This window comes from Rana temporaria, chromosome 12 (genome assembly GCF_905171775.1).
Source record: "Rana temporaria chromosome 12, aRanTem1.1, whole genome shotgun sequence".
NCBI lineage: Eukaryota > Metazoa > Chordata > Amphibia > Anura > Ranidae > Rana > Rana temporaria.
Window position 1 is genome coordinate 17398232 of NC_053500.1, and position 72089 is coordinate 17470320.

The 72089-nt window shown below is 48.0% G+C and overlaps 2 protein-coding genes across 2 annotated transcripts in view; both read right to left on the minus strand.

The window, feature by feature from the left end:
* Nucleotides 1–7195: 7195 nt before the first annotated feature.
* Nucleotides 7196–36241, minus strand: SLC17A9 (solute carrier family 17 member 9). Its single transcript, XM_040329747.1, has 13 exons — nucleotides 35785–36241; nucleotides 27507–27704; nucleotides 25680–25819; nucleotides 23237–23336; nucleotides 21582–21703; nucleotides 18321–18414; nucleotides 16511–16607; nucleotides 16300–16387; nucleotides 13072–13106; nucleotides 12873–12988; nucleotides 10827–10882; nucleotides 9463–9492; nucleotides 7196–8111 (listed from the first exon to the last, which is right to left on the minus strand). Exons 1-13 carry the CDS (start codon nucleotides 35928–35930, stop codon nucleotides 7942–7944), a joined length of 1392 nt encoding a protein of 463 aa, XP_040185681.1. The 5' UTR covers nucleotides 35931–36241; the 3' UTR covers nucleotides 7196–7941.
* A 19209-nt stretch (nucleotides 36242–55450) lies between these two features.
* Nucleotides 55451–72089, minus strand: part of GID8 (GID complex subunit 8 homolog) — a 31434-nt gene continuing 14795 nt past the window's right edge. Inside the window, exon 5 of the mRNA XM_040331685.1 lies at nucleotides 55451–56100. Within this exon, the coding sequence (XP_040187619.1) occupies nucleotides 55927–56100 (174 nt within the window). The 3' untranslated portion in view covers nucleotides 55451–55926. The remainder of the gene's footprint in view (nucleotides 56101–72089) is intronic.

Here is a 72089-nt window from a genome sequence, read left to right on the forward strand (position 1 = left end):
TTACTAATTAATGAAGCTATTTCAATTAATGGCCTTCCTGCTGTCATTGCGGGTGTGACAGGCCTCCTAGCTGTGAGTCAGAAAAGAATTTGCGGGATGTCAGGGCATCGCTGGAATGCCACAGAACGCACCCGCGTTGAATATTCATGCTCCCAGTCTGCACTTCTTTTCAATTAAACATAATAGAGACGATCCTTTTGTCAAACGTACAAATCAAACGCGCGTCAGGAAGGGGTCCTTTGTAATGACAAGAAGAATGTAGCCCCGGGCTTTCTCTAACAAAACTGTGAAATGGGGGAGAAATGAGAGGGAGAGGTGGCGCAGACTGCAAGCTCTTTGGTCAAGACAACTTTAATTCCCCCGGGGAGGCGCTGGGAAATATTAAAGAGGGACTCTAGACTACGAGATCAATCAACGCCACCCAGGACCCCCTGATGCAGCTATACCCATCTTTAGAGTCCTTTTTCGGTGTACTTGGCATCATGCCTCGTTGTATACACTTTTCCTAATGCTGACGTTTAGATTTGCCAGTTTTTACAGCTTAGACCAGTGGTCTCCAAACTGCGGCCCTGGGGCCAGATGTGGCCCTTTGCTTGCCTCTATCCGGCCCTTGGGGCACTATTCTATCCACAACTGACACCAAGGATGGGGCACTATTCCTTCCACTGAAACCAATGATGGGGCATTGTTTAACCGTCCTGACAGGACGTTCCTGGACGTCCTGCAGGATTTCATGCCGCGCGCGCCCGTGGGGGCGCGCATCGCGGTGATCGGTGATGCGGGGTGTCAGTCTGACACCCTGCATCTCCGATCTCGGTAAAGAGCCTCCGGCGGAGACTCTTTACCACATGATCAGCCGTGTCCAATCACCGACGGCTCTTCCTGTTTACATCGTGATCAGCCGTGTCCAATCACGGCTGATCACGATGTAAACAGGAAGAGCCGTCGATGGCTCTTCCTCACTCGCGTCTGACAGACGCGAGTAGAGGAGAGCCGATCGGCGGCTCTCCTGACAGGGGGGGTTCGCGCTGATTGTTTATCAGCGCAGCCCCCCCTCGGATCGCCACACTGGACCACCAGGGAAGCCCACCCAAAAACCCCCCCAAAAAAAAAAAGCCTGCAAAAAAAAAAAAAAAAAAAAGATGCCAATCAGTGCCCACAAATGGGCACTGACTGGCAACCTGGGAAAATCAGTGCTGCCCCACAGTGTCCATCAGTGCCACCCCAGTCTCCATCAGTGCCACCCCACAGTGTCCATCAGTGCCACCACACAGTGCCCATCCATGCCCAGTGCCCACATATCAGTGCTTATCTGTGCCACCCATAAGTATCCATCAGTGCCCATCTGTGCCACCCATGAGTGCCCATCAGTGCCGCCTATGTGTGCCCATCAGTGCCGCCTATGAGTGCCCATCAGTGCCGCATACCAGCACCGCCAATCAGTGCCACCTCATCTGTGCCCGTCAGTACTACCTCATCGATGTCCATCAGTGCCATCTCATCGGTGCCCATCAGTGCCGCCATATCAGTGCCCGTAATTGAAAGAGAAAAACTTATTTACAAAAAAATTAACAGAAAAAAATAAAAACCTATTTTTTTTTTTCAAAATTTTCAGTCTTTTTTTAGTTGTTGCGCAAAAAAAAAAATCGCAGAGGTGATCAAATACCACCAAAAGAAAGCTCTATTTGTGGGGAAAAAAGGACGCCAATTTTGTTTGGGTACAGTGTAGCATGACCGCGCAATTGCCATTCAAAGTGCGACAGTGCTGAAAGCTGAAAATTGGCTTGGGCGGGAAGGTGCGTAAGTGTCTGGTATGGAAGTGGTTAATCCCATTGACCACAGTCCGGCCCCCATAAAATGTGAAGGACAGTAAACCGGCCCTTTGTTTAGAAAGTTTGGAGACCCCTGGCTTAGACCAATGTAACGACTGTATGCAGGGCCGGCGCTAGTGCAAGGCAACAATGGCACTTGCCTTACGGCACCAGCGCTGCCAGTGGAACAGGGCGGAAAACTGCAGGACCGACCAATCCGAGATGGCTGCGCTGGGTGAAGTTTACCCAGGCGCCACAGGGATGGGGGCGCTCAAGCGCCAGAGTGCTCTCTGCTCCCCTCCCTCCTCCTCCTCTTCTTGTCGGTGTCTCTCTCCACCAGTCACCGTCCGTGTCACTATCTTCTTCTCCACCCAGGCGGCGCAGCTCCACACTGTCCTCTCCATCTGCGTGTGCGCCGGGGGGGGGGGGGGGCAAAATGCACCTTTGCCTTAGTTGGCAAAAAAATTTTTATCTTATAATCGTATCATTTTTTTTATTATTTTTGGTTTGGGTTTTGCTTTAAAGTTGACGTGACACTCAAAACTCTCCTGGTCCGTTTCCTATGAAAGATATTCTCATTTGAAAGCTATCTATACAGGATTTTATTTTTACAACGCGGTACAATAAATGTGTCCCCTGTTGCAGATTTCCCTTTACTTCCTGTCTGGTGTCACCAAGTGAGAAGAAATGATTCTAACAGAGCCCCAGATGGAGATTTTTTTTTTTTGTTATCATCATTTGGATGAAAAAACCTCATAAACCTGTTACATGTATGTATGCGAGGGTTTGGGTAAACTTTCCCCGTCTCATTTATAGAAAACAAATTTCGAATCCGGAGAACGGCACGTGCGTAGACGCCCGAAGCTGAACGAGACGGGAGCAGATGATGGCAGCTTCAAGGTCACTCAGCAGAATTTCCCCTGCAGAAGTAGCAGGAGTCAGGCTGAGCCCATGAATTGCACCACGTTGCAGGTGGAGGGTAAACAGCGGCCGCCATCCCCTGTAGAAACACAAGGCTTTCAGAGCCAGGCGGCTGCCGCTCAACATCTGTTCAACGCGCCATTCCTCCTCGCTCACTCCGCAAACCACCGTCCACATTTATTGCCCAACCACCAGCCGGTCTTCTCCTCCCGGTCAGTGCCAAGCCCCGTATATGGGATGCAGGAGAGGACCCTACAGACGGTTCAGGGTCCAAGTGACAGGACAAGAGGGAGAGTGAAATACTTAACACCATCTGTCCACTTGGCACAGAGCAGAGGCCTTTGGGAGGGAGCCATAGGCTTACATTAGCTCATCCTCAGAGCCACTGTCTCTTCCATACGGCAGGCAAGAGCCCAGCCATATGGAGTCAGATCTTAGTGGTGACTGGAGGGCAGGGATGCACCTCCGTCTGTAATCTGCAAGTAGCGGGGTATAGAGGAGCACAAAACATAAATCTGTGTCACATCATAGACCTCCCGCCGGGCCTGGAGGAGCAGATACAGGAACAGGATGACCGAAGTCTAGAGTCTTACTAGGAGCCCGTATACCTCAGTCCATAGAGTCTTACTAGGAGTCCATAGAGTCTTACTAGGAGCCCGCATACCTCATTCCATAGAGTCTTACTAGGAGCCTGTATACCACAGTCCATAGAGTCTTACTAGGAGCCCGTATACCACAGTCCATAGAGTCTTACTAGGAGCCCGTATACCACAGTCCATAGAGTCTTACTAGGAGCCCGCATACCTCAGTCCATAGAGTCTTACTAGGAGCCCGCATACCTCAGTCCATAGAGTCTTACTAGGAGCCCGCATACCTCATTCCATAGAGTCTTACTAGGAGACCGTATACCTCAGTCCATAGAGTCTTACTAGGAGCCCGTATACCACAGTCCATAGAGTCTTACTAGGAGCTTGTATAACACAGTCCATAGAGTCTTACTAGGAGCCCGTATACCACAGTCCATAGAGTCTTACTAGGAGCCTGTATACCACAGTCCATAGAGTCTTACTAGGAGTCCGTATAACACAGTCCATAGAGTCTTACTAGGAGCCCGTATAACACAGTCCATAGAGTCTTACTAGGAGCCCGTAAACCACAGTCCATAGAGTCTAACTAGGAGCCCGTAAACCACAGTCCACAGAGTCTTACTAGGAGCCCGTATACCTCAGTCCATAGAGTCTTACTAAAAGCCCGTATAGTCTTACTAAGTGCCTGTATACCTCAGTAACTAGAGAGAAACAGGTGTTCCCACACTCTTACTTTAGTGGCTGGTCTCTGGTTCTCCTCCTATTCCTACAGTTCTGCAGACTGCTTATTCACTAGATTCCCGAGTCCATGTACTATAGACTCGGGAAGTGGGGCTCATCTAAGGTGTGAAGGTGCGGGAAGTGGGGCTCATTTAAGGTGTGAAGGTGCGGGAAGTGGGGCTCATCTAAGGTGTGAAGGTGCGGGAAGTGGGGCTCATCTAAGGTGTGAAGGTGCGGGAAGTGGGGCTCATCTAAGGTGTGAAGGTGCGGGAAGTGGGGCTCATCTAAGGTGTGAAGGTGCGGGAAGTGGGGCTCATCTGAAGCGTGAAGGTGCGGGAAGTGGGGCTCATCTGAAGCGTGAAGGTGCGGGAAGTGGGGCTCATCTAAGGCGTGAAAGGTGCAGGAAGTGGGGCTCATCTAAGGCGTGAAAGGTGCCGGAAGTGGGGATGATCTGAGGCGTGAAGGTGCAGGAAGTGGGGCTGATCTGAGGCGTGAAGGTGCAGGAAGTGGGGCCGATCTGAGGCGTGAAGGTGCAGGAAGAGGGGCCGATCTGAGGTGTGAAGGTGCAGGAAGAGGGGCCGATCTGAGGTGTGAAGGTGCAGGAAGAGGGGCTGATCTGAGGTGTGAAGTTGCAGGAAGAGGGGCTGATCTGAGGTGTGAAGGTGCAGGAAGTGGGGCCGATCTGAGACGTGAAGGTGCAGGAAGAGGGGCCGATCTGAGGTGTAAAGGTGCAGGAAGTGGGGCTGATCTGAGCGTTGAAGGTGCAGGAAGAGGGGCCGATCTGAGGTGTAAAGGTGCAGGAAGTGGGGCCGATCTGAAATGTGAATTATAAAAAGATTTAAAGGTTTAAAAAATTAGCATGCAATGATAATATAACTTATATTACATTTATTTACTTTCCTTTTTTTTATTTTATATATTACATAAAAATTGTAACATTTTAAAAAGTCATTTGTCCCCCTTTAAAAACAATGACATAACTTTCAAAACTTTATTTGGGTTTTAATACATTTGCAATAAATTGGCAGTTGCACAAGTCTGTGCTTCTATTGGCACAAAAAGACCTTCCTAGTGTTAAATAAATTAGAATATATATATATAAAAAAAAAATGGCTCATTTAGCTTTTGCCTTTAACTCCAATATTTTTGGAACATTCAAAACATCTTCACGTGGAAACTTTATTGCAGGTATGGGCATTACTTGATGCCTTACAAAGCGGTCGTTGTTGTGTAATCTTCAACAGGTTGGATGTTGTGCCGTTATAGAATGTTGATAAAGTTTTCAGTTTTAAATTTAGCCCCTGGGGTAGCAATAAAGCAATGGGGAGGCATCTCCAAAGGCTTTAAACTCAGGATTGGTTGTGTCGTGAGGGGCCTCCTCCGAGGTAGAATTCATCTTCAGTTATCAACCACAGAATTCCTCTAAGGCGGCCTGTCTCAGCCTTTTTACCCTACAGGTACCCTTAAAATATTTTCAGGTCTGAGGAAACTCCTGCTAAGATTCGTCCAAATGGGGGAATCATCTGGAAAACTCCCTTTCCACTGGTGGGAACTGATGGCCACAGCGGCGGCGACTGGTGGCCACAGCGGCGGCGACTGGTGGCCACAGCGGCGGCGACTGGTGGCCACAGCGGCGGCGACTGGTGGCCACAGCGGCGGCGACTGGTGGCCACAGCGGCGGCGACTGGTGGCCACAGCGGCGGCGACTGATGGCCACAGCGGCGGCAACTGATGGCCACAGCGGCGGCAACTGATGGCCACAGCGGCGGCAACTGATGGCCACAGCGGCGGCAACTGATGGCCACAGCGGCGGCAACTGATGGCCACAGCGGAGGCAACTGATGGCCACAGCGGCGGCAACTGATGGCCACAGCGGCGGCAACTGATGGCCACAGCGGAGGCAACTGATGGCCACAGCGGAGGCAACTGATGGCCACAGCGGAGGCAACTGATGGCCACAGCGGCGGCAACTGATGGCCACAGCGGCGGCAACTGATGGCCACAGCGGAGGCAACTGATGGCCACAGCGGAGGCAACTGATGGCCACAGCGGAGGCAACTGATGGCCACAGCGGAGGCAACTGATGGCCACAGCGGAGGCAACTGATGGCCACAGCGGAGGCAACTGATGGCCACAGTGGCTGCCCCACTTACGGTGGTGACCAGAACGTCACTCTTGTTTGCTCTGCCAAGTGTGTTTGACCTGGAACTACAACCCCAATTCCAAAAAAGTTGGGACGCAAATTTCTCTGTTATTTGTATAGAAATTTCAATAAAAATTATTGGATTAAAAAATAAAACTAAAAAAAATATATACATAAAAACAGAATGCAACAATTGGATTTGAATCTCATAAACCCATATTTTATTCACAATAGAAAATAGAACCTATTAAAGCTTTAAACTAAGAAAATGTACAGTTTTTAAGACTTCAGCTTCAGAAGGTGTTACCCCCTTCATGGCCATGGCATTTTTTTGCTTTCCGGCACTAAGCTACTTCAACCACTTCGCTCCTACGTGAATTTTTTTTTTTTTTTAGAGAAAATTACTTAGAACCCCAAACACATAGAGATAGAGATGAGAAGAGGAGATAGAGATAGAGATGAGAAGATAGAGATAGAGATGAGAAGAGGAGATAGAGATAGAGATAGAGATGAGAAGAGGAGATAGAGATAGAGATGAGAAGAGGAGATAGAGATAGAGATGAGAAGAGGAGATAGAGATCATAAGAGGAGATGGAGATCATAAGAGGAGATGGAGATCATAAGAGGAGATGGAGATCATAAGAGGAGATGGAGATCATAAGAGGAGATGGAGATCATAAGAGGAGATGGAGATCATAAGAGGAGATGGAGATCATAAGAGGAGATGGAGATCATAAGAGGAGATGGAGATCATAAGAGGAGATGGAGATCATAAGAGGAGATGGAGATCATAAGAGGAGATGGAGATCATAAGAGGAGATGGAGATCATAAGAGGAGATGGAGATCATAAGAGGAGATGGAGATCATAAGAGGAGAGATTTTTAATATTTAGACCCTATGGAATAAAATGGTGGGTGTTACAATCTTTTATGTCACATGGTATTTGCACAGCGTTTTTCTTTTAATGTATTTTTTTGGGGGAAAAAAATAAAAATAAAACACTAAAGTTAGCCCGTTTTTTGGTATAATGGGAAGATGATGTTATGCCGACTAAATAGATACCCAACATGTCACGCTTTAAAATTGCAGACCCCCCTTCTGCCATCCAAACTTCTGTCTCACTTCACTGCGGCCTTCATCTCGTTTTAAAAACGTACCCCCTTCTCCCCCAAAAGGTGCCAAATGTGGCAGCAGAGGGGGGTTTGGGGGTGTGGCACATAAGCGGAGCATTTCATTTTGGGGTAATTTGTGTTTTATGTTGTGAATAAAATATGGGTTTATGAGAGATGCAAATCATTGGCATTCGGTTTGAATGTCGATTTTACACAGCGTCACAACTTTTTTGGAATTGGGGTTGTAAGAAGGGCCCATCAGATGGAAGGTCCATTGGGCAAAACTCAAGGAACTCCGAGCCACCTCTGGAGGAACTAGACAATCCATGGAACCCTTTTTCAAAATGGCTGCTCTAAGGTGACCCCTGCTACAAGGTTCAAATTTAAGACCTCCTCTGGAGGCATCATTCATCGCCAAATCTTGTCCGATGTCTTTTTCGACGCATTGACCATCTTCAATCTGACGATCCCCGAAGACACATTTACAATGATTGGGTCCGGCTCAGGTCTTCGGCAAAGTGTAATCCTTCTTTAAATCTCTAAAGCATCATCTTTGGGTTGCATCAGAAGACCTTGGAGGGTCTCACCCTGAAATTTCCCCCAAAGTACTGGCCACGCTCGGGTTAAGCGGACGGTTCCTCGGGTTCTAGATCTTGAGGACAGGAGGAACGTTCTCGATGTCAATCCTCTCAGCTTTGGCAAACACCAAATAAACGAGTAGACCCAACACATTCACAGCAACCAGTAGGTGAAACATGGAATCCCAAGATCCAGTGATGTCGAGGAGGTAGCCAGAGAGGTAGACCCAAAGGATTCCTAGGATGGAGACACAACAGTTAGAAAAATCTGATCTAAGGAAATAAAATTGTGCTTGGCCTGTGGACCATGGCAGTTATTCAGAGGTTACCTAAACTGCACTGGGAAATATTAGCTGGAAAGCAGTGGTGGTGCGTCCATAAAGGGCGCACGGGCGCCACCCCTTCTCTCCTGCCACCTGTATCACCATAGATAGATTCATGCATTGCATTAATCTATCTATGGTTGCCGCTGCCACCCCCTATTCAGGTGCCCGGCCCTTTTCGGGTGCCAAGCCCCTGAATTACAGGGGCGGGGTGTTTTTGGAAGCACCCGATTAGAGCCATAAGCTCTAATAGGCGTCCAAAAAGGTGAACAGCGGGCGCCATGCTGGGTGCTCGCAGTTCACTCAGCGTTGTGTTAGGCAAGCAAATTAATTTTCCCATTCCTAACACTGAACCGCCTCTCAGCCAATCAGGTGATCGGGTCTGTAACCTGTCACCTGATTGGCTGAAACGGCAGGCGCTGTGATTGGATGCCTATCAGGTGTCCAATCATAGCAGAGGATGGGAAGAGAGGACGGGAGAAGATATCGCCGCTGTTACCCGCTGCCCTACCGAGACAGGTAAGTGCCGGGCGGGCGGACGGACGATGCACACTGTCGGAAACTGATGGGCACACTAAAAATTCATGGGCACACTAAAAATTCATGGGCACACTAAAAATACATGGGCACACTAAAAATACATGGGCACACTAAAAATACATGGGCACACAGGCTGCGTTACATGGGCACACAGGCTGCGTTACATGGGCACACAGGCTGCGTTACATGGGCACACAGGCTGCGTTACATGGGCACACAGGCTGCGTTACATGGGCACACAGGCTGCGTTACATGGGCACACAGGCTGCGTTACATGGGCACACAGGCTGCGTTACATGGGCACACAGGCTGCGTTACATGATTTTTTTTTTTTCAGTTTGATTGCGCCCCCCAAAACATCTGGAGCACCAGCCGCCACTGCTGGAATGTGTGTGCCAAGAGCACCCCCACCCCAACCCTATCCTAGGGTGACAAAGTTGGATAATTGAGCGTTGTCACCCTAGGACAGGAAGCAAATTACAGGAAGGATCACTTGGTAAAATTAAAAGAAAAAAGGCTTGAAAAAAAATAAAATAAATGCAGCCACCACATCTGAGAAATGGCAAGCTTCAATATATTACATTGTTCTTGGGTTTAGATCTATTTTACGCGTCTCTAACGGAACCCGATCACTTGTCATGTCACAGTGACCTCTTGTGGCAGGCGTGGGTTATACATGCAATTATTTTACTGAAAAAAAACTATAATGCACTTTATAAAACTTACCAAACACAGACCCGCCGGTGTTGGCCACTCCTAAAAACAAAAAAGGGGGTTTATTTATTTTTTGACTCATTTTTAAAAAGTACAAACATCAAACACAGACACGTGCCCATTGGTCCTGACCATCTAATGTCCCGGCCACATTTTTATATTTTTTGGGGGGAAGAAGCCCATGCAAACACAGGAGGAACAAACACTACACAAAGAACTAAAATTATCTCAAAATTGCAACTCAATGAGCAAAAATTCTAAGAATTGGCCACTGAGTCACCAGTGGTGGTGTCCAGAGGCGTTGCTAGGGGGGTGCGGTCCGCACCGGGTGACACCATCCCGTTTTTTTGTTTTTTTTTAGCCGACATGCCCAGCCTGCCCTGTGCAATCCCAGCCTGCCCTGTACCACCCCAGCCTGCTCTGTGCCACCCCAGCCTGCCCTGTACCACCCCAGCCTGCTCTGTGCCACCCCAGCCTGCCCTGTACCACCCCAGCCAGCCCTGTACCACCCCAGCCAGCCCTGTACTCCCCCAAACAGCCCTGTACCCCCCCCCAAACAGCCCTGTGCCACCCAGCCTGCCCTGTGCCACCACAGCCTGCCCTGTACCACCCCAGCCTGCCCTGTACCACCCCAAACTTTCCTATGCCACCCCAACTTGCCCTGTGCCATCCCAACTTGCCCTGTACCACCCCAATCTGCCCTATGCCACCATAATTTGCCCTATACCACCCCCAACCTGTCCAATGCCACCCTAACTTGCCCTGTACCACCCCAACCTTTCCCATGCTATCCCAACTTCCCCTATGCCACCCTAACTTGCACTATACCACCCCAACCTGCCTTGTACCACCCTAACTTGCCCTATACCACCCCAACCTGCCCTATGCAACCCTAACTTGCCCTATACTACCCCAAACTACTCTATATCACCCCAACATGCCCTATACCACCTTAACCTGTCCTATACCACCCCACTACACCAACCTGCCACTATACCATTCTATACTACCCTAACCTGCCACTATACTGCCCTATACTATCATTTACAGGGGCTGGTTTGGGGTGCGCCCCGTGCCCGTGAGCTGCCTGCTTGGTGCTGGGCAGCCTAGACAGAGGGGGGGGGGGGGTGACACCATGTTTTACCGCACCGGGTGACACCAACCCTAGTGACGCCACTGGTGGTGTCACAATACTGGCAGAGTATTAATATAATTTTTTTTTTCCTATTTTCTACCAGCAAGGATTCCCATGTTGTGCCTTTCTTCATTTTTTGGCTTTTCCAGAGATCTGATTGGGTACAAGCTGATCCAGTCAAATGCATGTTTTAAGGCTCCGATTGGTCTATGGCTGGACGAATCCAGATTCATGTACTCACCAAAAAGGAATCCAGAACAGGATGGAGCAAGTTCCTGAATGTTGATGGTTAGGCCGCTAGAAAACAGACAGTCAATTATTGTCAATCGGATTATCCCAAAATTGCAGTAAAAAAAAAAATAGAAGGAAAAATAATTGGTGTCTCTGATGGGTATGGTACTGGGGTGAAATACGCAGGATGCATTATAATTGAAGTGTTTTAGTTGATGTTGGCTCTGTGGCTATTAGTGATTGTCATGGAGAGTTATTTTCCACTGTTGTAGGCACGCCCCCAGAACTACATCTCCCATGAGCCCTGTCCCTACCTGAAGTGTGTGACCCGCCCCTGAGGAGTCAAGGTGGCAGCTTTGTCTTGCTGGGAAAGAAATGAATGTATGCAAGTGGAGGGGGGCAGAGAGGGGCTGGGATAGGCAGAGTCCTGTAGCTCAGCAATTCAGGTTGTACTGCAGTGCACTATAGCAGCGTTTAACTATGCAAAATCTCAAGGCTCCCCAGTCTACAAAACCGAATCAATGGGAAACCTGAGCCTGGGATGATATACAGAACCACCTGAAATTAACTTCACATTAGAGGTTCTTCGTCATGTCAGAGGTCCTCCCTGCATCACACCAGAGGTCCTCCCCTATCACACCAGACTTCCTCCATGCCAGAGGTCCTCTCCCCTCACGCCAGAGGTCCTCCTTTCACATCAGAGGTCCTCCCCATCACACCAGGAGACCCTCCCTGCATCATGTCAGAAGCCCTACCTTCACAGCAGAGGTCACCCCATTACTTCAGAGGTTACCCTTTCCTCACCCTATTACACCATAATTCCTCCACCATGTCAGAGGCCCTACCTTCACATCAGTGACCCCCCCCCCCCCCAAAACATGTCAGAGTGCCCCCCATCACAAGTTTACCCTCCCCCAGCATGTCAGAGTCCCCATAACAGCAGAGTCACCCCTATACCTCAGAAGCCCACTACATATGAGTCCCCTCATCATATCAACAACCCCCACCACTACATCAGAGGCCCCTCATCACATCAGACCACCCTCATCATTACCTGTCTCGGGTCAACGCTGTCCTTGAGGTCTTCTCCCTTCTCCTGTCTTTTGCTATGACACAGTGACACTGTGATTGGACGCCTGATAGGCGTCCAATCACAGCGCCTGTCGCTTCAGTCAATCAGGTGACAGGTAAAGAAGACCCGGTGCACCCGATTGGCTGAGAGGCGGGTCTGTGTTAGGGAAGCGATGTATTCGCTTCCTTAACACAGCACTGTGTAAGCAGCGAACGCACAGCAGTGCGCCCGCTGCTTACCATTTGGGAAGCCTATAAGAGCCTCGGGCTCTAATCAGGCGCTTCCAAAACACACCCGCCGCTGTAATTCATATGCCCGGCACTCGACAAGGGGCCGGACACATGAATAGGGGGCGGCAGCGGCAACAATAGATTGCAATGCATGAATCTATCTATTGGTAATTAGAGCGGTGCAGGAGAGAGGGGGCGGCGATCCTGCGCCCTCTATGGACGCACCGTCACTGTATTTTACTGTACTTTTTTTTAACCACTTAACGACCGCCCACTGTATATAAACGTCCTGTTTTTAAAGATGGATATTTTGGTAACGGCAGCAGCTGCTGCCACAACCAACCAACTCCAACCAACTCCATCTCTTCAGTGAGCAGTCCTGTCAACGATAACGGTGGTCTCCGCGGCGGATTCGCCGCGAGATCGCCGTTATCGGTGGCGGGAGAGGGGGGCCTCCCGCCGCTCTCCCGCGCCCTCCGCCGCTTACGGGAGCAGTCGGTAGCGGCGGAAGCGATCGGGTCCTTTCAGCTGCTGTGTCGGGATGCAAGTGAGGGCAAGATGGCCCCCACCTGTCCCCATAGCATTGCTGGGCTGAAGTGACGTCAAAACGTCAGTCCCGCCCAACGTCTTAAAGAGACATTTTTTTTGTTGGCATTTTTTTAAAAGACAAAATTTCCATTATTTGTTTTTTTTGCATTTAAGTCTAAATATGAGATCAGGGACTCCCGTGACCTTGCACAGAAGCGGTCCTTACCTGTGGTTAAAGGTCTGCAGGGCCACCGCCGCCGAGATAAAGACCAGGGCTTGGCAGAAGCTTTCAGACTGCCCTAGAAGGAGGAGGAAGATGCTGGAGATCCCCATTCCTATGACCTGCAGAGACAAGGGGCGCCATTAGAGGAGGGGAGAGAATTCAGAGGCTTCGGTCATTAAACAGAAAAACGGCATACTGGTACCTGCATGAGCTTCCGTACGAAGACCGGTTTATATCCTGAAGGAGAGAAGAGAGGGAGAGTTAGATGTCTCTGAAGACCAATGTCTTCCTTTATACACTGTAGTTTATTGTTCACTTCCTTGTAGCACAGGCGTCCTGGATTCATATCCACCGGGGACACCATCTGCTTGGGGGTCTATATTATCCCCCTGTGTCGGGTTTATCCCCATGGGTTTCGGTTTCCTATCACAGTCCAGTAACTGGATCTGGCCCAGAATGACTCAAATGCATGAATAACGAATTGCAAGTGTCTTTATAGCCCGGCACTATCCGGTGCTTCTCCTTGGCTCTCCCGTGCCATCGGGGGCCCGGAGAAAGAATTGGCTGGTGCTGGCTCACGACCATAGAGATGACTGGTGACCACATGGTCACCAGTCATCTCTATGACCGTCGGAGGCCCGGGCGCGACGCGTCACGCCCGGGTACCCGGAAGTAAACAAAGCCACAATCGCGGCTGTCGGCATGAGATCGTGAATTTTTTTTCACAATCTCATTCTTTCCAGCCTGGAGGAGAGATGTGGGGTCCTCATCTCTCCATAAAGAGGACCTGTCACACACATTCCTATTACAAGGGATGTTTACATTCTTGTAATAGGAATAAAAGTGATAAAAAAAAAGTGTAAAAAAATAAAAAGGGTAAAAAAAAAAAATCAAAAATAAATTGAGTAAAGTAAAAATAAAATATATATTTTTTTAAATGCCCCGTCAGCTCGCGCTCAGAAGCGAACACGCATGTAAGTCCCGCTCACATATGTAAACGCCGTTCAAACCCCACAGGTGAAGTATCGCCATGTGCGTTGGAGCGTGTGCAACAATTCTAGCCCTAGATTTCCTCTGTAACTCAAAAATAGTAACCTGTAAAAAAAATTAAAGCGTCGCCTATGGAGATTTTTAAGTACCGAAGTTTGGCGCCATTCCATGAGTGTGCGCAATTTTAAAGCGTGACATGTTAGGCATCCATTTACTCGGCGTAACATCATCTTTCACATTATACCAAAAAATTGGACTAAACTTTACTGTTTTGTTATTTTTTAATTCATGAAATCGTTTTTTTTCCCCAAAAAAAGTGTTTGAAAAATTATTGCGCAAATACCGGGCGAGAAAAAGAGAGTTGCAATGACCGCCATTTTATTCCCTAGGGTGTCTGCTAAAAAAATATTTTCCCGTATTTTCCGGCGTATAAGACGACTTTCTAACCCCTTAAAATCTTCTTAAAAGTCGGGGGTCGTCTTATACGCCGGTAACCTAACCTTACCTCGGACGAGAGGGCCTCCGTGATAGGCAAACACTGAACACTGTGCCTCCTGGGAAGCTGAATGTTCCGCCTATCACGGAACAGAAGACGTAGGAGGCGCGGCTTTTAAAAAAACGTACGGCCGCGATTCGCATGTCTTACGATAAGGCAAGGGCACGGTCTGGCCATGTAGTGGGGCACGGTCTGGCCATGTAGTGGGGCACAGTCTGGCCATGTAGTGGGGCACAGTCTGGCCATGTAGTGGGGCACAGTCTGGCCATGTAGTGGGGCACAGTCTGGCCAGGTAGTGGGGCACAGTCTGGCCAGGTAGTGGGGCACAGTCTGGCCAGGTAGTGGGGCACAGTCTGGCCAGGTAGTGGGGCACAGTCTGGCCAGGTAGTGGGGCACAGTCTGGCCAGGTAGTGGGGCACAGTCTGGCCAGGTAGTGGGGCACAGTCTGGCCAGGTAGTGGGGCACAGTCTGGCCAGGTAGTGGGGCACAGTCTGGCCAGGTAGTGGGGCACAGTCTGGCCAGGTAGTGGGGCACAGTCTGGCCAGGTAGTGGGGCACAGTCTGGCCAGGTAGTGGGGCACAGTCTGGCCAGGTAGTGGGGCACAGTCTGGCCAGGTAGTGGGGCACAGTCTGGCCAGGTAGTGGGGCACAGTCTGGCCAGGTAGTGGGGCACAGTCTGGCCAGGTAGTGGGGCACAGTCTGGCCAGGTAGTGGGGCACAGTCTGGCCAGGTAGTGGGGCACAGTCTGGCCAGGTAGTGGGGCACAGTCTGGCCAGGTAGTGGGGCACAGTCTGGCCAGGTAGTGGGGCACAGTCTGGCCAGGTAGTGGGGCACAGTCTGGCCAGGTAGTGGGGCACAGTCTGGCCAGGTAGTGGGGCACAGTCTGGCCAGGTAGTGGGGCACAGTCTGGCCAGGTAGTGGGGCACAGTCTGGCCAGGTAGTGGGGCACAGTCTGGCCAGGTAGTGGGGCACAGTCTGGCCAGGTAGTGGGGCACAGTCTGGCCAGGTAGTGGGGCACAGTCTGGCCAGGTAGTGGGGCACAGTCTGGCCAGGTAGTGGGGCACAGTCTGGCCAGGTAGTGGGGCACAGTCTGGCCAGGTAGTGGGGCACAGTCTGGCCAGGTAGTGGGGCACAGTCTGGCCAGGTAGTGGGGCACAGTCTGGCCAGGTAGTGGGGCACAGTCTGGCCAGGTAGTGGGGCACAGTCTGGCCAGGTAGTGGGGCACAGTCTGGCCAGGTAGTGGGGCACAGTCTGGCCAGGTAGTGGGGCACAGTCTGGCCAGGTAGTGGGGCACAGTCTGGCCAGGTAGTGGGGCACAGTCTGGCCAGGTAGTGGGGCACAGTCTGGCCAGGTAGTGGGGCACAGTCTGGCCAGGTAATGGGGCACAGTCTGGCCAGGTAATGGGGCACAGTCTGGCCAGGTAATGGGGCACAGCCTGGCCAGGTAATGGGGCACAGCCTGGCCAGGTAATGGGGCACAGCCTGGCCATGTAATGGGGCACAGCCTGGCCATGTAATGGGGCACAGCCTGGCCATGTAATGGGGCACAGCCTGGCCATGTAATGGGGCACAGCCTGGCCATGTAATGGTGGCACCGTGAGGCGAGGCATGACTAGTAGGAAGGGGGTACTCTTATACGGTGAGTATATCCCAAAACCAACATTTTGGCTGGAAAATTAGGGGGTCGTCTTATACGCCGGCAAATACAGTATATGTATGTATATATATATATATATATATATATATATATATATATATATATATATATATATATATATATATATATATATATATATATATATATATATATATATATATATATATATATATATATAATGTTTGGGGGTTCTGATTAATTTTCTAGCAAAGAAATTGTGATTTTTTACATGGAGAGAAGTGCCAGAATAGGCCCGGTGGAGAAGGGGTTAAACCAGCGGAGGTCTTACCTGTTTTAATGAGGTGGTCCGATAGGTGGCCGCTCAATATAGCGGCTGGAATGGCGGTAAGCCAAGGCACTACATTGAATACCAAGCCCTGGAAGAGAAGAGGACAGGTTGGCGCAGTTCTAGTATCAGGCCAGTAGATGGCGCATGATGATCACAGAATGTAACTTTTAAAGGGACAGTCCGTTAGTTGCGATTGGCAGGAGACGCTCACCTTGGAATCGGGGAAGCGGTTCTTGAAGAAGATTGGCACCCAGGAGAAGAGGGTGAAGGCGCTGCTGGCTACGCTGACCTGGCCGATGATCACAGCCCTGAAGATACAAACAGGGAAGAGTTTATAAATACCGATCAGCGACTGGCTGGGATTACACAATGACATTTATATTACCAACTAAATCTGACCTCCAGCCTTCCCTTCGGTCTCTCCTGGACTGAAATGATTTACTCAGATTTCACCGCACACTGCGAGCTTCTCACCATGTGCATTAGAAGCTGCAGCAAGTCCTATAGAGCCTGCGTCATTTGATGGCTGGAGAACAATCAGCATCATCTAGCCCTTTCCTACAGGATTTCAGTTTCTTCAATCATGGAGGCTTAGCATCACATGTGGGCGGTCTGTACGCAAATACAGCCTGCCTAGGAACACCCACTTTTCCAGAGCGACGCCCACTCATCAAGGAATTTTGATATTTGTTTAACCGCTTCCCGACCGCCGCACGCACTTTTACGTTGACAAAATGGCTCGGCTGCGCAAATGGGCGTATATATACGTCCCCTTTAATTTGCGAGCCGCGTGGTCGCGCGCACGTGCCACTGGTGGCCTGCACCCAACCCTGTCGCGGGCTCCATGACCGTGCCTGCGGGACCCGGACTCCATGTCCATCAGTGTCCCGCGATCGTTGAAGAACGGTGGAGATGTCGGTGTTAAACACAACATCTCCCCGTCCTTCCCCTGACATGTCACTGATTGTCTGGGAAGAGCGATCAGTGATGTGTCACGGCAAGCCACGCCCCCTAACAGTTAGAATCACTCCCTAGGAAACACTTAATCCCTTCAGCACCACCTACAGGTCAACCCTTTTACTACCAGTGTCCTTTTCACAGTAATCAGTGCATTTTTTATAGCACTGATCGCTGTAAAAAAAGACAATGGTCCCAAAAAGGTGTCAAAATTGTTCGATGTGTCCGCCGTAATGTCGCAGTCACGATAAAAAAAAAAATTGTAAAACAAAAAAAAATATTAATAAAAATGCCATAAAACGATCCCCTATTATGTAGATGCTATAACTTGTGCGCAAATCAATCAATAAACGCTTATTGCGATTTTTTTTTAACAAAACAAATATGTAGAATACGTATCGCCCGCAGTGTGTAAAAATGCTGTTTGATCCTGTCTTCTCTGATCTTTTCTTTCACAGTCCCCAATCTGCTGACAGAACAGAGCCTTGGGGACACCCTGCACATGTTCAGTTTTCTGTGTATTGCTAGAAAGTTTTTGTTGCATGTGATCAGCACAGGGCCAATCAGCACTGTCCAGACAGAGGGTCAGGCTTCCTGCAGCCTCATAGGACAATAAGGGGAAAATGAAAACTCCTCCTACAAGCTAGATAGAAGTCACAGGACTGCTCTATACTGCTGATGAGAAAGGGTATTTAGCAGTTTATAGTTACTAAAATAATTGCATTTCCATGTTCTGTGTACAATGCAAATCTCAACAAGCTCTGTCAACATGCCTTATAGCTCTCTATTGGTCGATGAGCCTGCCCTTCATAATATAAAGCCAATCAGGAGGCTTTTGGGGGGGGGGATTTGACTGCTATAGATAAAAGGCTCCTATTGAGTCTCTATACCAGGGGTCTCAAACTGGTGACCCTCCAGCTGTTGCAGAACTACGAGTCCCATGAGCTGACAGTTACAAGCATGACTCCCAAAGGCAGAGGCATGATGGGACTTGTAGTTCTGCAACAGCTGGAGGGCCACCAGTTTGAGACCCCTGCTCTATACACACACACACACAGACATACCAGACGGGAGCCTTCTTTAAGAGGAGTCTCCAGGGCATGTTGGTCTTGCCCGACGTAGCAAAACCTCTTCCCAGGTCAGAAAACATTCTCTGCTCTGTAAAAGAAAAGAAAAAAAAAAAGACACATTTAATTCTATGAAGTAGCAGACTCATAACGCAACTGTTCACCTTAATTTTTTTACTTTTTGGTGTATTCATAAAAAACATTTGCAGAGCTTATCATCGTGTATTTTCTTATTCATAAGAAAAGAGTGAATCATGCAAATTCTGCATTATGGCCACTAGATGGAGCTGATGAACATATGAAAGAAAAAGTGATACTTTAACTACTGTAGGGTTTCTAAACCAGGGTTCCATGGATCTCTAGGGTTCTTCCAGGAGCTTGCCAAGGGGTTCCTCCACGAGCTTGCCAAGGGGTTCCTCCACGAGCTTGCCGGGGGGGTCCTCCACGAGCTTGCCGGGGGGGTCCTCCACGAGCTTGCCGGGGGGGTCCTCCACGAGCTTGCCGGGGGGGTCCTCCACGAGCTTGCCGGGGGGGTCCTCCACGAGCTTGCCGGGGGGGTCCTCCACGAGCTTGCCAGGGGGGGTCCTCCAGGAGCTTGCCAGGGGGGGTCCTCCAGGAGCTTGCCAGGGGGGGTCCTCCAGAAGGTTGCCAGGGGGGTCCTCCAGAAGGTTGCCAGGGGGGTCCTCCAGAAGGTTGCCAGGGGGGTCCTCCAGAAGGTTGCCAGGGGGGTCCTCCAGAAGGTTGCCAGGGGGGTCCTCCAGAAGGTTGCCAGGGGGGTCCTCCAGAAGGTTGCCAGGGGGGTCCTCCAGAAGGTTGCCAGGGGGGTCCTCCAGAAGGTTGCCAGGGGGGTCCTCCAGAAGGAAGCCAGGGGGTTCCTCCAGAAGGTTGCCAGGGGGTTCCTCCAGAAGGTTGCCAGGGGGTTCCTCCAGAAGGTTGCCAGGGGGTTCCTCCAGAAGGTTGCCAGGGGGTTCCTCCAGAAGGTTGCCAGGGGGTTCCTCCAGAAGGTTGCCAGGGGGTTCCTCCAGAAGGTTGCCAGGGGGTTCCTCCAGAAGGTTGCCAGGGGGTTCCTCCAGGAGGTTGCCAGGGGGTTCCTCCAGGAGGTTGCCAGGGGGTTCCTCCAGAAGGTTGCCAGGGGGTTCCTCCAGGAGGTTGCCAGGGGGTTCCTCCAGGAGGTTGCCAAGGGGTTCCTTGAGCGAGAAAAAACTTCTGGCTCTCAGATAAGTTCCCACAGACCCCAAAGATCTTTTTAGCCATCTATAAAGGGAGTAACTCTTCCCAATGACCACAAGTGTAAGGAGCATTCTTCCCACTGACCATCACACTAATGTATCATGAGTTGTAGATATAGGAATTTTTAGCAGGGGTTCCCTGAGATTGGAAAGTTATTTCAAAGGGCTCCTCTGTGTTTAAAAGGTTGAAAGAGGCTGAACTACTGTATGCCTATAAGCTCCATCTAGTGGCTATAACATGGTATTTTCCTGATCCACGCTATTCTTAGGAATCAAAAGCAACCAAGTTTTTTTTTTTGAGACATTCACACAGAACGACTGTACAAGCAGTTTTGCAGGATGATTAGCTCTGCAAATGTATTACAAATAAGCTCATTTGTGTTTCACAAACATACATTCAAGTTTCAGTGGTGCCAATTCAATTCACAATACAGAAGTGTCATTTTTAGGGTGCCATCCATCTACAAGGCAACGTCTAAAAGTCTTTTACATCTAGCAGGTACAGACCCGGGCCCTATACAGCTTCCACGTCACCCAGCCTCTAAATCAGGGACCTGCAATTACAAAGACTGGCCAGCAGCCACTATAGATATGAACATCATTGTTCTGTGGTTTCCATTGCGACATTTCCTCTATTGCCTGGCAGCCATCACTGAGGGAAGCAATCGGGGATTTCCCCACAGACAGTGAAAGAGCCGTCATTTATTGCTGCTGTAAAGAGTACCCGGGAAAAAAAAAATGAATGTATACAATGACAAAGAATATCTAAAAAAAAAAAAAAAAAAAATCTAATCCCAAAAAAAAAAAAAAAAAAAAAAACACAACACAACCAAAAACAACCAACCACAAAAACAACCACCAACACACAAACAACCAACAAACAACCAACAACAACACCGCCAACAAACGCCAACAATTTAACCCCTTCCCACCCAGCATCCATTTAACCACTTGCCAACCGCTGCACGCCGGTATACGTTGGCAGAATGTCAGCGATAGGCAAATGGGAGCACCTGTACGTCTCCTTTGAGAATCAGTGTGGCGGGAGCCGTGACCGTGCCCGCGGGACCCCGCGGACTCTATGTCCGCCAGTGTCCTGCGATCGGTTCACAGAGAGGAAGAACAGGGGGATGCCTGTGTAAAAGAAAACAAAGAAAATAATTAGCTGATCGCCGCTATTACTAGTAAAAAAAAAATATATATATATATATTATTATTATTACTACTATTACAACAACAACAACAACAACAACAACAACAACATAAATCTATCCCCTATTTTGTAGACGCAATAACGTTTGCGTAAACCAATCAATATACACTTATTGCAATTTTGACCAGAAATCTGTAGAAGAATACGTATCGGCCTAAACTGAGGGGAAAATTTTTTTTTTTTATATATATTTCTGGGGGGTATTTATTATTTACAAAAAGTTAAAAAAAAAAATTTCTTCAAAATTGTCGCTTTATTTTTTGTTTATAGCGCAAAAAATAAAAAACCGCAGAGGTAATCAAATACCACCAAAAGAAAGCTCTATTTGTGGGGGAAAAAAACAACGTCAATTTTGTTTGGGCGCCACGTCGCACAATTGTCAGTTAAAGCGATGCAGTGTCGAATCGCAAAAAAAAAAGCCGGGTCATTGGGCAGCCAAATCCTCTGGGGCTGAAGTGGTCAACTGGGCAGTTACGGCCATGGGATGGGAAGGTCAGCCTGATCACATCACCACCAATAAGCCGTTACAGTGGTCACATGATCAGGCTCCCATCCCGCAGGCTCCTGATCATTACTAGAGAACGGGAGCCGTCTTTGGACACATTACACAGCCATGGTCCACTATTCTCACCACCGGGAAAGGCCATGCAGCCATCGCTGGAGGGCATGTAGGTAGGAAGTGGCTGAACATCGGCTGCAGGAAATTATCAGCACCGAGAGGTTAAAATTTGCAGCAGATTTTCCCTCTGCTTTAGCCGTACCCCCCCCCCCCCCCACCCCTGTAGGGTATCCCAGATGTACAGAAGGGAGACTTACTTTGCATGTAGGTGCCCAGGCAGTAGCCCCAGACAAGGGCAAGGAATCCAGCAAAATAAAAGACATAATCCCAGCCGTACCAATCCTGAAGAAGAGAACCAGCTCCTCCAATCAGCAGTGTCCTGCAACATGGAGACAGAGTGTAAATGCAGCAATACAAACACCAATCACTGCTTATTTTTCCCCTATTGTTGTTGTAGTGACAATCTCATTTTGTGCAAGGGCCAGCACTGGAATCGGAAGAGAAAGGGCCAGCACTGGAATCGGAAGAGAAAGGGCCAGCACTGGAATCGGAAGAGAAAGGGCCAGCACTGGAATCAGAAGAGAAAGGGCCAGCACTGGAATCAGAAGAGAAAGGGCCAGCACTGGAATCAGAAGAGAAAGGGCCAGCACTGGAATCAGAAGAGAAAGGGCCAGCACTGGAATCGGAAGAGAAAGGGCCAGCACTGGAATCGGAAGAGAAAGGGCCAGCACTGGAATCGGAAGAGAAAGGGCCAGCACTGGAATCGGAAGAGAAAGGGCCAGCACTGGAATCAGAAGAGAAAGGGCCAGCACTGGAATCAGAAGAGAAAGGGCCAGCACTGGAATCAGAAGAGAAAGGGCCAGCACTGGAATCAGAAGAGAAAGGGCCAGCACTGGAATCAGAAGAGAAAGGGCCAGCACTGGAATCAGAAGAGAAAGGGCCAGCACTGGAATCAGAAGAGAAAGGGCCAGCACTGGAATCAGAAGAGAAAGGGCCAGCACTGGAATCAGAAGAGAAAGGGCCAGCACTGGAATCAGAAGAGAAAGGGCCAGCACTGGAATCAGAAGAGAAAGGGCCAGCACTGGAATCAGAAGAGAAAGGGCCAGCACTGGAATCAGAAGAGAAAGGGCCAGCACTGGAATCAGAAGAGAAAGGGCCAGCACTGGAATCAGAAGAGAAAGGGCCAGCACTGGAATCAGAAGAGAAAGGGCCAGCACTGGAATCAGAAGAGAAAGGGCCAGCACTGGAATCAGAAGAGAAAGGGCCAGCACTGGAATCAGAAGAGAAAGGGCCAGCACTGGAATCAGAAGAGAAAGGGCCAGCACTGGAATCAGAAGAGAAAGGGCCAGCACTGGAATCAGAAGAGAAAGGGCCAGCACTGGAATCAGAAGAGAAAGGGCCAGCACTGGAATCAGAAGAGAAAGGGCCAGCACTGGAATCGGAAGAGAAAGGGCCAGCACTGGAATCAGAAGAGAAAGGGCCAGCACTGGAATCGGAAGAGAAAAGCCAGCACTAGGATCAGAAGAGAAAAGCCAGCACTAGGATCAGAAGAGAAAAGCCAGCACTAGGATCAGAAGAGAAAAGCCAGCACTAGGATCAGAAGAGAAAAGCCAGCACTAGGATCAGAAGAGAAAAGCCAGCACTAGGATCAGAAGAGAAAGGGCCAGCACTAGGATCAGAAGAGAAAAGCCAGCACTAGGATCAGAAGAGAAAAGGCCAGCACTAGGATCAGAAGAAAAAAGGCCAGCACTAGAATCAGAAGAGAAAGGGCCAGCACTAGAATCAGAAGAGAAAAGCCAGCACTAGTCCTCTAAAAAAACAAGAGTAAGAAAGAATCATGTAGAGAAACCCCGGAGGGAATCGTAGATGAGATGCAACATTGGAGAAGACAGATTTCAGAAGTCCACTTTACCCGCACTGGGAGCCACAGCCAACAAAGCTGCAGAAGAATCCACGTTCCTTGTCACGGACTCGCACAGCGAACACGCTGCTTAGAGACGGAAAGTGAACTCCTAGAAGATAAAACACAAAGAATTATTGTTACATAGTAGATAAGGATGGACAAAAAAGAGGCGATACGGGTCCTTCAAGTTCAACCTCTATGTGCGTTTACTGTTTATACGTTTTAAATACAAAATTAGTGTAAGAGGCTAAAGAAAGACAGTCGGTGGTTGGAGAAATCCCCATAGAGACTTATATAGGGCTACCAACTAATTGTGCAAAGTAGAGTGACCCCTTCATACCCTGTTTCCCCAAAAATAAGACCTACCCTGAAAATAAGACCTAGCATAATTTTCCAGGAGGGCTTCAATACAAGCCCTACCCTGAAAATAAGCCCTAGTTTAAAATGCTTGTAAAATCCTATAACCCACTCTATTACAGTATTATATAATGTACAATGTGTGTTTCTGTAATATAAATGCAGGACAGAGAGCTCCAGCGGGTCAAGGAAGTGCAAAGTGGCGCTATAATGAAGGTATTTGGCCCAATTATATTACAGAAACACACACATTGTACATTATATAATACTGTAAGAGAGTGGATTATAGGATTTTACAAGCATTTTAACTAATTTCACACTGGGGATTCCTGACAGGCAGGGGGGGGGGGGAGAGCTGGGAGAGAAGACAGCACATTACATGGTAAGACCTACCCTGAAAATAAGCCCTACTGTGTCTTTTGTTGCCAAAATTAATATAAGACCCGGGCTTATTTTTGGAGAAACACGGGTAGCACATATTCGGCTGTCTGAAATCACATGGACATGGATGAAACATGGGATGTTGTGCAAGGCTTGGTCAAACAGTACAGTACAGTGGAACCTCGGATTATGAGCATAATCCATTCCAGAAGAATGCTTGTAATCCAAAGCACTTGCGCATCAAAGCGAGTTTCCCCATAGAAGTCACTGGAAACTAAGATAATTTGTTCCGCAGCTGACTTCTATGGCATGCAATACCACATGTGGCCAAAGGTTTGAGGGGGGGCCGGAGAGCCTCAGAAAGACTTGGGGACAGCTCGGCTGATCTCGGAAACTGAGTATTTCCGAGCAGGGTTTGACAAATTTTCTTGGAATCTAGGAGCCAGCTAAAAAAAGTTAGGAGCCAGAAAACGCGCCCCGTCCCGACGAGCTTGCGCGCAGAAGCGAACACATACGTGAGCAGCGCCCGCATATGTAAACGGTGTTCAAACCACACATGTGAGGTATCGCCGCGATTGGTAGAGCGAGAGCAATAATTCTAGCCCTAGTCCTCCTCTGTAACTCAAAACATGCAACCTGTAGATTTTTTTAAACGTCGCCTATGAAAATTTTAAAGGGTAAAAGTTTGTCGGCATTCCAGGAGCGGACGCAATTTTGAAGCGTGACATGTTGGGTAGGAATTTACTCGGCGTAACATTATCTTTCATAATATAAAAAAAAAAATGGGGATAACTTTACTGTGGTCCTATTTTTTAATTAAAAAAAGTGTCATTTTTCCCCAAAAAAGTGCGCTTGTAAGACCACTGCGCAAATACGGTGTGACAGAAAGTATTGCAACGATCGCCAATTTATTCTCTAGGGCGTTAGGATAATATATTTTATATATATATATATATATAAATAAAATGTTTGGGGGTTCTAATTAGAGGGAAGAAGATGGCAGTGAAAATAGTGAAAAATTACATTAGAATTGCTGTTTAACTTGTAATGCTTAACTTGTAATACCAACGGCTCACCACCAGATGGCTTTTTTTGCCCACCTTCCAAGCCAAGTCGCCAGGACACTATTTCTATTCGCCATGGCGACCGGGATTTGTCGAGCCCTGTTTCCGAGTATTATTGAACGGCTCTAAACCGTTCCGAGTGTCACCGGCGCCCCTGCACCTCTGGCCAAATGCGGTACTGCACACCCCATTAGCTTGAATTCTGCTCGGTTTGCGAGACAACACTTACAAACCAAGTCAGAATTTAAAAAAAACGCTTGTTACTCTGCGAATGAGGGGGAGGAAGTGATGAGGTAAGTGGTAAGGAGATGCATGGCATGAGCATCTACTGGTGATAAATGGGTACCTGGAGAAAGCTCATTCATACCAGAAAGTCAAAAATGACATTCAAGATGCAGGTCAGTGCCCTAAAGAGGCAGAGTGTGCCCCCCTTTTGCCAACCCCCCCAAAAAAAACACATCACACAGGTCTACCAAATACAATGGAATTTCCTTGGTCCATGCACTTTGCTACCTCTAGACATGACAAGGGATCTGGTGGGATCATGACTGATGAGGGCAACTACAATGTAACAAAAGATGGGGAGCAGATGGAAGAACCCCCTTTACCATAATCCCTGCCCCAAAAAATCCTGTGTGCCCATGTCTCACCTTGTAACAGTCCCATAAGGAAGCGCAGAAAACTGACCAGGTAGAGGGACGCTGTGGTGGCGCGGGCGGCCAGAGGGGTAACAATTGTGATGAGCCCCCATAGCAGAGCGGACACCAGGAGGACTCTTTCCCCGCCGACTCTAGAGACAGAAGACAGAATGTTATCAGCAGGAAGAGAACAGAATACACAAACCCCCCACCACTAAGAACTGGGCGACGTTATCCCAGCAACCAATCATCCTCTCCCTTTCATGTGTCTAGGGTAGATTGGACAATATCAATTGAAAATTCTAACTGGTTACAAAGTTAAAACGCACAATTTCCCGTACAGATGTCGTAGGCTTTCACACAGGTGCATGAATGACCCCTGTATTGCTTGTAACATGGTTATCTCTTATGATCGGCAGCTCCATCTACTGGTCATAATACAGTATTTTTACAAAATGCCTCATCTGAAAACAATACCACATTATGGCCACTAGATGGAGCCACTACAGCGTTCATTCGTTGTCCCAGTACAGATCTTTAAAAATAAGTTTATTATACCTAGAGCTCCCTTCCAGACACTTGTACACATGAAATATTAAAATTTGGCACCACATAATTTTTTATTAAGAAAATATAAAATATTATATGTATCTACCTCGCGCAGCCAATCTGAAAAAGGTAGGAAAAGCAGCTTTCTACAGCAGGGAGATCAGATTACACACACTGCAGACTGACTGATTTAGTAGACACGCCACTTTTTAAATTAGAGGGTTGGTGCCTTTTAAGCGTGTAGGCCGTGAAAGAAAAAGCTCAGCATGCTTTGCAAATATGTGTTTTTAGATTATAAGCTCTCATGGGCAGGACCCTTCCTAATCCCCCTGTATTGAATTGTATTGTAACTGTCCTTACTCCTTTTATTAGACATGTGCAATTGGTTTAGTTCTGAATTCGATTAACAAATTTTGACAAAATTCATTAATTCCAAAAATTTCAGAATTTTCTAATTTCCCTACATTTTCTAAATTTCCCTAAATTTTCTACATTTCCCTACATTTTCTACATTTCCCTACATTTTCTACATTTCCCTACATTATCTACATTTCCCTACATTTTATTAATTTCCCTACATTTTATTAATTTCCCTACATTTTATTAATTTCCCTACATTTTATTAATTTCCCTACATTCTAAAATTCCGAAAATTCTAAAATTCAAAAAATTCCGAAAATTCTAAAATTCCGAAAATTCTAAAATTCCGAAAATTCTAAAATTCCGAAATCAGAGATGAGGAAATTCCAAATTGTGAAATTTGGAAATTCGAACATTTAGAATTAGAGAATACGAAAATTCAGATTTTTCAATTTCAGAATTCCAAATTTTCGAATTCCCGAAAAATGCCAAAAAAAAAACACAAAAAAACAAAAAAAACAAACACATTTTTCGGCAGGGCACATGTCTACCTTTTATATTGTAAAGTGTTGTGCAAACTGTTGGCACTCCCTATATGTATAATAATAATAATTATAATAATAATAATAATAATACCAATATATTAATAATAAATGAATAAATAATAGTACATAATAATAATAATAATAATAATAATATTATAATAATAATAATGCGTGTTGTACAAATAAGTATGGAATATATTTATAATACAACACATTTTTTTTAAACAAATAAGAGATTTAAAATATCAGTTCATAAATGAGGGAAAACATTTTTCCCCTATCATGGTGGGAGTATTCTACAAGCTAAAGTAATGAAAACTAAACCTGGGCACAAGGGCGCCCCCTACAGTTTGTTTCAGGGATCCCCCCCCCCCCAGCTACTCACTTGTCGCTCAGGTGACCTCCGGCGATCTGCGTCAGGCAGTAGCCCCAGAAGAAGCTGCTCAAAGCCAATCCGGTCTGCTTCTTGTTCCATCCAAACTGCTCGCTCATCGACACCGCGCAGATGGGCAAACTGGAGCGAGCGCAGTACAGGAAGCACGTCCCCGCCAGGAGGGTGAACATCCACAGCCGAGTCTCCCACCTGCCAACATAAAACCAACCATTTCTTTCAATATCCCAAGGACACATCACATACAACTTCAATATAGAAAATATAGCTCACAGATCGATTTTTATACAATCCACCGTTTCCATGTTTCTTTATGGTCTGCCATAGTGATTATCCCGGGTGGCCTTCAGCTCTCATCGTGTCAGACCCCTATTTGGGCTTCCTTCCATCACCATCTTCCCTACCGCCCCCCCCCTCCTATGCTGAGACCCAAAGTTAAATTACCATTTTCTATAAATATCTATAGATACCTAGAATTGCATCTGCTCCTGATGAGTGGAGGTCTTGCACGAAACGCGTCGAGCCATCTGATGCTACCCACTTGTTTACATTTTAGGATTATTTTTTAATAATTTTATACTGTACCATGCTGTAACCTTTGTGTACGTTTTTATCATTATGGTATTCGTATGGATCAAAAGAGTCTGGCATTACCATGTATTATTATGCTACTATGCTTATATGTATTACATGTATGGAATGAACCCTTATTGTATGTAAATAATTCCTTGTTTATATTGTACCATGATATAACATTTTTTATACCACTACAAGATACTTGTCAGACATTTGTATCCATTCTACACCGCATGCTTCATATGCTATGCTAACCTCCTGATCATTAATAGAGACTGGGAGCCGTCATGGACAGCTCAGTCACGGTGCTGGGGGCACAGAAACCTTTGCTGCTCATAGAAAACCATGTGGCAGGTGGGTGGTAAATTGGGCAGACATTAGATGGGCAACACCCAGCCAAATCTTTTTTTTTATCTTAGTTTTGGATGGAGTGGAAAAGATTGGAACCACTTTCAGGTGGTTACTGCTTTCCGGGGGGCTCCCCAAGAGAGATTTACCCTCACTTCCTGTCCTGGTGACAACGGTGAGAAAATCTGCAACGGCGCCCCATCATAGCCAAAACCAGCATAGGTACATGGGGACAGAAAAGGGAAGTGCCTATCGCGTTACGGCACGGGGACCTGATGAACATTGGTAGGTAGTTGCCGTTATATATTTGAGGAAGTCTTATAATAAGAACAGAAAATGAAACATACTAGAATGACTATTCAGCAGCCGTTTAAGCATGACCACTTTCATTTCCTTTTTCCATTTATTTTTGCAGGGCTTAAAGCAGGGGTGTCAAACTCAATTTCATTGCGGGCCACATCAGCATTATGGTTGCCTTCAAAAAGGCCGGTTGTACAGTATGGGACTTTTTTCTCAAAGAACAGGTGCAGGAACTCCCCCCCCCCCCCCCCACCGTACCTCATGGAAAGATGGGTGTGGCCAAACTGCACTAACAGTGGGCAGGTCTTAAATGGGCAATAAATACCAGTATGTTTATTATGTGTGGAGTTCAGAGGCGCACTATGTACAGAGTGCACAGTTCAGGGGTGCGCCACGTGCAGAGGCGCACTATGTACAGAGTGCACAGTTCAGGGGTGTGCTGTCTACAGAGTGTAGAGTTTGCTAAATGGCGCTTCTTGTCAAAAACATGAGTAACTGACCCACATCTCTAAACTGGATAATTCAGAAGGTTTTCCTCCAAGTGGGACTTTTAAAGGGGCAGCACTCATCTACTGATCAAACGATAATCATAAAAAAAAAAATTATTTTATTCGAATAGAGTTAAAAAAATAGGATGTGCAGTACAAAGGATATGCAGGATGCAAATACAGAGATGTGCAGTAGAAATACAGTTGAAAACAACCACTACTCGGGTGAAAGATTGGGACAACAGAGATAACCATAAGAGTGCAGACCAGAGTTCAGGGGTGCGCCGTGTACAGAGTGCAGAGTTCAGGGGTGCGCCGTGTACAGAGTTCAGGGGTGCGCCGTGTACAGAGTGCAGGGGTGCGCCGTGTACAGAGTGCAGAGTTCAGGGGTGCGCCGTGTACAGAGTGCAGAGTTCAGGGGTGCGCCGTGTACAGAGTGCAGAGTTCAGGGGTGGGCCGTGTACAGACTGCAGAGTTCAGGGGTGTGCCGTGTACAAAGTGAAGCCCCAATGGAGTTCTGCCATCCAGCTGCAAAACTGTGTGCGGGGGCCACATGACAAGGCCTGGTGGCCTGGATTCGGACTGTGGGCCTTTTGCTTGACATTTGTGCTCTAAGGACTCATTTTACACTTGCTGTTGGGAGGCAAGGTGGTCTACCGAAGGGGACCCTCGGACAACCCTGACAATAGGCTGCAGCTGTTCTGACCAGAAAAGCACACAAACACTGTATAAACAGTTTTACATGATGAGCATGGCCACCTAGGCCCAGAGACCACTTCCATTGACCTTGAAGCTGAAGGCCACTTGCCGAAGGTGGTGTATTCAGCCAACAACTCTACCAACCAAAACTGCACCCAAAAGTCCTGTTTTCCTGTGTCTGCATCCTGACTCGAGTGGGCAAGGAAATGTCCTGGTAGTAACTGACCACTTTACCTGGTGAGCCTAGGCATTGCAAACCAAGGACCAACAAGCCTCAACTGTGGAACTCAAGTTCCATGTCCACTGTGGCCTGACTCAAGCCATCGTATCCATTCGAATTTCTGATGAAGGGACTTCAAGAGTAAGCTCATCAAAAGATCTGCCAAGGTATTCAGAAATCCAGAAGAACCACCTACCACCCTCTAGGGGACACCCAGCCGGAACGATTCAACCACATCCTTCAAGAGGTGCTTGGGAAGCTCAGCCAAAAAGAGCATTAGAAGAACAGTCACATTGTAGCTGTAGTGCATGCTTAGAATCGCACTGAAAATGACATTTCAGGCTATTCTCTGTACCCGCTGATGTTCGGGAGGGAAGACTGACTACCTGTCGATCTGGCCTCTGGCACTTCCTTAGATGAGATGTCACTAGAGGACCTGTAAATCACTTAAAGAATTTGAAAAAAGGCGTATGAAAAAGCTCTGAGGGCCTCCAATGCCCGAGGTCCACAGAATAAAATGAAATATGACCTCAAAGTAAGAATATAAGATTTGCAGCCTGGGGCCAAAGTATTGCTAAAAAATCTGAGCGCCCCAAGGAAATACGGGGGGGGGGGGGGGGGTCACAAGACTTTAAAGTTTACAAACAGCTGCCCTGACTGCCTGCCTCAGATCCGCCCAGAATGGATAATGGGCCCATTCTATGCCACCGGAATAATCTCTTGCCCATAGCGGAAGTAGTTTGGATGTCCTCATAGAGTTAAAAAATATTTGCCAGCACACCATGGATCGCAGATAGCGTCCACATTTTTTTTTAATACAAAGAAGGCATTACAAAAAGTGCAACGTTTCGAGGCCACACAGGACCTCTTTGTCAGGCAAGTAATCAAGATGGATGTCCTCCGCAGGCAGTCAGTCAGAGAGGAGCCGAGCCGAGGAGGAAAGGAGAACCACCTGAGCGGGGATGTGGCGTTCCCGCATTCTGGAGCCTGCAGGCTAAGATAGACGTCAAGACTCGCGTCACACGTCCCGCGGTCCTGGCATTGGCGCTGCAGGCTCCAGAAGGTGGGACCAGCTATGGCACTCGGCCACTTTTGGCCGCACTTGCCATCAGATCGGTCTCGGGGCCAACCAGGGAATGCAGCATTCCATAGACTCTGGGCTTTTCGGGGGTCACATTCAGGGCTTCAGCCCCCCCTAGCCACCCCCTCCTGACGCCCCTGCGCTCACCCTTTTCTTCCAACCGCTGATCAGAAGAGGCTTTCAGTGAGAGACCAAGGGGCCCCCCCCTCTTCTACGGCGTTAGGTCACCTCAGCACCCTGGGCACTGGTGAGAAGGTTATTCACCCACTGCTGATGCTGCTAGTGGGGACTGAGCCTCCGAGTGCAGGACCCACTCCATACAGAACCAATACTGCACTTATTCCCTACCTAGACTGTACCTATACCGAATTATACCAGACCTTTACCGCTTCTGAACCACATTTACACTGCACCTGTGCCGAGACTATACCGTACCTATATCACATGCAGGTTAGCTGGGACTGTCATTAAGTGCAAAGACACTCTTAAAAAGGGCCCCAACAATAGCCGGCCATCTAAAAGGACTCATAAGAATTATTCTGCAAGACCCCTTTGTTCCCCTGCCCCCTCTACTACCATCCTCTCCTTTTCTTTTGAATACGGCATACCCAGTTGGTGTAGGACTAGCATAACCACCATAAATACACTCTGGCAGTACAGTTCCATCACTTGGTAAATTAAACTGCTCACTGCTGCTCTTGAGGTGGCCTTGCTACCATTTTATGCCGATCTGGATGCCAAATGTCTTCTTATGCCTACTCCCTACTGTTAAAGCCCTTTGTATGCTAATTGTAATTGCTAATTACATAGTTAGACGGTTGAAAAAGACAAGTCCATCCAGTTCAACAGACAAATCCACAATCCTTGCCTAGTCACCGACCATATTGGGTGACAATATATTACAAAGGGTTGTAAAGCTTTGTGTTTTTTCACCTTAATGCTTCCTATCCCCATCCTCCCTGTTTTACTAACATGAGCCACGAATCTCTGTGGGCGCGATCCTACGTCGTTCTCTCAATCTCTGAACGGCTGGCTCCTCATTGGATAGATTGATAGCAGCGCAGCCATTGGCTCCCGCTGCTGTCAATCAAATCCAGTGATGTGGCAGCCAAGTTATACACATGGCGGCTATGGACGCAGAGTGTAGGACGCCCGCAAGGTAACCCCCTCGGGAGAGCGCTTCCCAGAGGGGGTTTCATACTGGGACTTCATCCCAAGCAACACAGTTCTCAGCACACCCAGTCAGTGTCGACAGGGACACCCATGGAATACATTTGGGCTGATTGGACAACCCCAACGACAGATGGCAGAAAAACACAGAGACCATATGAACAGCTGTACATTACAAGCATGGCCACCTAGGCCCAGGACTTTTGGGCTTGTCAAAGACCACTTCTATTGACCTCAAAGTGGAGGGCTCCTGTCACTCTTGCCTAAGGTGTGTTCAGTGAAAGACTTTACCAATCCAAAGTCAAGGCCAATGGAATTGGTGTGCATGGTTTTCCTGTGACTGGACAGCAGTGGTAGCTGGTGCGCAAAATCAAGTCTCAAGCCATCATATTAATTACGATCGAGGAAGAGACTTTCAGAGTAAAGCTCATCAAAAGACTGTTGGATTTCCTAGGTATTCAGAAAACCAGGGGACACCCAGCTGGAACAATTCAACCGCACCCTTCAGACATCGTTGGGACTCTTGAACAAAGAGAAACAGAATAGAGCAGGCACATTGCAGCTGTAGTCCATGCTTAGAATCGCACGGAAAAGGACGTTACAGGCCATTCACTGTACCTGCTGATGTTCGGGACTCGGGAGGGAAGATTGACTACCTATAAAACTGGCCTTTCGCACTTGATTAGATCAGATGTCAATAACATGTCACCGAGTAACTGTAGTTAAGAAACCCTGTCCGCAGCCACTAACCGCCTCCTGCACCCGGCCCGCAGCCGCTAACCGCCTCCTGCTCCCGGCCCACAGACGCTAACCGCCTCCTGCACCCGGCCCGCAGCCGCTAACCGCCTCCTGCACCCGGCCCGCAGCCGCTAACCGCCTCCTGCACCCGGCCCGCAGCCGCTAACCGCCTCCTGCACCCGGCCCGCAGCCGCTAACCGCCTCCTGCACCCGGCCCGCAGCCGCTAACCGCCTCCTGCACCCGGCCCGCAGCCGCTAACCGCCTCCTGCACCCGGCCCGCAGCCGCTAACCGCCTCCTGCACCCGGCCCGCAGCCGCTAACCGCCTCCTGCACCCGGCCCGCAGCCGCTAACCGCCTCCTGCACCCGGCCCTGCAGCCGCTAACCGCCTCCTGCACCCGGCCCGCAGCCGCTAACCGCCTCCTGCACCCGGCCCGCAGCCGCTAACCGCCTCCTGCACCCGGCCCGCAGCCGCTAACCGCCTCCTGCACCCGGCCCGCAGCCGCTAACCGCCTCCTGCACCCGGCCCTGCAGCCGCTAACCGCCTCCTGCACCCGGCCCGCAGCCGCTAACCGCCTCCTGCACCCGGCCCTGCAGCCGCTAACCGCCTCCTCCACTCGGCCCGCAGCCGCTAACCGCCTCCTGCACCCGGCCCTGCAGCCGCTAACCGCCTCCTCCACTCGGCCCGCAGCCGCCAACCGCCTCCTGCACCCGGCCCGCAGCCGCTAACCTCCTCCTGTACCCGGCATGTACTACGAGGTTTTGTGGTGTTAGATATAGCACTACTATTGGGTACGATATTGTGTTTGTACACTCAGCCTGGTGTGTCAGAGGGGCTGGGGGGCCGGGGTTCTTGGGAAGGTGGAGGTAAAGAACAGATGACCCATCCTATCCAGTGGCTCCTACAGAGATAGCACCACACACTTTTACATGACCATCCAATAAAACAAGGAGAACTGGAGACTACAGATCCCCTTCTATGAGCGCCCCCTGCAGGTTTGTAGATGTCGGCTGTCACAGCCATTCACTTTACCAATCCACTTTTATGTAAACGTTGTCATTCTTCTTTATGAAAACAAGAAAATCTGGTTATAAACGTTTTTAAAACATTTACTAAAAAACAAATAAAAAACACAAAGTAAATATTTGGTCCCTAAATAAAGTGGATCTACGAATCGAACATGTGAGAAATGTCACATTGGTGCTTGTGATTTCACACGGGGACTTCCACTCCAGCAACACAAGTCTCAGCAGACCTTGAGAAACATGATGAGACTTTTTTTTTTCCTACCCCAGCAACACACTAATTGAATCCGCCCCCCCCCCCCCCCATTATTCTCTATGGGCATTCCATTTAGTTCCATTATTCTCTATGGGCATTCCATTATTCTCTATGGGCATTCCATTATTCTCTATGGGCATTCCATTATTCTCTATGGGCATTCCATTATTCTCTATGGGCATTCCATTATTCTCTATGGGCATTCCATTATTCTCTATGGGCATTCCATTTAGTTCCATTATTCTCTATGGGCATTCCATTATTCTCTATGGGCATTCCATTTAGTTCCATTATTCTCTATGGGCATTCCATTATTCTCTATGGGCATTCCATTTAGTTCCATTATTCTCTATGGGCATTCCATTATTCTCTATGGGCATTCCATTATTCTCTATGGTTCTCTATGGGCATTCCATTATTCTCTATGGGCATTCCATTATTCTCTATGGGCATTACCTTATTCTCTATGGGCATTACCTTATTCTCTATGGGCATTCCATTATTCTCTATGGGCATTCCATCTCCCTGTTAAAGTCTATGGGCATTCCTTTTAGTAAGTCCCGCAACAGGGACAGCAACACAAGCCTCAGCAGACCTGGAGATACACGCTGTGACTTGTAGTTCCACCCCACCAACACAAGTCTCAGCAGACCCTGAGAAACATGCCGAGATTTGTAGTTCCATCCCAGCAAACGCAAATCCCTACAAACCCTGGAAAACACAAGCTGAGACTTGTAGTTCCACTCCAAAAATACAAATCTCAGCAGACCCTGACATACACGCTGGGACTTGTAGTTCCACCCTACCAACACAAGTCTCAGATACTGAGATACATGTTGGGACCTGTAGTTCCACATCAGGTACAAGTCTCAGCAGACCCTGGGAAACATGCTGGGATTTGTAGTTCTATCCCAGGAACACAAATCCCAACAAACCCTGGAAAAAACAAGCTGAGACTTGTAGTTCCACTCCAGAAATACAAGTCTCAGCAGACCCTGACATACATGCTGGGACTTGTAGTTCCACCCCACCAATACAAGTATCAGCAGACCCCGAGATACACGCTGGGACTTGTAGTTCCACCCCACCAATACAAGTATCAGCAGACCCCGAGATACACGCTGGGACTTGTAGTTCCACCCCACCAATACAAGTATCAGCAGACCCCGAGATACACGCTGGGACTTGTAGTTCCACCCCACCAATACAAGTCTCAGCAGACCCTGAGATAAATGCTGGGACTTGTAGTTCCACCCCACCAACACAAGTCTCAGCAGACCCTGAGATCCATGCTGGGACTTGTGGTTCCACCCTAGATTATCAGAAGTCCCACACACCCCATTCCCATGTCCATCCAATGTGTCCACTTACTCTGACCAGTGAAGGTCCCCACTGGGCTTCTTGGCTCGGTCTCCATGCTGGGGGCTCCTGGGGGGGCTCTGCGACTCATCCTTCTGTGACAGGAGGAGGTCCACGTCACTCTTGTTGTAAACATGCTTGCCCCCTTTGGTGGCCATCCAGAAGGACAAGGAGGGGGGTTACCCCACACTAGCCCAGAGAGGCATTTTCACAGCAACACCCCCCTACAGATCATCATCAACTCCAACTTCTTCACTGACCCCCACCCAACCAACTCCAACTTCTGCTGCAGCTCTGAGAGTTTCCTCTAAGCAGGGTGGGGGAGGGGCTGCCTTTTTACATCACAGATAAACTTTTTTTTTTTTATTTCCACGTGTCAGCTGTAGAAGTTTCCTGTTCCTGGTGTGCAGGCTGTGCTGGAAGGACTGGAAGGACTGGTGGCACTGGACTGGGTCATTAAGGGGGTGAGGTGCCAACAGATAATAGGTGACACCTTTTCCTATTGCACAGACCTAATTACAATGTAATTATAAACTCTATATATAGTCACTGCTTGCAATCTATGGCCCAATCATTGCATGAGCATCTAATTACCTACAAATGTGTCTTTGGAATGTGGGAGACATCTACACTAGATCATGCAAACTCCATGCAGCTACTCAGGTAGTGTCCTGAATGGGATTCAAACAAAGCACAGGATGGCAGGATAGGAAGGAGCCTTACAAAGGTTCTGCCTGTAAACCCAAACCATTGTAGACCCAAATCCTTCCACCCTTCTTATGGAACCAAGCAGTGGAGGCTGGTGCTCAAATTTTCATTTTTTTTTGGGGGGGGGGGGGCAAACAAACTGAAAAAAAAAAACATCCATTGCAGCCACTCTGCCCATCAATTGCCGCCACTGTGCCATCAAACGCAGCTACTGTGCCCATCAATTGCCGCCACTGTGCCATCAAACGCAGCCACTGTGCCCATCAATTTCTGCCACTGTGCTGTCAAACGCAGCCACTGTACCCATCAAACGCAGCTACTGTGCCCGTCAATTGCCGCCACTGTGCCATCAAACGCAGCCACTGTGCCCATCAATTTCCGCCACTGTGCCCATCAATTGCCGCCACTGTGCCATCAAACGTAGCCACTGTGCCCATCAATTTCCGCCACTGTGCCCATCAATTGCCACCACTGTGCCCATCAATTGCTGCCACTGTGCCCATCAAACGCAGCCACCGTGCCATCAAACGCAGCCACCGTGCCCATCAAACACAGCCACCTTGCCCATCAAACGCAGCCTCACAGCACCCATCAAATTCAAACTCACAGCACCCATCAAATGCAGCCTCACCAGCGCCCATCAAATGCAGCCTCACCAGCACCCATCAAATGCAGCCTCACCAGCGCCCATCAAATGCAGCCTCACCAGCGCCCATCAAATGCAGCCTCACCAGCGCCCATCAAATGCAGCCTCACCAGCGCCCATCAAATGCAGCCTCACCAGCGCCTATCAAATGCAGCCTCACCAGCGCCCATCAAATGCAGCCTCACCAGCGCCCATCTAATTCAACCTCACCAGCGCCTATCAAATGCAGCCTCACCAGCGCCTATCAAATGCAGCCTCACCAGCGCCCATCAAATGCAGCCTCACCAGCGCCCATCAAATGCAGCCTCACCAGCGCCCATCAAATGCAGCCTCACCAGCGCCCATCAAATGCAGCCTCACCAGCGCCCATCAAATGCAGCCTCACCAGCGCCCATCAAATGCAGCCTCACCAGCGCCCATCAAATGCAGCCTCACCAGCGCCTATCAAATGCAGCCTCACCAGCGCCCATCAAATGCAGCCTCACCAGCGCCCATCAAATGCAGCCTCACCAGCGCCTATCAAATGCAGCCTCACCAGCGCCCATCAAATTCAACCTCACCAGCGCCCATCAAATGCAGCCTCACCAGCGCCCATCAAATGCAGCCTCACCAGCGCCCATTTAATTCAACCTCACCAGCGCCTATCAAATGCAGCCTCACCAGCGCCCATCAAATGCAGCCTCACCAGCGCCCATCTAATTCAACCTCACCAGCGCCTATCAAATGCAGCCTCACCAGCGCCCATCAAATGCAGCCTCACCAGCGCCCATCAAATGCAGCCTCACCAGCGCCCATCAAATTCAACCTCACCAGCGCCCATCAAATGCAGCCTCACCAGCGCCTATCAAATGCAGCCTCACCAGCGCCCATCAAATGCAGCCTCACCAGCGCCCATCTAATTCAACCTCACCAGCGCCTATCAAATGCAGCCTCACCAGCGCCTATCAAATGCAGCCTCACCAGCGCCCATCAAATGCAGCCTCACCAGCGCCCATCAAATGCAGCCTCACCAGCGCCCATCAAATGCAGCCTCACCAGCGCCCATCAAATGCAGCCTCACCAGCGCCTATCAAATGCAGCCTCACCAGCGCCCATCAAATGCAGCCTCACCAGCGCCCATCAAATGCAGCCTCACCAGCGCCTATCAAATGCAGCCTCACCAGCGCCCATCAAATGCAACCTCACCAGCGCCCATCAAATGCAGCCTCACCAGCGCCCATCAAATGCAGCCTCACCAGCGCCCATTTAATTCAACCTCACCAGCGCCTATCAAATGCAGCCTCACCAGCGCCCATCAAATGCAGCCTCACCAGCGCCCATCAAATGCAGCCTCACCAGCGCCTATCAAATGCAGCCTCACCAGCGCCCATCAAATGCAGCCTCACCAGCGCCCATCAAATGCAGCCTCACCAGCGCCTATCAAATGCAGCCTCACCAGCGCCCATCAAATTCAACCTCACCAGCGCCCATCAAATGCAGCCTCACCAGCGCCCATCAAATGCAGCCTCACCAGCGCCCATTTAATTCAACCTCACCAGCGCCTATCAAATGCAGCCTCACCAGCGCCCATCAAATGCAGCCCCACCAGCGCCCATCAAATGCAGCCTCACCAGCGCCCATCTAATTCAACCTCACCAGCGCCTATCAAATGCAGCCTCACCAGCGCCCATCAAATGCAGCCTCACCAGCGCCCATCAAATTCAACCTCACCAGCGCCCATCAAATGCAGCCTCACCAGCGCCCATCAAATTCAGCCTCACCAGCGCCCATCAATGAATGTTTGCTTGCTTCCATTCATTCGGGAGTCGGGACACAGACACAGTCCTCCGCTGCCACTGCGCCTCTGACACTATGTGCGAATGGAGCGGTGGCTGCCTGCTGATGCTGAGACTTAGTTGCTTGCTGCAGAGAGAAGAGAGTAGGAACACCCGAGGCCGGGCGCCCTAGGCAGCAGTGCACCCTAGGCGGCTGCCTAGTTTGCCTAGTGATAGCACCGGCCCTGCTCTTGCCCACCCTTTGTCCCTGCTCTGCCTCCTCTACAAGTCACCTGAAGCTCAAAAAAGGTCCTGGAGCTATCTTTTGTAGCACAAATCAGGCATATTGGTGCGTTTTGTAAGCATTTTTTATTCCATAGAAATGCATGGAAACGCTTGATTTGAGCGCTTTTTTTAGCATTTTACAGCGTTTTTCTGCTCAAATGCAATAAATTAATTATTAAAATAAATAAAAAATAAAATAAACACATAGGGCTAGATTCAGGTATATGCGCCCCTTCTTACGGCGGCGCAGCGTATTGTATTTACGCTGCGCCGCCGTAAGTTTGAGAGGCAAGTGCTGTATTCACAAAGCACTTGCCTCCTAACTTACGGCGGCGTAGCGTAAGCGCACGGAATTCAAAAGATGATGAGGCGGGCGTGTTTTATTTAAATTAAGGTTGACCCCGCGTATTTTACGTTTTTTACGAACGGCGCATGCTCGAAAGAATCCCAGTGCGCATGCTCGAAATTCCGACGCAAATCGTCATTGCTTTCGACGTCCAGCCCTATTCGCGAAGGACTTACGCAAACGACGTAAAAAATTCAAATTTCGAAGCGGGAACGACGTCCATACTTAACATTGGCTGCGCCACCTAATAGCAGGAGCAACCTTACGTCGAAAAAGCCTAACGTAAACGACGTAAATAAATTGCGCCGGGCGTACGTACGTTTGTGAATCGGCGTATCTAGGTCATTTGCATATTCTACGCCGAAAACAACGGAAGCGCCCCCTAGCGGCCAGTGTAGAATTGCACACAATTATACGCCGCCGTATTCAAGTTACGTCAGCGGAGGAAGCCTGTTTTTTGAGCGTATCTGCCTTTGAGAATCGGCGGAACGATACGCCGGGGCAGATTTGAAATTACGGCGGCGTATCTGGAGATACGCCGCCGTAACAGCTACATGAATCTAGCCCACAATAAATACAAAATACAGTGTTAGCTGCTTTGCTTTATCCATGTAAACTGATACATTCTGCTGGAAAAATAACAGACTTGCTGGTCAGATCACCAGATGACGATAAAAGAAAGAAAGCCTAAAATAGAAAAGGAATGCAGCCAGATTCACATCTAAGCATTAGTGTTGAGCAGAATACGCCATATTCGATTTCGCGATATATCACGAATATATAGCCGAATATTCGAGAAATATTCGCTAAATTCGAATATTCGTGATATTTTATCGAAATGAAATGTTTGCGAAATTTCGCTATTGCGAATGCGAAAATAATTGCGAAATTACGACAACTGCGGTAGGAGCACTCTGATTGGCTCAGAATATTCGTGATATTTTATCGAAATTTCGCAAAATGCGAATGCGATATTTATTGCGGAATTTCGACAACTGCGGTAGGAGCACTCTGATTGGCTCAGAATATTCGTGATATTTTATCGAAATTTCGCAAAATGCGAATGCGATATTTATTGCGGAATTTCGACAACTGCTGTAGGAGCACTCTGATTGGCTCAGAATATTCGTGATATTTTATCGAAATTTCGCAAAATGCGAATGCGAAAATAATTGCGAAATTTCGACAACTGCGGTAGGAGCACTCTGATTGGCTCAGAATATTCGTGATATTTTATCGAAATTTCGCAAAATGCGAATGCGAAATTGATTGCGGAATTTCGACAACTGCGGTAGGAGCCCTCTGATTGGCTCAGAATATTCGTGATATTTTATCGAAATTTCGCAAAATGCGAATGCGAAATTGATTGCGGAATTTCGACAACTGCGGTAGGAGCCCTCTGATTGGCTCAGAATATTCGTGATATTTTATCGAAATTTCGCAAAATGCGAATGCGATATTTATTGCGGAATTTCGACAACTGCTGTAGGAGCACTCTGATTGGCTCAGAATATTCGTGATATTTTATCGAAATTTCGCAAAATGCGAATGCGATATTTATTGCGGAATTTCGACAACTGCTGTAGGAGCACTCTGATTGGCTCAGAATATTCGTGATATTTTATCGAAATTTCGCAAAATGCGAATGCGATATTTATTGCGGAATTTCGACAACTGCTGTAGGAGCACTCTGATTGGCTCAGAATATTCGTGATATTTTATCGAAATTTTGCAAAATGCGAATGCGAAAATAATTGCGAAATTTCGACAACTGCGGTAGGAGCACTCTGATTGGCTCAGAATATTCGTGATATTTTATCGAAATTTCGCAAAATGCGAATGCGAAATTGATTGCGGAATTTCGACAACTGCGGTAGGAGCACTCTGATTGGCTCAGAATATTCGTGATATTTTATCGAAATTTCGCAAAATGCGAATGCGAAATTGATTGCGAAATTTCGACAACTGCGGTAGGAGCACTCTGATTGGCTCTGATGCAAAAGAAGGGCGGAGAAAATAATCGTGCAATATTCCTATTGCCGAATATTCGCATTGCGATTATTCGGCAATATAAAATGATCGCTTCAGCTACTCGGCCCAAGGTCTCTAATCATACCAGCAATGCTTTTAGACGTCGATGGAGATCTCTAGGATGTGATCTGTTCTAAAAATAAAATTGAAAAAATCCGAATATTCGGAATAGCGAATATTGACCGCGAAATTTGAGATATTCGCGAATACTCGAATATGCCATATTCGAGCCGAATATTCGCAATACGAATATTCGTGAGCAACACATCTAAGCATTGGTAAGCTGCAATATAATAAACGTTGGCTTTTGGGTGATTTAGAAGGACGTGGATTCTCATTGGTCTCTCTGATTGACCAGCAATAATAACGTCCAATTGGAGAGAGGCGCCGATATCTGAAGGGGTTTCTTTGCAGGTCTTCGGCTTTTCTTATTCTATTTCCACCGCAAACATTTCTTGTTGACTTTTGCGATTATTGCCTTCGCTTCCTGCCGCTCGCGTGTTTGTAGAAGACGCCTCAATGATGCAGACGCCTCGGTAAATACGCCAGCTTGTGTCCGGGGAAAAGGCCGAGGCGTTTAGGATAAAGTGGCAGAACGTGCCAACCTCTGCCCACAGTATGTTCAGCGGCAAAGAGGGCACAATGTAAACCTCAGACGTGAAATATGAACAAAGTATATCCCTCTATAGCGTGTACTTGTCTCAGCCACATGCCAACCGTGCCATGGCCGAATGACGGCTACAGCGCGGCCGGTTACTTCTGGGAGGGCGTCAAATGACGGCATCCCCTGGTTGTGCCCGATGCGCGCCCGCTCTGTGATCACAGTGTCCAGAGGTTATTGTTGATTAAAGATTGAGGTAAAGAGCCAATCAGCGGCGCTTTACCACGTGATCAGCTGTGTCCAATCACAGCTGATCATGGATGTGTATAGAAGCCGGCTATCCGCATAAGGAGAGAAGAGAGACGATAACCGACTTCTCTAAAAGGGACTGATTATGTGTCCTGATTATCAGTGCAGTCCCAACAGTGCCCACCAGTGCTGCCCATCAGTGTCACCTATTAGTGCTGCCTATCAGTGCTCATTAGTGTCCACCAGTGCTGCCTTATTAGTGCAGCCTATCAGTGTCTATCAATGTCCATCAGTGCAGCCTGTCAGTGTCTATCAATGTCCATCAGTGCAGCCTGTCAGTGCCCATCAATGCCACCTCATCAGTGCAGCCTATCAGTGCCCATCCATGCCACCTCATCAGTAAAGCATATCAGTGCCCATCCATGCCACCTCATCGGTACAGCCTATCAGTGCCCATCCATGTCGCCTCATCGGTACAGCCTATCAGTGCCCATCCATGCCCGCCTCATCAGTGCAGCCTATCAGTGCCCATCAATGCCGCCTCATCAGTGCAGCCTATCAGTGCCCATCAATGCCACCTCAGTGCCTTCTCATCAGTGTCACCTATTAGTGCCGCCTATCAGTGCCCTCCAGTGCTGCCTTATTAGTGCAGCCTATCAGTGTCCATCAGTGCAGCCTGTCAGTGCCCATCAATGGCACCTCATCAGTGCAGCCTATCAGTGCCCATCCATGCCATCTCATCAGTGCCGCCTATCAGTGCCCATCCATGCCGCCTCATCAGTGCAGCCTATCAGTGCCCATCAATGCCGCCTTATCAGTGCAGCCTATCAGTGCCCATCCATGCCGCCTCATCATTGCCCATGCATGCCACCTCATCAGTGCAGCCTGTCATTGCCCATCCATGCCGCCTCATTAATGCCGCCTCATCAGTACCCATCAACACCACCTCATAAGTGCAGCCTATCAGTGCCCATCAATGCCTCCTCAGTGCAAATCAGTGCCTTCTCATCAGTGTCACCTATTAGTGCCATCTATCAGTGCTGCCTTATCCGTGCCGCCTATCAGTGTCTATCAATGTCCATCAGTGCAGTCTATCAGTGCCCATCAATGCCGCCTCATCAGTGCAGCCTATTAGTGGCCATCCATGCCGCCTCATCAGTGAAGGAGAAAAGTTACCTGTTTGCAAAATTGTATAACAAAAACTATAAAAAACATATTTTTTTTTCAAAAATCTCGGTCTTTATTTGTTTATTTTGCAAATGACAAAAAACTCAGCAGTGATTAAATGCCTCCAAAAGAAAACTTTATTTGTGTCATTTTTTTTTAATAAAAATGTCATTTGGGTACAGTGTCGTATGACCGCCTAATTGCCATTCAAAGTGTGACTTTGAAAGCTGAAAATTGGCCTGGGCAGGAAGGGGGTAAAAGTGCCAGGTAGGCAATTGGTTAAGAGCGCCAAGTGTTACTTTCATCTACTGCCTCATTCCTCTGCATGAGTCACTTCTGATACGTTTTCCTGACACCAAGAGAAAAATGGTGACATGGGAGGGACCTCCAGTTGATTGACAGCCTCAGCTCTGTTTCTGTGTGAAGGGGGTGTGTCCCTTCCCTCCAATCAGCTCTCTGAGTTCTCTTCACTGAGCTTTGCAGAGTGTAACTTCAGCTTACTGCCACCTTTATGTTACTGACAGCTCAGACAAGCTTTATAAATTCTGGACTTTGAACGATTGTAGAGAAAAGAAGACAACAGGTAAACACATGTACACCTGGAACACAAGTACTCCGCTCTCTGGCTATGTGTACATAGGTTGTTTGTTTTGTTAACGGTTCAGAATATCTCTCAGTCCACTTTTTTACTTCCGGAAGATTTTACCCCTTCATGACCAAGGCATCACCCATGGAGATTTTTAAAATGTAACTAAACCCACAACAGTAAAATCAGTCTGTGTATGCAGTAAAGCATGCTTGTTATACTCACTGTGGAACCTTTGCATTGTGTATAAAGGCTGTTTGATCCTGTCTCTCTGATCCTCCCCTACTTCCACAGTCTCCAAAAAAAATAACCTGATATTTACAGAGACAGGGGACGGGCTGCACATGCTCAGTTTGGTGTGTATTGCTAACGTTTTTTGGCCAGATTCACATACGGCGGCTTAAAGTTGTGCGGGCGTAGCGTAAATGTGCCGGCGTAAGCGCGCCCAATTCAAATTGGGAAGAGGTGGGCGTGTTATAAAGCATGACCCCACGTAAATGACGTTTTAAACAAACGGCGCATGCGCCGTCCGCGGTCGTGTCCCAGTGCGCATGCTCCAAATCACGTCGCAAATAGTCAATGCTTTCGATGTGAACCTAACCTACGCCCAGCCCTATTCTGAATCGACTTACGCAAACGACGTGAAATTCGACGGCGGTTCCGACGTCCATACTTAACATTGGCTGCGCCATTTTTTTGATGGTTTATCTTTATGCCCGAAAACGCCTTACGTAAACGGCGTATCTTTACTGCGACGGGTGAGCGTACGTTCGTGAATAGGCGTATCTCGCTGATTTACATATTCTAGGCGTAAATCAGCGTACACGCCGCTAGAGGCGTGTACGCCTTTATATATATATATATATATATATATATATATATATATATATATATATATACATATACACACACACACACATACATACATATATATATATATAATGTTTTTTTTGTATATAAATATATATAATATCATATATATAATTATGTAAAAAAAAGTTTATATATAATATAGCATATAAAAAAAAATATTTTTGTTTAGCAGAGACCCTCGAGAATAACATAGCAGTCGTTGCAATATTTTTTTGCTGGAAAGTTACTTAGAACCCCCAAACATTATATATATATAAGTTGGGGGTTCTAAGTAACTTTCCAGCAAAAAATACTAATTTTTTTTTTACTTGTAAACAAACAATGTCAGAAAAAGGCCTGGTCAGCAAGCGCTTAAAGGAGTTGTAAAGATACAATTTTTTTCCCTAAATAGCTTCCTTTACCTTAGTGCAGTCCTCCTTCACTTACCTCATCCTTCCATTTTGCTTTTAAATGTCCTCATTTCTTCTGAGAATTCCTCACTTCCTGTTCTTCTGTCTGTAACTCCACACAGTAATGCGAGGCTTTCTCCCTGGTGTGGAGTGTTGTGCTCGCCCCCTCCCTTGGACTACAGGAGAGTCAGGACGCTCTCTACTTTGCAGATAGAGAAAGGAGCCGTGTGTTAGTGGGCGTCCTGACTCTCCTGTAGGGGGCGAGCACGACACTCCACACCAGGGAGAAAGCCTTGCATTACTGTGTGGAGTTACAGACAGAAGAACAGGAAGTGAGGATTTCTCAGAAGAAATAGGGACATTTAAAAGCAAAATGGAAGGATGAGGTAAGTGAAGGAGGACTGCACTAAGGTAAAGGAAGCTATTTAGGAAAAATAAATTGTACCTTTACAACCCCTTTAAGCCTGGAATCTGATTGGTTTCTATGCAGAGCTGCACCAGATTCCGCACTCTGTGGGGTAGATTCAAGAAGCAATTGCGCCTGTGTAACCATAGGTTACACAGCGCAATTGCTTACTTGCCCCGGCGTAAAGAGTGCTCCTGATTCAGGAACCTCGTTACGCCGACTGCAGCCTAAGATCTGCGCGGCATAAGGCTCTTATGCCCGCATATCTTAGGCTGCATTCTTGCGATGGCCGCTAGGTGGCGTTCCCGTTGTGCTCAGCGTATAGTATGCAAATTGCATACTAACACCGATTCACAACGTTGCACGAGCCCTGCGTACGCAATTTACGTCGTTTACGTATGGCGGTTTTCGCGCAAGGCTGCCCCTGCTATTAGCCCATGTTACATATACCCGTCGTTCCCGCGTCGCGCAATTTGAATTTTACGTAGTTTGCGTAAGTGATTCGTGAATGGCGCTGGACGCCATTCACGTTCACTTTGAAGCAAATGACGTCTTTGCGACGTCATTTGCCGCAATGCACGTCGGGAAAGTTTCCCGACGGAGCATGCGCTCTACGATCGGCGCGGGAACGCGCCTAATTTAAATGATTCCCGCCCCCTACGTGATCATTTAAATTGCGTGCTCTTGCGTCGGGCATTTTGCCGGCGCGCCCGCGCAATTTACGGAGCTTCTGCTCCGTGAATCGAGGGCAGCGCACTGCCCCTGCTATTAGCCCATTAGCTCATGTTACGTATACCCGTCGTTGCCGCGTCGCGAAATTTGAATTTTACGTAGTTTGCGTAAGTGATTCGTGAATGGTGCTGGACGCCATTCACGTTCACTTTGAAGCAAATGACGTCCTTGCGACGTCATTTGCCGCAATGCACGTCGGGAAAGTTTCCCGACGGAGCATGCGCTCTACGATCGGCGCGGGAACGCGCCTAATTTAAATGATTCCCGCCCCCTACGGGATCATTTAAATTGCGTGCTCTTGCGCCGGGCATCTTGCCGGCGCGCCCGCGCAATTTACGGACCTTCTGCTCCGTGAATCGAGGGCAGCGCAAAAAAAAATTGCGGGGGCGCAGGGCAAAATCGTTGCCCTGCGCCTCCGTAATAAATGCGCAAATCTCTTTGAATCCGGCCCTCCATGTTTAGTAAATCTCCCTCACAGCGCTTTAGCAAACTAAAGGTCATCCAGTTCTCATTGACATTTACTTTCAAACACGCCCAATACGGATATAGCTTGGAAAAACAAACATTAATAGGTTACTAAAAAAGAAAAAAATGCACCACGACCAGCTCTGGTTTAACATCTTCAGAAATTTTATTTGTAAAACATTTGACTAGCCCCTCCCAGGTATAATGCACATCTTCAACACGTCACACAAGTCAATCAGTCCAAAAGAAAAAAATAAAAATAACTCAACCCGCAAGAATGTAAAACTATGTACAAAGGCATTCTGCTATATACAATGTAATGGACACGCCACAAGGGGGCAGTGCAGAGCACCCTGCAAACTCCCTACAAGTCTGTGCAAGACACCTTAGGTGGTGCAGCGGCGGCGGCAGCCATGGGCCGGTCTGTACCAAAGGAAAGACATTGGGGGGGGGATCTCTTGACCTGCCGGCATGGGCTGAACCAGAACTGGTGTTGACTTCACATGGATGCGCCTTCAACCCAACAGGGATTTATAGTCGTAATATAAACATATATAACACAATTTAACTAGTGACAGTCGCTACATGGTGGGCCTTCCAGTCCTCCTTTGAGGGTTCAAATATTGCAAAAGATTTGTAAACAAATTCCAAAAACTGACATAAAAAGTAGTGTTGTTGGGTGGTGGGGGGGCGGTGGGGGGGGGGGACACCTTTTGGCTCACAGCCGACTTCCTGTCCCACAGAACGGTAGACTTGAACTTCTACCAGCAATCATTCCTTTTCACGGGAGTCTTAAAGAGTATGACAAGCCCAAACGTTAGGGGGGGGGGGAATAATAATTTCTATCCAGTTTTTACTGCTTTCTGAGGGTTGCGTTAGAGAAATTTCACCTTACTTCCTGTCCTGCGAACCTTACTTCCTGTCCTGCGAACAGGAACAGGACGGACAGGTTTGTCCTGCGAACAGGAAGTGGAAAAAAAAATCGAAAACAGCAACTCAATTATAAACTGGACAGAAGTTCGAGACTTCTACTAAGAAAAACGTTTTTTGCTTCGGTCTGTTGAAGGTTTTTCCTCACTTCCTGTTGTCAGCAAAACAGGAAGTAAGGGGAAATCTCTCTAATGGAGGTTCTGGATAACAGTACAAATCCGGCATGGGTTCCAACCCTTCCCCACTCCACCCAGGGCTAGGATTTTGGATTATAACTTGGTGGATTATAACTTCTCGATTATAACTTCTATCCAGTTTTTACTGCTTTCTGGGGGTTGCGTTAGAGAAATTTCACCTTACTTCCTGTCCTGCGAACAGGAAGTGGGGAAAAAAAATCAAAAACAGTGACACAATTATAAACTGGACAGAAGTTCGAGACTTCTCCTAAAAAAAACGTTTTTTGCTTCGGTCTGTTGAAGGTTTTTCCTCACTTCCTGTTGTCAGCAAAGCAGGAAGTGAGGGGAAATCTCTCTAATGGAGTTCTGGATAACAGTACAAACCTGACATGGGTTCTAACCCTTCCCCACTCCATCCAGGGCTAGGATTACGTTTTTTTACTTCTGTCTGTTGAAGGTTTTTCCTCACTTCCTGTTGTCAGCAAAACAGGAAGTGAGGGGAAATCTCTCTAATGGAGTTCTGGATGACAGTACAAACCTGACATGGGTTCTAATCCTTCCCCACTCCACCCAGGGCTAGGATTTTGGATTATAACTTGGTGGATTATAACTTGGTGGATTATAACTTCTATCCAGTTTTTACTGCTTTCTGGGGGTTGCGTTAGAGAAATTTCACCTTACTTCCTGTCCTGCGAACAGGAAGTGGGGAAAAAAATCGAAAACAAGGACACAATTATAAACTGGACAGAAGTTCGAGACTTCTAAGAAAAACGTTTTTTGCTTCGGTCTGTTGAAGATTTTTCCACACTTCCTGTTGTCAGCAAAAAACAGGAAGTGAGGGGAAATCTTTCTAATGGAGTTCTGGATAACAGTACAAATCCGGCATGGGTTCTAACCCTTCCCCACTCCATCCAGGGCTAGGATTTTGGATTATAACTTGGTGGATTATAACTTCTATAACTTCTCGATTATAACTTGTATCCAGTTTTTACTGCTTTCTGGGGGTTGCATTAGAGAAATTTCACCTTACTTCCTGTCCTGCGAACAGGAAGTGGGAAAAAAATCGAAAACAGGGACACAATTATAAACTGGACAGAAGTTCGAGACTTCTACTAAGAAAAACATTTTTTGCTTCGGTCTGTTGAAGGTTTTTCCTCACTTCCTGTTGTCAGCAAAAAACAGGAAGTGAGGGGAAATCTCTCTAATGGAGTTCTGGATAACAGTACACACCTGACATGGGTTCTAACCCTTCCCCACTCCATCCAGGGCTAGGATTACGTTTTTTTGCTTCTGTTTGTTGAAGGTTTTTCCTCACTTCCTGTTGTCAGCAAAAAACAGGAAGTGAGGGGGAAATCTCTCTAATGGAGTTCTGGATAACAGTAAACCTGACATGGGTTCTAACCCTTCCCCACTCCATCCAGGGCTAGGATTTTTTTTTTAGATTGTTACTTCTTCATTTCGACTGGACTGTGGGTTCAGAATCTAACCTGGAGGGGACAGACGGATGACCGGGGGGGGGGGCACAGTACAAATCTAAGGAGTATAGGGGGGACCTGAATGGTCTACGGCTGAGGCATCGATGTTACCAAATGTAACCATAAAGTTTACCGGTGAGCATCGATACTTTCAGTCAAGCACTCGCCGATACGGAGTACCGAAACTTTGCAGTGCGATTTGCGTCAGTGCGAAATAAATGGGCGCACGTCACACTGCAAAGAATCACATGCAATTTCCCCCCATCGATCTTGTGTGTGTATAGAAAGGGAAGCGCCATCTAGTGGCCAGTTTAATAAAAATGTTATACAGTGGAACCTCGGATTGCGAGTTACGCGGTTTACGAACGTTTAAAAAAAAAAATCCTGACTCTGTTTGCAAGCGTATTCTCGCAGGATTCAAGCCTCTGGGGTGTGCAGTACCGCACTTGGCCAGAGGTGCGGGGGGCGCCGGTGAAACTGAGCCACTTGGAGACACTCAGTTCTCGAGGGCCCCACCTCTGGCCACATGCGGTACTGCATACACTAGCTGTGACACTGGAACAAATTACCCGAGTTTCCATTGATTCCTATGGGGAAAATCGCTTTGATATACAAGTGCTTTGGATTACAAGCATTCTTCTGGAACGTATTATGCTCGTAATCCAAGGTACTACTGTAACTCACATTAAAGTGGAGGTAAACCCTCTCCTATACCCAGTGAAGTGAACAGCCTCAGATGATAAACAGAGATGAAACAAATCTCCCTACATAAGTTTTACATGTATATCTGCCATCTTCAGCTTTATACACTGTTTAGAAAGTTCAGATTATGTTAGGAGATTTTCTCTTCCTGGTTAGCACTGCAGTGAAGCCTGGGCATACAGCCAAGACAGCCGATTGGAGGAGAGGCGCACACACCCCCTCTCGTCATAGGTAGAGACTTTCAGCTCAGTTAGTTGAATAGTTCAGCCCTCTGCTAATTTATAGCATCCTCCCCAACACAAAACTCAGGCTGCTTTTATCTCCCGTGACAGAGAACTTGTCTTAAAGAGGAACTGCAGTCTGCTCACATATTTTGCCATTCTGAAGCTTCCCTCCAACCACTTTGCATATTATTTTATATATACTGTGATTCTGTACTTGCCAAATATGCTGCAGAGATCTCCCTCCACTGAGTCTGGCTGCAGCCATTTTAACTGTGGGCTGCTGAAGCTGCTGCCTGTTCACTTCCTGGATTTACACAGACACACACCTCCAGCTCTCATTGGCCCTCTTAGGACTCATCCCCCCTCTCTTCCTGGCAAACTCTCGCCAGAATGAGAGAGAGAGAGAGAGCTGTGGATTATGTCATAAGCCTAGGCCAGTGATGGCGAACCTTGGCACCCCAGCTGTTTTGGAACTACATTTCCCATGATGCTCTATTACACTGCAGAGTGCATGAGCATCATGGGAAATGTAGTTCCAAAACATCTGGGGTGCCGAGGTTCGGCCATCACTGGCCTAGGCTAATGACCAGACAAGAAACAGGAAGTGGGCTGTATAAGGGATTTACTGGCAGACGTTTTTTCTTTTACTATTCAAAGTTAAAATAACAAGGGCAGAAGATTTAATAGATGAAAAAATTACTGAAGGATCCCACTTTAAGTTAGATCAGTGAGGAGAGCTCTGAGAGCCGATTGGAGGAAAGGGACACACTCCCTTCACATAGGGGAACGGAGCAGGAGACAGCTACGGGACACAGTGCTTTGAAGAGGGATAAGAAAACACTGCAGATTTAATGAATCAGATTTTACATCCACTTTAAAAGCAGAAGTAAACCCATTGATTTAATAGTTTAAAAAAAAAATAATGGTTAATATTCCCATCACGCCGGAAATGCTAGCTGTCACATTTGCTTGTGCTCTCAACCAAACTGTCAAACCAACCAATGGCTGGTCTCATAACAAATCACATGTGCACCATCATGGCAGTTACAGGTGAAACCAATACAGACTGATTTTACGGTTGTGTCTTATTTTTGGGAAGACGCGGTAGTTCCGCTCATGCGTGAGAACGTTCAAGAGATGTTTTACGGAAGATCTTCACACCAATTAATAGAAAACCGTTCATTCGCAATCGGTCTTTTTCGTTCACAATATCGATATCGGGTATTACTTGCTGGGCATCAACGAGTAGAAAAATCAGCAGAACGGGAATTTTTCGCCCGATTTTCTTATCGCTTATTCCTGCCATTACTACCGTACAATAGAGGTTTGTGTCTCAGCGCGTCGTTTATCTCATGACTCCACAATGTCTCCCTGTACAAAGGGACAATAGCTTTCCGAGGTGTGCCACACCTGATGAAATACGCCACCTGTGCCAAGGTGAACTGCCAAAGAACGCAAGTTAAAGGGAACCCGTCACCGCAACGCGGGTGAAAGAGAACCCGTCACCGCAACGCGGGTGAAAGAGAACCCGTCACCACAACGCGGGTGAAAGAGAACCCGTCACCACAACGCGGGTGAAAGAGAACCCGTCACCACAACGCGGGTGAAAGAGAACCCGTCACCACAACGCGGGTGAAAGAGAACCCGTCACCACAACGCGGGTGAAAGAGAACCCGTCACCACAACGCGGGTGAAAGAGAACCCGTCACCACAACGCGGGTGAAAGAGAACCCGTCACCGCAACGCGGGTGAAAGAGAACCCGTCACCGCAACGCGGGTGAAAGAGAACCCGTCACCGCAACGCGGGTGAAAGAGAACCCGTCACCGCAACGCGGGTGAAAGAGAACCCGTCACCGCAACGCGGGTGAAAGAGAACCCGTCACCACAACGCGGGTGAAAGAGAACCCGTCACCACAACGCGGGTGAAAGAGAACCCGTCACCACAACGCGGGTGAAAGAGAACCCCGTCACCACAGTGCGGGTTAAAGAGAACCCGTCACCACAACGCGGGGGAAAGAGAACCCGTCACCACAACGCGGGTGAAAGAGAACCCGTCACCACAACGCGGGTGAAAGAGAACCCGTCACCACAACGCGGGTGAAAGAGAACCCCGTCACCACAGTGCGGGTTAAAGAGAACCCGTCACCACAACGCGGGTGAAAGAGAACCCGTCACCACAACGCGGGTGAAAGAGAACCCGTCACCACAACGCGGGTGAAAGAGAACCCGTCACCACAACGCGGGTGAAAGAGAACCCGTCACCACAACGCGGGTGAAAGAGAACCCGTCACCACAACGCAGGGTGAAAGAGAACCCGTCACCACAACGCGGGTGAAAGAGAACCCGTCACCACAACGCGGGTGAAAGAGAACCCTTCCACAAACACACTCTGGAGATATTACTGGAATTTATATATAAAAAAAAAAAAAAGTGGTTCTAGAGGAACAAGGTTTTTTCACTGTTTAGCCAATGGCTCCTGCTGCTCCCTCTCTGTCCAGTGAGAAGAAAGAGACGCTGCTCTTGTGCACATCACTGGATCAAAACCAGGTTCAGTTAAGTATTTAAGGGGGCTGGGGTGGGGGTGGGGGGGGGGGGAGATGCATGCAGAAAGCTTTATACCTTAATGCGCTAAATGCATTAAAGAGGTTGTAAACCCCCAAATGCAGAGATTGTACCTATAGGTAATCCTACAATAAGGCTTACCTATAGGCACAGTAAATATCTCCCAAACATGCGCGGGTTTAGGAGATATTTACCTTGTAGTGCGCTGATGACGTCACCGGCGCATGCACTGTGAAGAAACGGCCCTCTGTGGCGTTTTTTTTCACTCGCATATGCCGTGACTGGCGGCTCCTGCGCAGGTGTGATGTCATGCGACTCCAGCCAGTCACAGAGCCGGAGTCTGCGGCCCCGAGATGGAAGAGGGGCAAAAATGGATGTGGCCTCCAGATGAATGCAGCCTCAAGCAGGGACATTGCGGGCTTTGTTTGCAGGTAAGTGGCACATAATGTGCTAGTATGCGATGCATACAAGCACATTATGCTTTTAATTTGCAGGGAACTAAAAAAGGAAGTAAAACCCATCAGGATTTACTTCCTCTTTAAAGCAAATGTAAAAGTAAAAATCTTAAAACAAAATAAAAAAAATAACAAACATGTCTATACTTACCTGCTCTGTGCAATGGAATTGCACAAAGTGAACCCAAACCTCCTCTTCTCGGGTCCCACCTTCTGCATTCTTGGCCCCTCCTCTCTGTCCAGTGCCCCCCATGAGAGGCCGCTTCCCATGAAGGCACTTTTGTGTGCTCGCTGCTGAGCACCGCTGCTGGATCCATTGACACAGGCAGCAGGCCCCGCCCCCGTCACTGGCTTTCATTGACGGCACCGGGAGCTGCAGACCTGCACAATCAAATGAGGGCTCAGGTAAGTAAAAGGGGGAGTGAGGGGTGGAGCAGGAACCTAAACATTTTTTACCTTCAAGTGGTTCTAAAGGCGGTTTTTATCTTAATGCATTACGATAAAAAAACTTCTCTGTGCAGCAGCCCGCCTCATACTTAACTGAGCCCCATCTAGATCCAGCACTATTGTAGGAGTGTCTCGGCTGCCTAAGTCAGCCAATGAGGAGAGAAAGGGGGCGGGGCCATGCCACAGCTCCATGTTCTGAATGAACACGGGGAGCTGTGGCTCAGCTCGGGTGCCCCCAATAGCAAGCTGCTTGCTGTGGGGGCACTCAACATGAGGGATGGGCCAGGAGCTGCTCTGTGTGTATTGGACACATACATCTGGCTTGGAAGCGAGCACGCATGAGTGCCCCCAGAACAAGCAGCTTCCCATGGGGGCGGAGCCAGGAGTGCCAGCAGAGGACCTGAGAAGAGGAGGATCTGGGCTGCTCTGTGCAAAACCATTACACAGAGCAGGTATGACATGTTTGTTATTTTTTCTATTGCCTTTAGAATCACTTTAAGTAGAGAAGGAAGGTTTAGAATCAACATCAAGTTCCTGCTGCTGTCTCCATAAAGAACCCCCTCACTTCCTGCTTTGGTGACACCGTGTGACAGAATGCAACACTGAAGCTTCGACTCCTGGATCTGATCGATTGTTACGGGAGATATACTAGTATAGTAACCATCTGACCATTTCCAATCTCTTGAGGGGCTGTATTGTGTCTGCACACCTGCTGTGCCCATTATGAGGGGTTCCCACCATCCTTGTGCCAAGTTCCTGGGTTATTACACCTTCTATGCCCATTATGAGGGGTTCCCACCATCCCTCTGCTGAATTCCCGGGTCAGAACACCTATGCTTATTATGAGGGATCCCCACCATCCCTATGCTAAATTCCCGAGCCTGAACACCTTATATGCCAATTATAAAGGGTTCCCACCATCCCTGTGCCGAGTTCCCGGGTCTGAACACCTTCTATGCTCATTATGCAGGGTTCCCACCATCCCTGTGCCGAGTTCCCGGGTCTGAACACCTTTTATGCCCATTATGCAGGGTTCCCACCATCCCTGTGCCGAGTTCCCGGGTCTGAACACCTTTTATGCCCATTATGCAGGGTTCCCACCATCCCTGTGCCGAGTTCCCGGGTCTGAACACCTTTTATGCCCATTATGCAGGGTTCCCACCATCCCTGTGCCGAGTTCCTGGGTCTGAACACCTTCTATGCCCATTATGCAGGGTTCCCACCATCCCTGTGCCAAGTTCCTGGGTCTACACACCCACTGTGCCCTTTATGAGGGCTCCCCACCATCCCTGCTGGGTTTTCTATGAATTTTATACTAACAGGAATAGCCAGGGATGGCACCAAAAGAGCCAGGAATTCTGGGCAGGGAGATCTCATCCAACATTAGAAGGCAGGAGCGGATTGGCCCACCATGCTCCACCTAAAAATAACACTTTTGGGTGGACTATAGTCAATAAAACTGCTACAGAGAAATTTCAAGAAAAAGGGGTCTATTATAATTACGACTCGAAATAACAAAGATGGGGGACAGCTTGCCAACAGAACTCACACTCTATATATACAGTACATCTCTCCGTGGTAAAAAAAAAGAAAGAAAAAGGGATAAATAAATATATATTTCATAGATCATCACACTATCTATGTTGTGGGCTTCCTCTGTAGTGAGGACATGTTCCCGTTTCACAGCTCTGCTCCATAGACGGCATGTCGTTGGGTCTTCCCTCGGTGGTGGGACCCGACGTGATACTAGCGCTAGCATTGTCTGCAGATAAAACACCAAGAAAAACCCCCCCTAAATCTTCGTTGGACCCTTGTTCCTATAAACAGGAAGTGATGTCAGAGACCCAAAAACAGGAAGTGTCCAAGTTGGCATACTGATAGAAAACGTTGCAGTCACAGACTGATGATGCAGGAGGTTTGCGAGGGATGCGGGTCCTCTTATCCGTTACTTGGGGTCCTCCACCGTTCCTTTGCTGAGGTCGGCCATCTTGGGGTATTTGACTTTCTTTTGATCTAGCTCGTTCTGCGCCCACAGGAGGAGTTTTAGCAGTTTGGCCAACTTGGGCGTGGACTCGCGGTTCTCGTAGTCCAACACGGCCTGGTTGACTTCGCTCCAGACCTGTAAAGATACAAAATCGGCGGTGAGTTATGACGCATGCGGGATGTGTCACCTACCGATACCTTTAGAGAGAGTTTGGTCTGGCTGACCTTCCTATAGAGCAGGCGTCTCCAAACGGTCTAAACAAAAGGGCCAGTTTACTGTCCTTCAGACTTTGGGGGGGGACCAGTGGGAGTATTAAAAGTCCCGACTTCACTAGGAAAATAAATAAATGCCCCATTGTTTATTTCAGTGAGAGTAAAAACACCCCATTATTGGTGTCATTGGGAGGAATTGTGCCCCATCATTGATGTAATTTGGTCCCATTGTTGGTGTCCCACTTCAGGGAGTCCGGGCCGCGGCCCGTGATGTCACCGCGGGGCTCCCTCCTTATCCTCCGGGCCAATAGGGGAGCGGAGAGGAGTGGGGCCTTGCGCATGCACAGTACACCGACGGGTTCCCTTACCTGCAATGGCGGCGGCAACACCCAACAGATGATGGAAACATCAGCTGCGGTGCCGACATCGAGGGACTCCAGGACAGGCAACTGTCCTATTATTAAAAGCCAGCAGCTGCAGTATATGTAGCTGCTGGCTTTTAATTATTTTTTTGGGCCGGAACACTGCTTTAACCACTTAAGACCCGGACCAAAATGCAGCTAAAAAGGACCTTGCCCCTTTTTGCGATTCGGCACTGCGTCGCTTTAACTGACAATTGCGCGGTCGTGCGACGTGGCTCCCTAACAAAATTGGCGTCCTTTTTTTCCCCCACAAATAGAGCTTTCTTTTGGTGGTAATTGATCGCCTCTGCGGTTTTTATTTTTTGCGCTATAAACAAAAATAGAGCGACAATTTTTAAAAAAAAAACAATATTTTTTACTTTTTGCTATAATAAATATCCCCCAAAAATATATAAAAAAAAAATTTTTCCTCAGTTTAGGCCGAGACGTATTCTTCTACCTATTTTTGGTAAAAAAAAAATTGCAATAAGCGTTTATCGGTTGGTTTGCGCAAAATGTATAGCGTTTACAAACTAGGGGATAGTTTTATTGCATTTTTATTAATATATTTTTTTTACTACTTATGGCGGCGATCAGCGATTTTTTTTTCGTGACTGCGACATTATGGAGGACACTTCGGACAATTTTGACACATTTTTGGGACCATTGTCATTTTCACAGCAAAAAATGCATTGTTTATTGTGAAAATTACAGTTGCAGTTTGGGAGTTAACCACAGGGGGCGCTGTTGGGGTTATGTGTTCCCTGAAGTGTGTTTACAACTGTAGGGGGGGTGTGGCTGTAGGTGTGACGTCATCGATTGTGTCCCCCTATAAAAGGGATGACACAATCGATGACGGAGCCACAGTGAAGAACAGGGAAGCTGTGTTTACACATGGCTCTCCCCGTTCTTCAGCTCCGGGGACCGATCGCGGGACTCCAGCGGCGATTGGGTCCGCGAGTCCCGCGGTCACGGTGCTTCGGACCGGGTCGCGGGAGCGTGCCCGCGAACCCCACGGCTGGGCTTAAAGGACAATGTACCTATACGTTGATGTGCCCAGCCGTGCCATTCTGCTGACGTATATCAGCGTGAAGGGGTCCTTAAGTGGTTAATATATTCATTTTAAAAGATTGTTTATTGCTCTTTCCACTATATGGCGCTGTGAATGGACCGGGTGGAATTTGAAGTTTTAGTTACATATTAGGTGATTGGGACCTTCCTATTAGACGATTGACAGCCCAATCACTGCAATCCTGAATCTTTGTGTGTATATATTTGCATGGTATTGGCGTATGCCTCTGATGACGTCACATATGACGAAACATGTCAGGTGGAGCTACGTACACACGCTACCACGCATGCGTGAGTGAAGGTCAACCATTGTGGTTTCTGGAAAAAACAACCGATTGTACCCACACGCTTGTTATAAGCTACTTTTCATAAGTGTTACTCCTTTTTTACAATAAATTGCTTTGAACTGTATCACGCTATGTAAGATACTTCTTTGTTACATGCCTGTTGATTTGATTTCTGTGCTTCCAGGTTAACTGCCATCTACCTCCATGCTGCCTGGTCATTCAGCAACAGGGAAGGAGATCTAGGAGATTCGGATTGTTGGCTTGGCCATTGTAAACAAAGCTTATGTGACTGCTCTTTTTAGGGGGGTGACAGATCGTCTGGTAAGCGCGGTTTGTTGATTGGGCGTCACCAACCCAATCTCTCACCTCTTACTTTTTTCTCAGCATGTGGGACTTCTCATCCTGATAACTCCTATGTGATTGCACAGATGCTTAGAAATACCTCTGCGGATGTGCAATTATATGACTTTAACTACTTGACAACCGGCTCATGCCGATATACGTCAGCAGAATGACACGACTGCGCAAAGTGACGTATATATACACACACGTCACTTTGAATTTCGCGCCCCTGCCGCGAGCTCTGTGACCGTGCCAGCGGGACCCTATGTCTGCCGGTGTCCCGCGATTGTGACACAGAGCTGCAGAACAGGGGGGATGCCAATGTAAACAAGGCATCTCCCTGTTCTGCCTAGCGACAGGACACGGATAGCTGCTCCCCGTCACCCGGAGCAGCGATCAGTGTCGTGTCACAGATAGCCCGGCCCCCTCACAACTAGAATCACTCCCTAGGACACACTTTACCCCTTCCTCGCCCCCTAGTGGTTAACCCCTTCCCTGCCAGGTCACATTTTTATAGCTCTGATCGCTGTACAAAAATGACAATGGTCCCAAAATAGCCTCAAAAGAGTCCAATGTGTCAGCCATAATGTTGCAGTCACAAAAAATTATATATATATAAAAACTTTTTTGTTATACCGGGGCAATGCATCTAAATGCATAAATAAAAGGAATATATACATATATATATACACACACAATATATATATATATATATATATATATATATATATATATATATATATATATATATATATATATATATATATATATATATATATATATATATATATATATATATACACACATATATACACACACATATTTTTTTTTGGGGGGGGGGGGGATATTTATTATAGCAAAAAGTTAAAAAATATATTTTTTTTTCAAAATTGTCGCTCTATTTTTGTTTATAGCGCAAAAAATAAAAACCGCAGAGGTGATCAAATACCACCAAAAGAAAGCTCTATTTGTAGTTTAAAAAAAAAAAAGGACGTCGATTTTGTTTGGGAGCCACGTCGCACACCGCGCAATTGTCAATTAAAGCGACACAGTGCCAAACCGCAAAAAGTGCTTATTATTTGTCATTAGAGTTCCGCAAACGTTGGCCATAGGTTTTGAAATTAGCGCTGCACTATTTGCCTTTTTATACTATATGTCAGGTGTTCAGACATTGTGCACACTTGCTGTGTATCCGTTTAATTTTATAAGTGTACTGTTCTGCTTGATTACCTTCTTATAATCCGGGGTGTAACCATGCACCTGAACAAGGGTCAGAGCGCCCTTTACTCTTATGAAATGCAAACAAAGGTGAGTGATGCCTTATTAAGAGAGTTCTGAAAGGTTGCCGGAAAGTTTATGGTTTCTCTTCAGGACTCAAAAAATAAGTTCCACTCATCTGAAATCATATCATCCCCCTTCATTGGTTGGTAGACCAATCCAACCGCAAGGAAATCCCACTATGAAGGATTTCTGACCTATGATAGGACGTATGGCCAGAGGAAGAAAGACATTTGGTTACAGTGAAATCCAGGCACTAGCATGCCCTAGTATTTGGTATCAACCCCTTCACGCTGACCTACGCAAATATGCATTCATGGCTTGAAGGGGTTATACCGGGGCAATGCATCTAAATGCATAATTAAAAGGAATATAAATAAATAAATATATATATATTTTTTTTTAACCACTTCCCCTCCCGGTCAATAGCAGATTGACGTCCAGGAAGTGGTTCTGTTATCCAGACTGGATGTCTATTGACGTCCAGCAGGATAACAGCCGCTGCGCGCCCGTGGGGGTGCGCATCGTGGCGGTCGGTGGTGCGGGGCGTCAGTCTGACACACCGCTACACCGATCTCGTTAAAGAGCCTCTGACGGAGCCTCTTTACCACGTGATCAGCCGTGTCCAATCACGGCTGATCACGATGCAAACAGGAAGAGCCGTTGATCGGCTCTTCCTCACTCGCGTCAGACAGACGCGAGGAGAGCCGATCCGCGGCTCTCCTGACAGGGGGGGGGGGGGGTATTAGAGCTGCACGATTAACTGTGAAAAGATTGCGATCTCGATTCACCCCCCCCCCCCTGTGATCTCCAGGCTGGATGACCCACGATTTTTAGAACGCAAATGGCGCCGATTGAGCGGTACCGCTATTCGGGTGCGGCCATAGGAAAGTCCCCGGCTTCGGCCTAGCTCCGGAGCTGCGGCCATCTTGGTACACCCGGCGGCGGCTGTCTGGTCAGGAAGTGACGTTTCGTCGCCGCCGTCTTGCTCCACCCCACACAGTAATGTTAGTGAGAAGGGGGCAAGTGAACATCTGGTTACACCCAACGGAGTTTTAGATTTCACAGTAATTTTCAACACAAAACGGAGCTTATATGCTTAAATACAGTATATGTAAATCCGACGGACTGTTTACATGTTAAATTTTAAAAGCCGCAGCACACCTGCTGACCTTACATGGTTGCTAATGTGACAGAACACCTCTGATTTTCACATTTCACATTTAGTTAAATGTGAAAATCAGAGGTGTTCTGTCACATTAGCACGCATGTAAGGTCAGCAGGTTTGCTGCGGCTTTTAAAATTTAACAGTCCGTCAGATTTACATATACTGTATTTAAGCACATAAGCTACGTTTTGTGTTGAAAATAAAACTTTAAAATAAACACATTTTTGAGAATCGCGATCTTCATTTTATGCAAAAGTATCGCGATTCTCATTTTTCCCAGAATTGTGGAGCTCTAGGAGGTATACGCCCACACTGGACCACCAGGACCACCAGGGAAGGGGGCACCATGTGGATGGCCAGGTATGTACCCCATGGCCACCCACATATTAAAAAATATTCACAATAGATGCCAATCAGTGCCCACAAATGGGCACTGACTGGCAACATGGGTACTGTCAAAAATATAAAACAAGTGATGCCCAGCAATGCCACCATCAGTATCATCAGTGCCACCCCTAAGTGTCCATCAGTGCCACCTCAGTGCCCACCCATAAGTACCCATCAGTGCCGCATACCAGCGCCGCCCATCAGTGGCCGTAATTGAAGAAAAAAAAACAAAAAAAAAACGTATTTAACCACTTCCATACAGGGCACTTAAGCACCTTCCTGCCCAAGCCAATTTTCAGCTTTTAGCACTGTCGCACTTTGAATGGCAATTGCGCGGTCGTGCTACGCTGTACCCAAACAAAATTGGCGTCCTTTTTTCCCCACAAATAGAGCTTTCTTTTGGTGGTATTTGATCACCTCTGCGATTTTTTTTTTTTGCGCAACAACTAAAAAAAAAGACTGAAAATTTTGAAAAAAAATGACGTTTTTATTTTTTTCTGTTAATTTTTTTGTAAATAAGTAAGTTTTCTCTTTCAATTACGGGCACTGATATGGCGGCACTGATGAGATGGCACTGATGGACATCAATGAGGTAGTACTGACGGGCACAGATGAGGTGGCACTGATATGCGGCACTGATGGGCACACATAGGCGGCACAAATGGGCACACACAGGCGGCACAGATGGGCACACACGGGCGGCACAGATGGGCACACACGGGCGGCACAGATGGGCACACACGGGCGGCACAGATGGGCACACACGGGCGGCACAGATGGGCACACACGGGCGGCACAGATGGGCACACACGGGCGGCACAGATGGGCACACACGGGCGGCACAGATGGGCACACACGGGCGGCACAGATGGGCACACACGGGCGGCACAGATGGGCACACACGGGCGGCACAGATGGGCACACACGGGCGGCACAGATGGGCACTCATGGGCGGCACAGATGGGCACTCATGGGCGGCACAGATGGGCACTCATGGGCGGCACAGATGGGCACTCATGGGCGGCACAGATGGGCACTCATGGGCGGCACAGATGGGCACTCATGGGCGGCACAGATGGATAATTATGGGTGGCACAGATGGGCACTGATAGGTGGGCACTGGGCATGGATGGGCACTGTGGGGTGGCACTGGACACTGTGGGGCCGCACTGATTTACACATGTTGCCAGTCAGTGCCCATTTGTGGGCACTGATTGGCATCTTTTTTATTGTTTTTTTTTTCAGACTTTTTTTTTAATTTTTTTTCCCTTCCCTGGTGGTCCAGTTTTTTAGCGATCCGAGGGGGGGCTGTGCTGATAAACAATCAGCGCGAACCCCCCCTGTCAGGAGAGCAGCCGATCGGCTCTCCTCTACTCGCGTCTGTCAGACGCGAGTGAGGAAGAGCCATCAACGGCTCTTCCTTTTTACATCGTGATCAGCCGTGATTGGACATGGCTGATCACGTGGTAAAGAGTCTCCGTGAGAGACTCTTTACCGAGATCGGTGTTGCGGGGTGTCAGACTGACACCCTGCAACAACGATCGCCGCGATGCGCGCCCCCGGGGGCGCGCAGCGGCTGAGAATCCCGAGGGCGTCATATGACGTCCAGTCAGGATTCTACAACCACTTTGCCGACGTCAATTTGTCATTGGCGGGCGGCAAGTGGTTAAAAATAAATAAATAATTAAAACAGAAAAAAAAAAATTGTTTGGGTACAGTGTAGCACGACCGCGCAATTGTCCTTCAAATTGCGACAGCGCTGAAAGCTGAAAATTGGCCAGGGCAGGAAGGTGCGCAAGTGACTGGTATTGAAGTGGTTAACCACTTGCTGACCAGCCGCCGCAGTTTTACTTATACGTATCACTGTATTCATTGTACAGCATAAAATACGGATTTTAACTCGCAAGAAATGTCAGAATTAGGCATGAAAGGGTTAATCAATACCCTCCGAGACCGGACACCTCGGCAAGGTGTGGTCCTACTCCAATACTGAGACTTACATAGAAAAAGGTCAAAGGATACTAATGGTGTCATATATATACACAGCTTGTCAAAGATATGTACTGCGTCCTGAGCAGGGTGGATAAAAATCAATGAGAGTTTTATTTTTTAATCAGATTTTTTTTATTTAAAATAGCATTTTTTTTTAAATCAAATTTATTTTAAATAAAATACTTTGATTAAAAATCTATCTAAAAATTGTTTTCTATTTAAGATACGCTAATAATGGAGTTTATTCAGCAAGAAATGGAGCTTAGTTATGTAGCATGGGGCTGTATATTCTGCAATATTTACATTTTAGGTAAACTCATTCAATTAATCCAAGCTCCGCAAACGGAGATAACATGCACTGCATTGATGCATTCACACAATTTTCACAGTAATCATGAGATAAAACAGTTCAGGAATATTCCTTTATCCCATTGTTCTGAAAATCTACGTTCACTACAAACTGTATGATTGGAGCCGTTTTACTAACCTGACAGCTTATTATTCTAAATAGGAAACCTTCATTTCCTGACGCATTCATGGCAGCACACACTGGGTTGTGACTCCGCCCCCACAACCTGACAGGATTGGTTAGCTATAAATTTGAAGGGGAGACACCCGGCATTATTCTCTTTTTTTATCCTCACCTGACAGGACGTGGACGTAAAGCTTGTCTCCTACCGCTATCGCCCCTGCAGGTTCAGCCTCTCCTGTTTGGAAGTCCCCCTTGTACAGTCTCTAATAGAGCTTTATAGGGGGAACCCCGCTCTGGTGGTCTCAGGGGTTAATCCCGGCAGATTCCTGGCATATGTACAAGCTTTAAATAAGCTTAAATAGGCAAGTGTGGCTCCCTCTCTGCTTCCTGGGTGTTTCTTTCCCCGTTTTTATGCTTTCAAACTTACTCTTACTGTTCCGTTTTTATTTCCCTTGTTTTCAGTACTGTAAGCAGAGTTGTATGCCCTTTACTGTGTCCTTATTTACATCAAGTCATTGTACCTTGCTAGGTCCTTTTCCCCCTTCAGGCAGCGGGCTCTCTGAGCCATATAGTCCTCCATAGCCCCGCCGCGTCTCCCGGGCGTACGGCGCATGCGCGCAGCATAGTGATGACGCCGGCGGTCTCCTCGCCCTCATCCAAGATGGCGCCGGGACGCGCGGGACGCTACTGCGCATGCGCGAATGCGTCATCGGCGCCGCGACGGCGGCGCCGAATTCAAAAAGGCTCAAAATTCCTTTTCCTCCCTGAGGCTGCTGCTTTGCCCAAAACACACGGGGTTTTTTGCCCAGGTACTTATTTACCTCTCCCCTTCTAGGCTCTCCTTTCTTTTTTTATTATTCCTTATTTTTAACCATCTTCTGCTCCCTTCCAGCTATCCACAATCTGCTGTTTTCCTGTACTTCCATGGAGCCCACTGCCCTCGCAGACCACTACCAGCAAACAAGGTATGGAGGCCATCATGTTTAGGTAAGTAGAGAAGAGACAAAAAAGAGTGCCGGCCGCTAAACACTGCCTTTCTGTTGCAGTCCCATCAGGCCAAGAGACGCAAGCTCACGGCGCAGGGAGAGGTCCAGACACGCATCAAGCAGGAGGTCCCGTAAAAGTCGGTCAAGATCCTCCTCCCGCTACCATCGATCAAGGCACAGCCGATCACGCCGCAGCCGTTCCCGTCATAGCCGGTCTCACCGCAGACGGTCTCCCTCATCCCACCGCGAGCATTATCATACCCGTCCTGCAGCTAACGCTTGCTGGGTGTGCGGTGCTACTGCTTTGCCAGGAAAGCTAGCATGTCAGACTTGCTTTAATGAAGCAACTAGAGAAAAGGAGACGAGCGCCAGGATGACTACAGATTTCTCCTCCCAACAGCTCGTGGGGGAGTCAGCGCAAGAATCAATGTGGACTTCAGTTCCTTTAGTCTGTGATGAGCCCACTCCGGGCACTTCATCCGCCTCCGGCCCATATGCCCAACTAATAGAGGCTCATTCTGATCATGAAGATCGAGAACTTGTGTCTGGATTTGACTTCTGTCTAGTCGAACCTTTTGCCCGCTCAGTCAAGGCGACAATAGGCTGGGAAGAACCCGTGACGGAACCACCCAAGGTTGGGAAATATTTCCCCGAGTTAAGGAGGGATCCCGAACTGTTTCCCTTCATCGAAGAACTGGAGGACCTCATTAAGGAGGAGTGGGAGAAACCGGACAAGCGTCCCGGTCTGTCCAACAAACTCTCTAAACTATACCCTCTGAAAGACTCTAAAGTCGCTTCCCTCATTAACGCTCCCGTGGTGGATGCTTCTCTTATGCGACTCGCCAGGCATGTCACTCTGCCAATAGAAGACGCAGTATCATTCCGGGATGTTCTCGACCGTAAGATCGACCTGGAATTAAAGAAGGCTTACTCCACCTCGGGGGGCGCATGCAGACCAGCTATTGCTACGGCAGCTGTCGCTAAGGCCATTTCCGCGTGGGCAGCCAATGCTGAGAAGGTTCTCCTAGAAGGTGCGGATCGAGGGGATGTCATATCCTCCTTGCAGGAGATCAGGCTAGCCGGTGATTTTATGGCGGGGGCCTCGGTGGATATCATTCGTTCCTCGGCCAGGTCCATGTTAGCCTCAGTCATGGCCCGTAGGGCCTTATGGTTAAAACCTTGGGTCGCTGACGCGGCTTCAAAAGCAAACTGGTGCAGGATACCATATGATGGCACGAACCTGTTCGGCACAAAATTGGATTCGGCAATCTCCAAGGTCACGGGTGGAAAATCGGGGCTTATTCCCTCCGACAGAAGACCCAAGCCTCAGAAAGGTCCTACCTTCAGGCGTAATCTGCCGGAGAGGTACAGGGACGCCAGATCCTATCGTCCCGGTAAGGAGTTCAGGAGAGAATGGAGACCTAATCGCCCACCCTTTACGAGGGGGCAGAAGCCCAAGGTCACTACTGCAGGGGACCAGCAGAAGTCTTTTTGAAATCTTGCCTGCCCACCCAGCCCAGGTGGGCGCCAGACTCAGCAGTTTTGCGCAAATATGGTCGAACCACATAGAAGACCCATGGACTCTTTCTACTATAAAGCATGGCCACAGATGGAACTTTATAGGGGTATTGCCTCACGCTACCTTTCAGCCCACCAAAATACCGTCTTCCCTAGACAAAAGGAAACTGCTCATGCAATACATTTTAGAACTATTGCAGAAAAGAGCTATCGTGGAAGTTCCTTCGCACCAAAGAGGCAGGGGATTTTATTCCCCTCTCTTTCTGGTTCGAAAGAAATCAGGGGACCTTCGGCCCGTCCTGGACCTCAAGCGGCTCAACAAAAGGATTCAAATAGAGGCCTTCAAGATGGAGAGTCTCCAGTCCATCCTCCTGGCAGTAAATCTCGGGGACTGGATGCTGTCGATCGACCTGTCAGACGCCTACCTCCATGTGCCAATACATCCCGCATACCAGAAGTTTCTGCGCTTTTCCATCGGCCAGCATCACTACCAATTCCGATGTCTACCATTCGGGATCTCCTCGGCTCCCAGGACGTTCACGAAGGTTATGCTTCCCCTCATAGCATTCCTCAGAGAGAAGGGGCTGCGGGTGCATCATTACCTGGACGATATCTTGCTCTTGGCAACAAATCGGGAGACTCTACTCCTCCAGCGGGAGATCCTAATCTCGACCCTCCAAAAGTTTGGCTGGTTAATCAACTGGCGAAAGAGCAGCCTTCAGCCATCACAGTCCATGGTTTACCTGGGGGCAGAATTGGACACGAAGCAGAACAGGGTACAACTACCCTTAGAGAAGGTGAATCCCTTAGTCCGGAAAGTGCGGAATCTATTGTCCTCCAGTCTCACGTCTTCCAGAACCTGCCTCAGTATGCTGGGCTCGATGTCATCCACCATACCCATGGTACAATGGTCCCAATGGCGCATGAGAACCCTGCAGAACACTTTTCTCAGGCATTGGGACGGAGCATCAATGCACCAACCCATCAGCATCCCCAGTCATGTAAAACACTCCCTTCTGTGGTGGACTTGCCCTTCCAACCTCAGAAGATTCAGGCCCATAGCTCCTCCGGAACCGGAGATAGTAACATCCGATGCCAGCGAGAAAGGTTGGGGGGCTCACTATCTGGATCAGACAGCCCAGGGTCACTGGCACTTCCCTGCTCGGGGGACAGTCTCAAATATACTGGAGCTCCGAGCGGCATTCCAGGCCCTCTTAGCCTTTGCACCTCTTCTACAGGGGAAGAGCGTCCTAATTCGGTTGGACAACAGGGTGGCGGTAGCCTACATCCAGAGGCAAGGCGGTACCCGAAGCCTCACTCTTCTGGAAGAAGTTCGCCCCATAATGGAGTGGTCCCAGATACATCTTCTAGACCTGAGAGCAGTCTATGTCCCAGCAGCACAGAATACGCTAGCCGACTTTCTGAGCAGAGAACTTCTATCCAACAACGAGTGGTCCTTGAATCCCCGGGTGTTCGCCGTTCTAACGGAAACCTGGGGGGTTCCGGAGATAGACCTGGCAGCAACACCAGCGAATGCCAAGTGTTCGAGATTCCTTTCCAGGGTACCCTTTCCATCAGCGGAGGGGACAGATTGCCTCCTTCACCCATGGGACTTCAATTTGGGGTACATCTTCCCCCCAACTCCTCTAATAGCGAGGTTCCTATCGCGACTCCGAAGGTCGTCGGCCACAGTAATCACAGTGGTACCATTCTGGCCGAGGAGACCGTGGTTTACGACGCTTCTACAGCTCAATACCCGACCTCCAATCCACCTTCCAGTTACGGCGGATCTCCTACTCCAAGGTCGGTCTCCCCATCCAGCCCCAGACAGGCTCCACCTGACAGCCTGGAGGTTGAGAGGGCTAGACTAAGGGAACAAGGATGTTCCCAAGCGGTTATAACAACCTTAATGCAAGCCAGGAAATCCTCCACGAACTCCATTTATACCAGGATTTGGGAAAAATTCGCCCAGCTGGCACAACTCAAAGGTTGGAACCCCGTCTCACCAGATCCTTACCAGATCCTGGAGTTCCTGCAAACGGGAATTGACAAGGGACTAAATTCAGGCACCCTAAAGGTACAGATCTCCGCTCTGTCCGCCAAAACTGGTACCAGGTGGGCCTTGCACCCTTTGATCATCCAGTTCATGAAGGCATGCGTAAAGATCAGACCACCCAGAAGACCGTCCTTCCCGTCCTGGGATCTTTCGGTGGTCCTCGAGGCATTCTCCAATCCACCCTTCTTCCCACTCAACTCGATTTCTCTATGGGATCTGACCTTAAAGTTATCCTTCCTCATTGCCATTGCCTCGGCGAGGAGAGTGTCGGAGTTGCAAGCTCTCATGTCCAAAGAGCCATACCTGATTTTTCATCCCGACAGAGTGATACTGAGACCGTCAGACCGTTTCTTGCCCAAAGTTACTTCGGCCTTCCATTACAGCCAGGACATCGTCTTACCATGCCTTTCTAATGAGAATGGCGAACCTCATGCCTTGGACATTAAATCTACACTTTCCAAATATCTGTCGGCTACTACGCATCTCAGATCAACAGACGCTCTCTTGATTATACCTCACGGGGCCAGGCGAGGCCAGGCGGCCACTTCCCGCACCATCGCCTCTTGGCTGGTCAGGGCTATTGGAAAAGCGTATTCCACTCAGCAGATGGAGATCCCGGAAGGCGTCAGGGCACACTCAACCAGGGCAGTGGCAACCTCTTGGGCAGCATATTGTGGTGTTTCTGCGGAAACTATATGCAGAGCAGCAACCTGGTCTTCCAGGCATACCTTTATCTCCCACTACAGGGTGGACGCCGCTCTCTTGGCTACGGCCGAATTTGGCAGATCTGTCATCAGGGCCAATTCTTCTGCTCTATAGGGAATAAAATACTTTTGCATTGAACCCTCCCGACTGGCGAGTTATTTCCCAGTGTGTGCTGCCATGAATGCGTCAGGAAAACGGAAAATTGTATACTTACCTTTCCGTAATTTTCCTTTCCTGACGCATCTTCATGGCAGCACACAGCTGCCCACCCTACTGTTCAATGATGATATTTACGGAGAATAATGCCGGGTGTCTCCCCTTCAAATTTATAGCTAACCAATCCTGTCAGGTTGTGGGGGCGGAGTCACAACCCAGTGTGTGCTGCCATGAAGATGCGTCAGGAAAGGAAAATTACGGAAAGGTAAGTATACAATTTTCCGTTTTTCTTTGCAAGTACAGTGAAACCTCGGATTGCGAGTAAGGCGGTTAACGAGCGTTTCGCTTTACAAGCATTTTTCTTTTGAAAATCCTGACTCGGTTTGCGCGTGTTGTCTCGCAAGACGAGCAGGATTCAAGTCTCTGCGGTGTGCAGTACCGCGTTTGGCCAGAGGTGCGGGGGTGCCAGAGCCAATAGGAACTGATGAGAGCCATTCGAAAATTCTTTCGCCAAGTTCAGTCAAGCTGTCCTTGAGTATTTCATAGGCTCGCCGGCGCCTCCATCTGTCCACATGCAGTATTGCATTCCATTGAAGTCAATGCGGAACAAATTATTTTCGTTTCCATTGACTTCTATGGGGAAATTCGCTTTGATATGCGAGTGCTTTGGATTACACGCATTCTCCTGGAACGGATTATACTCGTAATCTGAGGTTCCACTGTATTAAAGATTCTAACTACCAGCAAGAATACGTCTTACATTTAAAGAGCACCTGTCATTTCATATCCATTATTGCAGCGCCTGTTAGCGGTCATCCAATCACCTGCTGCCACCACGTCCCTCACCTTGTTGTGTCACTGCCACATCACCAGCCGCCCCATTGAAGTGAATGGGACCATCGGTGAGTCAACAGCAGGGCAGAGATGATAGTTGCTCTTTAACCACCTCAATACCGGGCACTTTCACCCCCTTCCTGCCCAAGCCATTTTTCAGCGTTGTCACAATTTGAATGACAATTGCGCGGTCATGCTACACTTTACCCAACTGAAATTGTAATCATTTTTTCCCCACAATTATAGCTTTCTGTTGGTGGTATCTGGTGATCACCTCTGCGGTTTTTATTTTTTTCGCTATAAACAAAAGAAGAGTGACAATTTTGAAAAAACATAAAAAGGCATTTTTCCCTCAGTTTAGGCCGATACGTATTCTTCTACATATTTTTGTTAAAAAAAAAAAAAAAAACGCAATAAGCGTATATTGATTGGTTTGCGCAAAAGTTCTAACGGCTACAAAATAGGGGATAGATTTATAGCATTTTTTTTTTTTACTAGTAATGGCGGCGATCAGTGATTTTTATCGCAACGCGATATTGCGTCGGACACATCGGACACTTTTGACACCATTGAATGAATGACTTGTATAGCGCTACTCATGCGAACTGAATCGCCTCTGGACATGTATACAGCGAACAGTGCTATAAATATGCACCGATTACTGTGTAAATGTGACTGGCAGGGAAGGGGTTAACACTAGGGGGGCAATCAAGGGGTTAAATGTGTACCCTAGTGAGTGTTTCTAACTGTAGGGGGAGGGGACTGACTGGGGGAGGTGACCGATCTGTGTCCCTATGTACAAGGGACACACCATCGGTCTCCTCTCCCTGACAGGACGTGGATCTCGGTGTTTACACACAGAGATCCACGGTCCTGCTCAGTTACTGGGTAATCGCGGGTGCCTGGCGGACATCGCGGCCGCCGGGCACACGCATCAGTTTTCCCAGTAACGCGGCGGATGCGCGCCCCCTAGTGGCTCGGCAAGGCGAGAACGTCATTTGACGTCCTCCCAGAACTAGAGGATTATCGTGCCGCCGTCAATTGATGGCGGGCAGTAGTAAAGTGGTTAAAAATGATTCAAATCGAGTCGATTTAATTCAAGCCTTTTTTACTAGAGATTTAAATCACGATTTAAAAATCAACTTGATTTAATTCAAATCCCCCCTGGTCCTGAGCACACCCAGCCATGTGTTTTGTGGTCAGCGCACAATGACCTCATCAAGTCCATAATGGCATGGAATGTCACAACGACGGTCAGAGCGCCATCATTCAAATCCTCATTTTATAGGATGGATGTCCAGTATTCTCCATTCATTTCCAGCACTCAAGTCCTGATGAAGGGGAAGCAGAGAGTCCCCAAAACATCTGCGGTTCATTCCGCGATTCCTGGACCTGTGGTGCCCTTATCCTTTTACATACTTTAATCTGAAAATAAATTCTACCAGTAATCATGTACTATAAAGGTCACCCAGGCTGGATACATCCCAATGCCTTGTGTAGGAAGCACTTCTACTCCACTACATAGTTCCTGGTAGATCGGGATCCAGTAGCTTCATGTAAGTCAGTAGCTACAGTTTTTACTCAGAAGCTTCTCAAAAGCCAGAAATGTCTGAACGCAGAGGTCTACTACTTAGCCTGCACTGCCCTCTGCTGGCTGAAGAATGGTATATATGTAGATGGAGTATAATCACAATAAAATGTAACCTGCCATCGCTGACATCTTCCATTTGATTAGTTGCCATGCTGAGCCACATGCCTAAAGGGGTTGTAAATATTTGTGTTTTTTCACCTTATAGTGATAGTAAATTTTCCTCTTTTTTTAAAAAAATAACAAACATATCATACTTGCCTCCACTGTGCAGCTCCTTTTGCAGTGTGGCCCCTATCCTCCTCTTCTGGGGCGGCTCTCATGGCTCCTCCCCACATTAGATAACCCCCTCTGGGAAGCTCTCTACCGAGGGGGTTACCTTGCGGGCGCGCGCCTATGTCATACACTCGGCGTCCATAGACACCGAATGTATGACACGGCCCTGAGTCAATGGATTTGATTAACAGCAGCTGGAGCCAATGGCCACGCTGCTATACATCTATCCAATCAAAGCCGAGAACCCTGTGGAGGAGAGGAGGACGGCAGGGACCCGCCGGGCAGATGAACGGGCTCAGGTAAGTAAAATGGGGGGGGCCAGGTGTTTTTTCACCTTAATGCATTAAAGTGAAAAAAAAAAAAAAAAAACACCTTGCGATATCTGGCCCCCCAGC

Coding starts and splice junctions, on each gene's coding strand:
- SLC17A9 (XM_040329747.1), bottom strand. CDS start 35,930: ATGGCCACCAAAGGGGGCAAGCATGTTTACAACAAGAGTGACGTGGAC. Junction 13,107..16,299: donor GGACCACCTCATTAAAACAG/GTAAGACCTCCG, acceptor TCTCTCCTTCAG/GATATAAACCGGTCTTCGTA. Junction 8,112..9,462: donor CACCGGCGGGTCTGTGTTTG/GTAAGTTTTATA, acceptor TCTCCATCCTAG/GAATCCTTTGGGTCTACCTC.